This window comes from Benincasa hispida, chromosome 12, assembly GCF_027475165.1.
Source record: "Benincasa hispida cultivar pf3 chromosome 12, pf3_genome.v1.1, whole genome shotgun sequence".
In the NCBI taxonomy this organism is placed as follows: Eukaryota; Viridiplantae; Streptophyta; class Magnoliopsida; order Cucurbitales; family Cucurbitaceae; genus Benincasa; species Benincasa hispida.
Window position 1 is genome coordinate 59742062 of NC_143489.1, and position 72089 is coordinate 59814150.

General features: G+C 33.9%; 4 protein-coding genes across 7 annotated transcripts; 1 reads left to right on the forward strand and 3 right to left on the reverse strand.

Annotated features, from left to right (window-relative positions):
- The first annotated feature begins 13799 nt into the window (after window positions 1-13799).
- On the forward strand, window positions 13800-16942 carry LOC120092497 (small ribosomal subunit protein eS1-like). Its single transcript, XM_039050594.2, has 7 exons — window positions 13800-13974; window positions 14063-14110; window positions 14263-14368; window positions 15058-15195; window positions 15349-15534; window positions 16207-16407; window positions 16630-16942. The coding sequence occupies exons 1-7, from the start codon at window positions 13964-13966 to the stop codon at window positions 16720-16722; spliced, it is 783 nt and encodes a 260-aa protein (XP_038906522.2). The 5' UTR covers window positions 13800-13963; the 3' UTR covers window positions 16723-16942.
- A 7416-nt stretch (window positions 16943-24358) lies between these two features.
- On the reverse strand, window positions 24359-30919 carry LOC150032105 (uncharacterized). The gene is made up of 8 exons (XM_090308393.1): window positions 30659-30919; window positions 28905-29078; window positions 28523-28610; window positions 28103-28377; window positions 27509-27708; window positions 27293-27392; window positions 24901-25029; window positions 24359-24547 (listed from the first exon to the last, which is right to left on the reverse strand). The coding sequence occupies exons 1-8, from the start codon at window positions 30917-30919 to the stop codon at window positions 24359-24361; spliced, it is 1416 nt and encodes a 471-aa protein (XP_090164519.1).
- Window positions 30920-47836: 16917 nt separating this feature from the next.
- On the reverse strand, window positions 47837-52824 carry LOC120067695 (type IV inositol polyphosphate 5-phosphatase 7-like). 4 transcript variants are annotated; one of them, XM_039019230.2, is made up of 15 exons: window positions 52131-52824; window positions 51955-52048; window positions 51598-51648; window positions 51407-51491; window positions 51201-51305; window positions 50300-51005; window positions 49998-50191; window positions 49562-49670; window positions 49302-49450; window positions 48965-49214; window positions 48787-48858; window positions 48495-48556; window positions 48324-48419; window positions 48077-48161; window positions 47837-47977 (listed from the first exon to the last, which is right to left on the reverse strand). In XM_039019230.2, the coding sequence occupies exons 1-10, from the start codon at window positions 52158-52160 to the stop codon at window positions 48995-48997; spliced, it is 1743 nt and encodes a 580-aa protein (XP_038875158.1). In that variant the 5' UTR covers window positions 52161-52824; the 3' UTR covers window positions 47837-47977; window positions 48077-48161; window positions 48324-48419; window positions 48495-48556; window positions 48787-48858; window positions 48965-48994. The 4 variants fall into 4 exon arrangements, with proteins under 4 accessions (XP_038875158.1, XP_090163850.1, XP_090163849.1 ...); XM_090307724.1 differs by having other exon boundaries at window positions 51967-52048; window positions 52131-52741; XM_090307723.1 differs by lacking the exons at window positions 47837-47977; window positions 48077-48161 and having other exon boundaries at window positions 48321-48419.
- A 2598-nt stretch (window positions 52825-55422) lies between these two features.
- LOC120092549 (homocysteine S-methyltransferase 3-like) lies at window positions 55423-60284 on the reverse strand. The gene is made up of 8 exons (XM_039050669.2): window positions 60011-60284; window positions 58323-58379; window positions 57864-58090; window positions 57539-57668; window positions 57243-57446; window positions 56447-56518; window positions 56113-56287; window positions 55423-55804 (listed from the first exon to the last, which is right to left on the reverse strand). The coding sequence occupies exons 1-7, from the start codon at window positions 60188-60190 to the stop codon at window positions 56141-56143; spliced, it is 1017 nt and encodes a 338-aa protein (XP_038906597.1). The 5' UTR covers window positions 60191-60284; the 3' UTR covers window positions 55423-55804; window positions 56113-56140.
- Window positions 60285-72089: the final 11805 nt, after the last annotated feature.

Below are 72089 nucleotides of genomic sequence, written 5' to 3' on the forward strand. Positions count from 1 at the left end.
TTTTTCTTCTCCTTATTTTGATGAAATTTTGATAAATTTTGAAATTTCAATAAAATTTTGATTTTTTCTTTTTTATTAGATGTGTTACTATGGAATTTTTTCATGTGCTACTTTTTATCATTTCTAATTTGTCTCAATTTTTTAGCTTTAGTTTCAATCCGAAATGTTTATGGCTAAAGAGATTGACTTTAAAAAACAATAATAATAATAATTTTTTTTAAAAAAAAAAACATACATTTAATTTTAACCTCATTAAAACTTTTGCTTTAAATTTTTACATCATAATGATTTTTTTTTCTTTTAATATATAAAACTTTCCTTTTCACATTTCACTTCAAAATATTTCTAAACTTTATCTTATTATGTAATAATTTTTTGTTTTTATTTTTAAAATTTCTGCTATTGCTTCTATATTTACACAAGTATTTACAATTTACATCTAAATGTTGTATTAGAATGTGTTTGGAATACATTTTTAAGTATTTAGTTTTAAAAATGTCATTTGGAAAGAAATTGAAGTTTTTGACAACTGCTCAAAATAACTTTTCAATTGTATTTTAATCAGCTTTTATCAAAAGTGTTTAAATAAATATGATTTTTTAAAAACATCTTTCTTCAAATCAATCCAAACATATCCTAATTTTTTAGTATGATAATTAAAAATTATTAATTATAGTTTAATTAAGTCATTATGAAAGTTTTTTTTATAAAATTTTATGAAATTTCCATCAATATCATTGTCGATATTTCTATAAAATTGAGGATTCAATATTTCTATCAGCATTGATGTTTTAACCGAAAATTCATTATCACATGAAAGAAAAGGGAGAGAGAGAGAAAAAAAACCTAATCGAGGCCTTGCGTATTCACACTTTTTTTTAATTAAGAAAAAAGAAAAAGGAAAACCTATGGCCTATTAAAAGATAGATTATTAGGGTTTTTGGGGACAGCCGTTTCTTTCTAGCTGGTTTTTCATCCTCTGGAGCTACTCCAAGCTTCTCAACTAGTCCAACCATGGTTGTCGGGTACCCTTCGTCTCTGTCAATTGCATAACAATTGACATTGTTGACATTCAGATAACAATCCAACAATAATCAAATAGCAAATCAATGTCATTAGTATTCATTATAAATAACAATCACATAACAATCAGTATCAAATATCAATTAGATAGCAACCATTATCGAGTTACATTCAATATCATTAAGAATCGGTATAAGATATTAGTGAAACAAAATCAAATAATAATTGGTATAATCATTAAATAACAATCAGATAGCAATTTGTATCATTAACAAAGTATAATAATCAATATTAAATAAAAATCAGATAGCAATCACATAGTAATCAAATTTCATACATAAGTCAGCGAACGAGGGAGAATATGCACCCAATTTTTGTAACTATTTTTGACATGCTTATAACTGCCCCAAACATACATTATCTATATCTATATATAGATATACGAGAAACTTTTTATTTTGTTTTTCCCTCATTTTGATGAAATTTGATAAATCTCGGAATTTTGATAAAATTTTGATTTTTTTTTTTTTAATTAGATGTGTTAGAATGAAAATTCTTCAAAGTGCTACTTTTTATCATTTCTAACTTGCCTCAATTTTTTAGCTTTATTTTCATTCCGAAAAGTTTATTGCTAAAGAGATTGAAAAAAAAAAAAAAAAAAAAAAAAAAAAAAAAAAAAAAAGAAGCCATACATTTAATTTTAACCTCATATTTTCCTTAAAATTTCACATCATAATGAGTTTTTTTCTTTTAATATATAAAACTTTCATTTTCACACAAATATTTCTAAACTTTATCTTATTATGTAATAATTTTTTGTTTTTATTTTTAAAATTTCTGCTATTACTTCTATATTTACACAATATTTAGATATATTTATATCTAAATGTTGTATTAGAGTGTGTTTGGAATACATTTTTACGTATTTAATTTTAAAAATGTCATTTTGGAAGAAATTGAAGTTTTTGACAACTGCTCAAAATAACTTTTCAATTATATTTTAATCAGCTTTTATCAAAAGTGTTTAAATAAAAATGATTTTTAAAAACATCTTTCTTCAAATTAATCCAAACATGCCCTTATTTTATAGTATGATAATTAAAAATTATTAATTATAGTTTAATTAAGTCATTGAAAGTTTTTTTTAACTAATTAGAACAATTTTTTTAATAAAATTTTATGAAATTTCCATCAATATCATTGTCGATATTTCTGAAAAATTGAGGATTCAATATTTCTACATTGATATTTTAACCGAAAATTCATTATCGCATAAAAGAAAACGGAGGAGAGAAAGAAAAAAACCTAATTAAGGCCTTGCATATTCACAATTTTTTTTTAATTAAGAAAAAAGAAAAAGAAAAAACCGATGACCTATTAATAGAGAGCTTATCAGGGTTTTTGGGGACAAACGTTTCTCTCTAGCTGGTTTTTCATCCTCTGGAGCTACTTCAAGCTTTTCAACTAGTCCAACCATGGTTGTCGGGTACCCTTCGTCTCTGTCAATCACATAACAATTGACATTGTTGACATTCAGATAATAATCTAACAATAATCAAATAGCAAATAAGTATCATTAGCAATCATTATAGATAACAATCACATAACAACCAGTATCAAATATAAATTAGATAGCAACCATTATCAAGTTGTATTCAATATCATTAAGAATCGGTACAAGATATTAGTGAAACAAAATCAAATAATAATTGGTATAATCATAATTAATATTAGATAATCAAATAACAATCAGATAACAATTTTTATCATTAACAATTGTATAATAATCAATATTAAATAAAAATTAGATAACAATCACATAGTAATCAAATTTCATATATAAGTCAATGAACCAGGGAGGACGTTATTGACTTTTTAGTTTCAATGTCTCATTAAAAACAGGTTGGGCTGATCGATTTTTCTATTTTTGCAAAATTTATATTGTGAGGATATGGATCCAATTTTTATAACTATTTTTGACATGCTTACAACTGTCCCAAACATACATTTTCTATATCTATCTATCTCTCTATATATAGGAGAAACTTTTTTATTTTATTTTCCCCTCGTTCTAAATAAATTTTGATAAATCTCGGAATTTCGATAAAGTTTTGATTTTTTTTTAATTAGATGTGTTAGTATGAAATTTTTTCAATGTGTTACTTTTGATCATTTCTAACATGTCTCAATTTTTTAGCTTTATTTTCAATCCGACATGTTTCTTGCTAAAGAGATTGAATTAAAAAAAAAAAAAACATTTAATTTTAACCTCATTAAAACTTTTGCTTTAAATTTTCACATCATAATGAGTTTTTTTTTTTTTTTTTAATATATAATACTTTCATTTCACATTTCACCTCAAAATATTTTAAACTTTATCTTATTATGTAATAATTTTTTGTTTTTATTTTTAAAATTTTGGCTCTGGCTTCTATATTTACGCAAGTATTTACAATTTACATCTAAATGTTGTATTAACGTGTGTTTGGAATACATTTTTAAGTGTTTAATTTTAAAAAGTAAGTCATTTGGGAAGAAATTGAAGTATTTGGAAACTGCTCAAAATAACTTTTCAATTGTATTTTGATCAGCTTTTATAAAAAATGTTTAAATAAAAATGATTTTTAAAAAAATATTTTTTCTTCAAATCAATCCAAACATGTCCTTATTTTATAGTATGATAATTAATAATGATTAATTATAGTCTAATCAAGTCATTGTCAAAGTTTTTTTTTAAAAAAAAAGAAAAATAATTAGAACAATTTTTTATAAAATTTTATGGAATTTCCATCAATATCTGTGAACTCTGAATCCTAATTTCTCTACTTGAGTATGTTCCCTACTAAGACTAGTGTGGTGAGTAGGTTGATGTGAAAACTAGTGTGTGATGGTAGAGAAAATGGTGGAAAATTAGAAGAAAAGTGTGTATTTAGAAGCTTGACTTTTGGGAAAAAACTTGAAAAATTGGCTAAGTATAAACCTATATGATGGATGCGTTGGATGATGGATGCGTTGAATATGTTGGATGATGGATGCGTTGGATGCGATAGATGCGTTGGAAGGATGGTGTGCGTCCATGCGACTGAAGGAAGTGAAATGATGTGTTGGAAGGGACCAATGCGACTGAAGGAAGTGAAGTGATACGTTGGAAGGCTGCCCATGCGTCAAGCGGCCAAGCCAAGCGCCCCTGCCCATGCGTCGAGCGACCATGCCTATGCCTTGAGCGCCTTACCGAGCGGCCATGTATCAAGCACCCAACCATGCATCAAGCGCCCTGCCGAGCATCAATGCGTCGAACGACTTGCCAAGCACCCATGCAATCGAGCGAGCCCTGCGAGTGATGGCCAGCACCTATGCAGCACGCCCATGCATCGAGTGACCAACGCTTATGCCAAGTGCCATGCGTCCATGCTGAGCAAGTCGTGCAGTGATACCTAGTGAGCCATGCGTCGAGGATGAGCGGCCATCCTATGCGTTGGTGATGACTGGCTCTTGCGATGGTTAAGTTGGGTTGCTATGCGTTGAGTAGTGGAATATGCGTTGATGGTGCTATGCGTTGAACATCCAAAGGTTGTGGACACATACTAAGGATGTACTCATATGGAGGACGTCATCAAATATGTGTCTTCTTGGGAGGAAATCTTAAGCTTTAAGAATTTGAGGTGGTTGCATAAGAGGACATAAAAATTGAAGCCCATGCGTTGGCTACATAGGAGAAGGACACTTAGATTGCGTTGATAAAAAAAGTTGTGTTGTTAGTGTGAAGAGGAAACACTTGGACATGCAGCCAAGTAGGAGGTGTCAAATTTGGAGAATGTTTGGATGCCTATAAATAGGACCAAAGATTTCTTTTTCCATACCACAATTCAAAAAGACATTAAAAAGAATGGGAAAGCTGATTAAACTTTGCATTGAGAGCAAAATCCATGTGTTGATCATAGAGCTTCAAAGAGGACGCATTGGACAATGAAGTCTGGAAAACCGCATCAATTTGGGACGAAGAGTTCTCCCAAAATACTCGTGCGTTTGGAGTGATTCCAAAGCCACCTGAAAGCTTTAGAAGTCTAGATTTTAGGTTAGGGCTGCCGAAGAAAAAGCTATACAGGATTGGGCTGGAAACTGAGATTAGGCTGGAAACTAAGAAGAAGACAGAAGGGTCAGGCTAAGCTTGAGCCAGTCTTGAAGATTTTGAGATTCCAGCCAAACCATGAGGATTTCTGAGCTCATATTTTAGGGTAAGTTTTCTGAGACATTTTAAAACATGTTTGTAGAAGAAAGTATCTCGAAATAAGACTTAGAACTATGAGTAATCTAAGTTGTAAATTGAATCTAGATTCTAGAGGTGTAAAAGGGAGCCCGAGGTAAACAAGGAACTTCTAGAGTGAAAAGTTCCTAAGCGACCAAGGTGAGTGACTAAAATATTTGACTAAATATTTACAATGTTTTAAAGAAAGCATGTTTTAAAGAAGATTATTCTCATGCCAGCTAGTTTTACAAAGTGATTTCCAAGCAAACCATGAGTTATGTTTTAAACGCATGCATGTGTGGGAAGTTTGTTGAAAAGTTATTTATATGTGTTAAATATACCCAACATGCGTTAGTATCTTTAAAGTCATGTTTTATATGTGTTATACTTTACATGCTTTAAAGAGAAAGTCATTTATGACTAGTTTTATTTAAAACACGATACCGAAGGACATTTGAGAAGATATCCGCCCAACTAGATATCGAAGGACATTTGGGAAGGTATCTAACCAACTTGGTACTGAAGGACGTTTGAGAAGGTACCAAACCAACTTGATACCGAAGGACATTTGAGAAGGTATCCTAGAAGCTCGATACTGAAGGACATTTGAGAAGGTATCTGAGCAGAAGTACCTAAGGTATGACGGTACTTAGTATGGCCACATGCAGTAGGTAGTTAGAGTAAGAGATCGAGCAAAATGGTTCTCTCTTGATTAGCAATTAGTGTTGGGATTATTTTTAACCATAGCAGGGTTATTCTCAACTGAGAAACAGTTTTAATGTTTTATGATTAAAACAGTTTTATATGCTTTATGCCTGGAAATGTTTATACTGTAGTACAAGATACTGTAGAAGCTTATATTTCAGTTTAAACTCTTTATAGAGATTTTGCATGAGAACCAGTTATCTTTCTTAAGTCACTCACTGGGCTAGCAAGCTCACCCTGTTTTCAAATGTTTTCCTTTCACCTAGGTAACGGTCAAATCTTCAGAAGATAGCTCTGCATCTGCTCTGCCACTAAAGGATAAAGATATTGTAACCCATCGGTTTAGGTGGTTACTGTAAATATTGTACACATGTTACTGTTGTTCATATAGGGACTAGGGTTTTGGGCTTTGGGACTTATGAATCTAGTGTTGTAATTACTCTAAACATGTTATGTTTCCGAATTAATAAATTTGTGGCCTATAAGGCATTCCACTATATATGAGTTATATATTGGTATCAGAGTTATTCCGCAAGAGTTATTAAGCAGTAAGTGTCAACAAAAGGGTTGATAACTGCTGCAGTCACGCCCTTTCTCAGGCTGAGAAGGTGGTCTGGGGTGGGGGTGTGACAATATCATTGTCAATATTTCTATAAATTTGAGAATTCATATTTCTATCGGCATTGATATTTTAATAAAAGATAAATCGATATTTTAACGTTCATTATCACATAAAAGAAAAAGGAAGAGAGAAAGAAAAAACCTAATTAACGCCTTCCGTATTCGCATTTTTTTTAATTAAGAAAAAAGAAAAAGAAAAACTGAGGACCTATTTAAAGAGAGCTTATTAAGGTTTGTTCTCTCTCGCTGGTTTTTCATCCTCTGGAGCTGCTCTAAGCTTCTCAACTAGTCTAGCCATGGCTGTCAGTTCCCTTCGTTTCTGTCAATCACATAACAATTGACATTGATGACATTCAGATAACAATCCGACAATAATCAAATAGCAAATCAGTATCATTAGCAATCATTATAGATAAAAATCACATAACAATTAATATCAAATATCAATTAGATAGCAACCATTATCGAGTTGCATTCAATATCATTAAGATATTAGTCAAACAAAATCATATAATAATTAGTGTAATCAACAATTAATATTAAATAATCAAATAACAACTAGATAGCCACTTTTATCATTAGTTATTGTATAATAATCAATATTAAATAAAAATCAGATAGCAACCACATAGTAATCAAATTTCATACATAAGCTAGTGAACTAGGGAGGGCGTTATTGACTTTTTAGTTTCAATGTCTTATTAAAAATAGAGGGTATGGACCCAATTTTTGTAAATGTTTTTGACATGTATATATATATATATACAAGAAACTTGTTATTTTGTTTTCTCATCTTATTTTGATGAAATTTTGATAAATCTCAGAATTTCAATAAAATTTTGATTTTTTTTTTAATTAGATGTGTTAGTATGAAAATTTTTCAATATGCTACTTTTTATCATTTCTAACTTGTCTCAAATTTTTAACTTTATTTTCAATCCAAAATGTTCATTGCTAAAGAGATTGAATAAAATATATATAAAAAAAACTATATTTAATTTTAACCTCATTCAAACTTTTGTTTTAAATTTTCACATCATAATGAGTTTTTTTTTTTAATATATAAAACTTTCATTTTCACATTTCACCTCAAAATATTTCTAAATTTTATCTTATTTTGTAATAATTTTTTATTTTTAATTTTAAAATTTATGCTCTTGCTTCTATATTTACACAAGTATTTACAATTAACATCTAAATGTTGTATTAGAATGTGTTTGAAATACATTTTTAAGTGTTTAATTTTAAAAATAAGTCATTTTAGAAGAAATCGAAATGTTTGGCAACGACTCAAAATAACTTTTCAATTGTATTTTAATAAGCTTTTATCAAAAGTATTTAAATAAAAATGATTTTTTTAAAAACATTTTTTTCTTCAAATCAATCCCAACATGCCCTTATTTTATAGTATAATAATTAAAAATGGATTTTTTTAAATAATGTTATTTTAATATATATTGACAAAAATAGGGTAGGATTGAAAGTATTTTTTTAAAATAGTGTTTGCTGAAACTATTGACAAAACTAAGGTAGTGAAATCGTGTACGGGGTGCACGATTGCCATGTGGCAAAATCGTGTACGAGGTACATGATTACCGTTTAATCCAATCAGCACCACGTTGGTTGACCGTTGAATGGAAACTCGTGGACCGGGTCCACGATTGCCATAATCGTGGACCCAGTCCACGATTAGTTTTTTTTATTATTAATTTTAAATAGATTGACTAATTATTTTTTTTAATCGGAGATGTACAACAATATTAAGACTTTAGGAACGGGTCTAGAAATTCCTTCATTATTAAACTTAATTATATATTTAATCTACAATGAAAACATAATTATCTTGCACTCATATTAAAAAAAATGTCATGATATTAAATAAGATTTACAATTAGTTCTTTAATTTATAATTTGAAAATGAAAGTTTACCTGAAATTTAAAAACGACCCCTCTGGTCCTTACCCCTTATAGGGGTTGTCTTCGTGTCCCTCTAAATTACGTTCACCCTGCTGTCGTTGTCGTCTACGACGAATATGTTTTCGATCAGTGTCAGCAACATTGAGTCGTCTTGTTTGTTGAATAATACCTTCTACGTTGACAATGTTTGCTGATACATTGAACCCAAGTTTGGTAAGTTGTGTTGCACTGAATATTGTTGTACATCTCCAATAAATTTATTTTGTACAATGAAAAAAATAAATATTAAACAATATTCATATCATATATATGGAAAGTGTCTGATTTTAAATCTCTTATCATGCAGTAATAGTAAGCGCCGTCAAATGTGTTAAATCGCCTCGTGATTGAATTGTACCAGGAAAAGTAGTCATCTGATACAACTGGCCCATTTGTTAATTCTCCCTATGCATAATGATCATGTTGTCCATGCCATTAGGATATATATTCCGCATGGATTTGACGCCAATCTTAGTCGTGCTTACCTCTCAAATCGATCGAACTATCTCAACACACGATATGGTAAAGTGGCATCATCCAATCTTGGTCGTGCTTGCCTCTCAAATCAATCTTGGTGTAGTGCTGGGAGTGTATACGACAACGAGGGTATCGTTTATCGCTGACCGAACTGTCTCAACACACGATATGGATGATGCCGCTTTACTATATGGAAGCATATAAGAGGGCTAACGGTCAACCAGATGTCTTCACTATTACGACAGTAATCAGGTAAGGATGACCAAATCTGTTGTGTGTATGGCATCCAAATAATCTGACAATAAAAAAAAAAAAAAGATAAGTATACATCTGAATGTTTTAAATATTCATTTATTATCTGATTGTACATCAGTCTATCAAATATTTTTCGGTATACGAGCAACATATTTGCTGACTGTTCAGAGGCAGCTAATACACCACTTCATCTAAAATTATAAAAAAAAACAATTAATTTATATTCTTACATAAAATGGTAATAAATATATAAATGAAATAATACCTGACACTAAGTGGACGATGATCTGAGGCCAGTAACTGGACTTGTGGTACTATAATTGGAAATCTATCATAAGCCCACACCTGTAGTAGTATGAGTGGCCCCCCCTATTTCCAATGCTTGTGCATTGATAGCCCGATAAAGTTCTCTATACAACCATGCAAGACATGCACCACCCCACGAGTATGTACCAACATGCTCGAAATCAGACAGTAGCGGGAGGAACATGAGATGCACTAAAGTATTTGACTTGTCAGCGAACAAAAAACCTCCAATAAGTTGCATGATGTATGGTCGTGCATACCTACTACGCTGATGTCGTTGACATCGGAAGGTATTTATGGAAACTGAGACACCAACCAGGGGATACTCAATATTGATCCTTTCAGATCATCTGGTAGAGCGCCTAAGAGCTCTTCACAAACGTTCTTCCAGTAATACTGAACCTGTCAATGGTTGCCAGTCCACTCGTAATCCAAACTGTATGGCAACATCCTGTAGCATGATCGTACATTCCTCACAAGGTAGGTGAAATGTGTGGGTTTCTGGTCTCCAATGCTCAACTAGAGCAGTAATAAAGTGCCAATCAAGTTGGATAAAACCGATTTGTGCAACCCCAAGAAAACTTGCTTGCTCAACGTAGGGAATAATGCGATGATCAAATGGGATAGTATATTGTGCAGACGCCTCCCTTCTCCGACAATTCAACACTCCTGTGGAAGAACTATCCCATACCGATTGTGAACAATGCACATTTTGTTGATATAATTGTACATGATTAGAAGGACCAGACTTCATTACCTAAGAAGTTCAAATTACATTACATAATAAAATCCATCACATAAAAGATACATAAAAAGTACATAAAAAGATACAATGACATGAAAAATAAATTCATTACATAAAAAGTACAATTACATAATATGAAACAATTACATAAAATATATAAATACATAAAAGATATAATTACATGAAAAATATAAGTACATAAAATATATAATTACATAAAAAATACAAGTACATAAAAAATACAAGTACATAAAATATACAATTACATAAAAAATACAAGTAAAAAAAATACCTAATGACCCGAAGACGAAGCACCTAATGTACATTGTGGACAAGTACGTCTGTTATGTCATTCTCTCTTGCAAATTGTACATCGAACTTTTTGGCTTGCCTCTCTCAAGTCCATTTCATTATGAATGCGCATACTTTTTGGCTGACCCTGTTTTCTTAGTAAGTCTGTATTTGAACGAATTTCTGTAAATGATAATTCTGTTCAATAATCTAGGCATTCTATTGGATGGAAGCGACCTTCATAATATTGCTTGAAATTGGACAATTTGTAGCATTCATCAATAAGTGGTATGTATGTCATACGCATGTAATTACAAATTGCAATTACATGAGAGCATGAAATCTTTAATGACTGCCACTTATTACAAGAACATGTTCCTTCTTTCAAGCTTAAAACTTGGGTGTGTTGTTCTTTATAGGGAGAAATCATACTTATGCCAGTTTGTACTTCAAAAGTTTGACTTTCCTTGTCAATAGATGTCACCGTATGTGCAGATGCTCGTTTTTCCCACCTCTTAAGTTTTTTTAGGGCATATTCTATATATATGTCTCCACGATCGAGTGCTTCACTGATTTCTTGTCTTCAACGTTCAAAATACAGTATTGTGCGATCAAATATTAGCCTAACCAAAAAAGTAATTGGTAACATTCTAGCACCTTTGAAAACACCATTCATGCATTCAACTGTATTGCTTGTCATCCACCCATAGCGGTACCCACCGTTGTGCGATTGAGTCCATTTTTCCAAGTCAATATCTGAAAAATATTCAAGACATTCAGGGTGCGATTGTTTTAATTCTTTCATGCACCGAATGAACTTGTGCCTTTGATGTTGATTTCCTGCCTTAGACACCAAATTTTTTAGTTACTTTGATTTATATTTCGTATTGAAATTACTGGCAACATGGAGAAGACAATATCGAGGTACGCTCTAGATTCACTCCAACTAATTTCCTCATTATTAATTGCAGCAAGAATGCCCTTATGTCTATTTGAAATCAAGCAAATATCATCTCTTTGGGTAACAAATTCACGCAATGCCCACAAAAACCATGACCAACTGGACAAATTTTTACCTTCAACAATAGCAAAAGCAAGGAAAAATATATGTCCGTTTGCATCAATAGATAAGGCGGGCAATAATTTTCCCTTATACTTTCCGTAGAGATGAGTTCCATCGATCTGGATTAAAGGCCTACAATGTTTGAACCCTTCTCTTACAGAACCAAATGATTAAAAAACTCGACAAAAAATAGTGGTACCTGGCACATCAGAGGGAAGGAAAAACCAATCTGTTCGTGTTCCTAGATTATAATGAACAAGAACACTCAACCAATACGGAAGCTCTGAATATGCTTGTCACACCCATTTATAATTAATATTATATCCATATTGTTTTTTAATTGCTTCTTAGAGTAGGGCCACAGGCTCCCCAGGATCAACTCTAACCAAATTTTGGATTTCGATACTCATAGAATTTGAATCAAGTGTCAATTTTGAAAACAAACATGAGTGTTCCCCTTGAAGTTTGGTGATTTCGAACATCCCATGAGTTTTAAGCCGACATGCCCGTAACCTCCAAGCACAACCATCACTTCATGATTTACATCTGACATACCAAAGATTTTGATTTGATTCCACTACAACAATTTTGTAGTGTATTGTCACACAATATATATATTTTTTTAAATCTTCTTTACTATTAAGCAACATTCCTTTTTGTATTAAACTACAATTATCTACACCTATATTCCTTTCCTCCAAAGTGGACCCTAGTTCACATGTTGAATTTGTAATTTTTCAATCTATTTGAGTGAACATATCTGATGGTACCAACTTAAGATCATGTTTCCCACTACTGTTTCCAAATAATTCATCAACTTCAACATAAATGTCACTATCTCCATCATTTCCAGGTTCAAGAATAATTGTTATAGTTGACAAAAAAAATGTTAATATTGACACACAACAAAATCCAATTTCTAAGTTCAACATATAAGATCTAAATATTATACACTTAGCCCAAATCTAAGATTCTTAAATTGTACATTTAAATCAGCCCAAATCTAAGATTCATAAACTATACATTTACCCAAATCTAAGATCCATAAACTATACATTTAAATCAGCCCAAATAAAAACAAAATAAAATATTTGTGAATTGTATAGCCTAAATGCAAACAAAATAATATATATATGAACCGATTTTCATTTTTTAGTTCATAAACATAATCTAATTTCTAAGTTCATAAACTACATTAGAACTTAGACAAAATCAGAAAAATAGCCCAACAAAATCTAATTTCTAAGTTCATAAACCACATTAGACAAAATCAGCCCAATAAATAGACAAATATATACATATATTTCTAGATTTAACTCAACAAATAAATCATGATCCATAAACTACACATTAAGTTCAGCCCAAATGCAAACAAAATGATATATATATGGAGATTATAAATTCGAAAACAATGTGGGGAAAATTTTTAACCACAACCAAAGAGAGGAGAAGCTTTTGGACAAACGGTTGGACAAATGGTTAAATGGAGGCACATGACTTAAGGTAGGAGGTTTTCGGACAATTTGTTCGGATGAACGAACGAAGGACGAAGGGGAAGACGGAAGAAAAGAGGAGGTAGAAGACTTTTGGATGGAGGAAGAAAAAGGGTTGCAGTAGTTTAATGGAGAAGGGAGGTAATCGTGTACGGGTATACGATTACCTCAGTCAACGCTGCATGACTGCCACGGCAGACTGCGCGTGCCAGATCAACAAACACATCAACAGGCACTCATGTATCGGGTACATAATTTAGGACTACTCGTGTACCGGGTACACGATTAAGGTGTAATCGTGTATCGGGTACACGATTTAAAATCATATTTTTGACAATACTTTCAATTCTACCATATTTTTGTCAATATATATTAAAATAACATCATTTATAAAAAATTCTTAAAAATGATTAATTATAGTCTAACTAAGCCATTATCAAAGTTTTATTAACTAATCAGAACAATTTTTTATAAAATTTTATAAAATTTCCATCAATATCAATGTCAATATTCCTATAAAATTAATAATTCAATATTTCTATCGAATTTTAACCGAAAATAAATCGATATTTTAACTTTCATTGTCACATAAAAGAAAAAGAGAGGGAGAAAAAACCTAATTAACGCCTTGGGTATTCACAATTTGTTTTAAATTAAGAAAAAAGAAAAAGAAAAGGAAAAAGAAAAGAAAAAAGAAAAAGAAAAAGAAGGACCTATTTAAAGAAAGTTATTAGGGTTTTTGGGGGCGTTTCTCTCTCGCAATCCTCTGGAGCTGTTCCAACATGGCTGTCGGGTACCTTCGATTCTGTTTCATCTCTCGCATACCTCCCCTTCACACTCTACATTCTTCACTGATGCAACTCTTTTTCTTCTACCTGCAGAAAAAACAAGAGGATTTCGAAAGGAAAGAAGGGTGGCAAGAAGAAGACGTAAGTCTTTTGTTTCATTCCATCGAATCTTCCTATATCAGATCTGGGTGTCTAATATCCAGTTCTAGTTTTTTTCAATTCTTCTACTTTAGTTAATAATGCTCAATCGATGGTTTTATTAATTTGGTTTCGTTCCTGTATGGGTTCTTTAGTGTCGACCCATTTGCAAAGAAGGACTGGTATGATATCAAGGCACCCTCTGTGTTCAATGTCAAGAACGTCGGGAAGACTCTCGTTACCCGTACTCAGGGTACCAAGGTAAATTATACTCTGTTATCGCTTCCTTTCATTTGTAGTTTGTTTGGTTTTGTTCGCGTATGCCCTTGCTTTTCTATTTACTTTTGCCATAGTTTGCCATCTTCGCGTGGAAGACTCTAGTTTTAGAGGGCTCACTGTATTTTCATTTATACGAAGATGTCTTAATGTTATTTTGTGTGTAAGCGATTGACACTGTCATATGGGCACATGAAAGAAACATTGATCCAGTAACGTAGAATTTACTGACGAAAAAGTTAATTAGCACTAGATGAGGTGTTTGCCTAATATTTTCACCACGCAGCATGTTCTTGATTGACTGATTTGATTGCGGAAACGGAATTGTTTTATTTAGCTGCTATTTGATATCAAATCTTCACTGATATTGAATTGACATTGATTTGATTGTGTTCATCCTACCAGCTCGTTACATGTGCACTGTTGTGTGCTGTATTAGAAATTTCTGGTGATGTGTTGGATTGTAGATTAGAAGATGAATTTATTTTTCTATACACCACCTTTAAATCCTTTGTAGAATTATATTTAAAGGAAAGTTAGTTACATTTTGTACCCTGGGCAATTGAAGTTTGATTCTAGATTGATATGATAGTTATTTATCTTTATGGGTTGGTACTGTTTCTTCTTGTTTTTGTTTTTTAAAATGCAACTAATAATAATTGTTATTTCAACAGATTGCTTCTGAAGGGCTTAAACATAGAGTGTTTGAGGTATCACTGGCTGACCTTCAGGAAGATGAGGAGCACGCCTACAGAAAGATTAGATTGAGAGCTGAAGATGTTCAAGGCAGGAATGTTCTGACTAATTTCTGGGTATGAATGAGTGGTCTTTCATATATTTGGAAACAGATATCAAAGGTTTCAAATGGAAAAGTTTATGAGAATGCCCGTCTTTATCCATTTTGAGCATGGTCCATATAATGAATTCTTATAACTCATAAGCTTCTGCCGTTCATTGTTTAACAGGGAATGAATTTCACCACTGACAAGTTAAGGTCATTGGTGAGGAAGTGGCACACACTGATTGAAGCTCACGTGGATGTTAAGACCACAGATAATTACACTCTGAGGATGTTCTGCATTGGGTTTACAAAGAGACGCCCAAACCAGGTCAAAAGGACCTGCTATGCACAATCCAGTCAGATTAGACAGGTGACTGCATGTTCCTTTTTTGCTTCCAAATAGAAGTTACTGGTAATCATTTAATATGTTGAATTTACTATGAAGGATATTATTGAATATAGAAGTGATGGATGAAATAAAAGCCATGTGGTTAACTATTTGTCTGAAACAGTAGATTTTCAAATAAAAATTAAAGTAGCTTTAATATAAAAAACTGTCTTAAACAATGGCATGTATGGGAGCATTTTTTGTACAATGTTGTGAGCGAATCAATGCTTTTGTTAGTGTAAGGACAATAGCCGCCTTGCAAATACCCTCTTGATTCAAAATTTATATGTCTGCTTGTAGCATTTTGCCCTTTGTTGGAACTTTTTGATTAAATAAACTAGACTTAACCAAATTCAGCTTATCTATGGTTTGTCTTTTTCTTTACTATGATGTCTAACGAAATATTGTTTCCTCACATACGGTTGGTACTTTAGGTTCAGTTGTTTTCTTAATTCAATTACATTCAGTGCATCATTTTTTGAATGTTATTTTACACTACCATCTTATATTTGAACAATTGGCTATGCGAATCCAATACCATGCCCTTTATTTGTGTTTATGTGCATTGTACCTAATTTTGAAGGATATGGGAGTCCGATTGAGATTAGTGACTTGTATATTCCTGGCAATCTAAAATTTTGTTTGTTATTACAGATTCGTCGCAAGATGAGGGAGATAATGGTCAACCAAGCAACATCATGTGATCTTAAAGAGTTGGTCCGTAAGTTCATTCCTGAATCAATTGGAAAGGAAATTGAGAAGGCTACATCTAGCATATACCCTCTACAGAATGTTTTCATTCGGAAAGTCAAGATCTTGAAAGCTCCCAAGTTTGATCTTGGAAAGTTGATGGAGGTATACAACTTCTTGCCTGCTTATCAAACTTGGTGGCTAACTTGTCTCCCTGAATTTTACCATCCATTTCAACTTTGATAATTCGGAGATTCATGATCAAATCTGCTCGTCACCATTTTTCCTATTGAAATTATAGTTCTTGGGTATCAGTTGAGATTATGAAATTGGTTCCAATAATTTTGATCATTGTGTCCAACCAATGAATTCTTTAACTATCTGTAGGTGCATGGTGATTATTCGGAAGATGTTGGCGTGAAGGTAGATAGGCCTGCTGAAGAAGCTGTCGAGGGGGCTACCGAAATCGTTGGGGCTTGAAAAAATGGATTCTTGAATCAACTTTCTTATATTTACGAATGAACTGTCGCATTTTAATTTTAATTTTTTAGTTTTCCCTTTAGTTGTAGTCTTGTTTTTCCGCCAAGTTGAGAAATCAGAGATAATCAGCGATTTTGACTATGAAAAGTACTTGCTGCCTTCAAATTAAGCTTCATTCCTTGGAACCATTTGAATATACATGTGAATCGTTCTCATGGTATTTTATTCAGCAGGAAACTTTTGTTATTGAGTCATTCCAAAATATTTTAAAATAATCTTAGTTTTGATTATACGAAAATTGTGCTTAAAGTGTTAAATTGAATTAATTTTGAATAATTTTACTAAAATTGATATCATTTATATTTTAATGTGGCTTTGTTATCTCAATTCTATTCCAATTGACTATGCATCTTGTGGCATCCTAATCTAACGAATATCTCTATTATTGTTCCAGAAAATCCATTTTCAATCGACTGTTGTGATGTCCTTTTCCGTTTTCCACATTCATCTTTATTGCTTCTCGCAAGTCTTGAGATGGTTTGAAGAAAATGAGTGATGGGCGGTACGTGGCAACACTTGGAAACTGTCTTAAACAATATATATGAAAGTCTTCCTGCTTTCTTGTTCTTTATTTTTTAAGGACTAGAAATAGGAATGTATTGGTTATTTATTTTTTAAGGACTTGAAATAGGAATGTGTTGGTTAGTTATTCTCGTTTCTTGAAAAATAAAAAAACAAAAATAAGAACTTACTTTTTTTATATTGCTAGCCACCAAGACCATTGCCATCATCCAACTCTGGCCATCCCTAATTATAATCATTGGTTGTGACTGCTGTCGGCTATTTCCAATTATAATCTTCGATCACTCATGATCAACTCTAACCACTACTATAAATTCCTATGACGATTATTTTTCGTTTCTTGTTTTTTATATTTTTTTTAACATTTTTCTTTCTATTTTATAGTTTAAATATAATTTAAAAAATTGTATAGTATGTATTAAATTATAAAAATTAGTATAAAAATCTTTAGAGAAATTGTACAAAATGGCCAAAAGAAGATCCTTATTTGGATAAGTGGCCAAAGTTGAAAATTTCAGATTTATGGCCACTACATTGTCTAGAGGGCTCCATTCAAATAAGAAGGGTGAATATTTCCCAACAAATTTAGTTAAATTTTTTAAAGTAGTTTTTAAGTTTGTTAATGTAGATTAATTTGTGAAAGTAGATTTTGTCGGGATTTGGTTACTTAGGTCCCGTTTATTAACTGTCGGATCGATATGGCAATGAATTAAACTTTTTTTAATTAACCCAATTAAACTAATTAATACACTTTTTATAAATAATAAAAAAATTCAATTTATGCAACAAATAAGATGACAAAAATGTGATAATTTAATTCTATCAAAATTTAGTAAATAAATAAGAATAAACTAAAACATACAATAAATTGCTTAAATTAATTGCAAAAATAAAAAGGAAAGAGTTAGAGAAGAAGACATCGTAATTTTTATAGTGGTTTGGTCAAACTCGACCTACTCCACTTCCCAAGCGCCTCTTAATCAAACCGTTACACCACCACTCCTTTTACGGGTTCAAGACCAAACCCGATCCTTTCCATAGTTTAGGATTAAACTGTTACAAATGTTGGAATTTTTGAAGAACACAATACAACTCTCACTAGAGTGGTTTTACAAGTTTAAGCATTCAACAAGTTTATCCTCACAATACAATAACACGCTCTCAAGAATAAGATGAAAAGAAAAAAAAATTGGGAACTTAGAGAGAGCAACAATAGAACTTTTGAGTTTTGGAGGATTATGAAATGTAAAATTTGTTGGTTTAAAATTTGGAGAGGAAGATGGTTTATATAGAGATGAAATTTTTTTTAGAAACCACAATTAATTTGGACCATTGGATTTGGAAAAGAAAAATCAATGGTGGAGATTTAAAACTAAACTAGTCGTTAGATACAAACAAAATATAATATTAAATTCCTTTTCTTTTGAAATTCCTTTTCTTTTTAAAATTAATCCAAAAAAATTTAAAAACATACCAAGTGTAAAAAACTAGCCGTTATACACAAACATAAAATAATATTAAATTCATTTTCCTTTTAATTCATTTTCTTTTCAAATCCATTCTCTTTAAAGTCAATCCAAAAATAAAAAACATATAATGTGTAAAAAACTAGCCGTTAGACACAAACATAAAATAATATTAAATTTATTTTCCTTTTAAATTTCTTTTAAATTTCATTTTTTTTTATTTTAAATCAATTCAAAAATCAAAAGTCTTATCATATGTTAATCTCTTGATGATCCACCATTCAACCGATATGCTTCCACATGTCTACATGCAAATGGTCTGGTTTTGCCACGTCATCCACCACGGTATTTTCTTTATAGACTTGTTTCGGTCATATCATTTTCGTTTTAGCTCCGATTTGAGTGATTCAAGAGGTTCTGGAATCGTTGTTCTGAGCTCTACGCTATGGACATATTAAAACCCTAAGATTTTCAGTAATTAAAAATTGAGTTTGTTATCATCAAAATATTGATGAATTAATTAATTAAAATTAATTAATCTGAGATTAAAGGCCAAAAAGCCAACATTAACCATTTCACCAATGGTTTAAAAAAAAATCAAGAAAGTAGTTTTCAAAAAGTTATTTTTGTTTTTGGAATTTGGTTAAAAATTCAACAATTGTATTAACAAAGATGTAAATTAATGTAAGAAATGTGGATGAAATAGACTTAATTTTCAAAAATAAAAACTAAAAGCTAAATCGTTACCAAATAGGGTCTTAATTTTTTGTTTTTAAATATTAGGAGTGGTTTAAACACAAAAAATTCTGTGTTATTTTTATTTACAAAAACTTATACTTTATCTAATGATATGATATTCATGTATTCTATTATCCAAATTATGTGTATAGTTTTTTTTTCTTTTTTCTTAAAAAAATTATGGTCGATTCTATCCTTGTTCATGATAGATTATATGAAAAAAAAAAAAAAAAGAGTATCTTTTATCTCCATATGTGTAACTTTCCAATATTGGTTCTATGCTATATTCAAACTTAAGGTATGTATTGCATTTTTTTAATTAGGGTTTAAAGATTGGTCCGAGGTGTTTTTTCATACTAATTTGAGAGATTTCTAAATCTTTGACTGTCACACCCCTTCCCAAATTAACCTCTTAATCCAAGAAGAGATGCGAAGACAACAATGGTCAATCCTTTTATGACAATTACTGCCCATTATACTCTTAAAAACTTGTATTCTTAGCACCTGTTAAACCTTATTAATAATTTATAATTGTCTAGAACTTAACACATAGTTTCTGCAACAGCCTAAAGCATATAATTTATTGCTAATCAGAAGTATCAACATCAACATACATTACAGTTTATGAAACCAAACATATATATAACATCTACACACAGACTTTACCATTTCCCCCCTGACATGGACATAAAAACTAAGTAATAGAACATGATGAACGACCTAAACTTCTAGTCTCTATGGGTCTGAGAAGTGACTGATTGATAGAACTACTAGGCCTTAAGACGTCGACTGCTACCTGGGGAGGAAAACACTTTAAAAGAGTGAGTTGGGAAGTCCAGGAATGACTATCTTAGATAAAACATACTTTAAATCATAAATACCGTGAACTTGCTTATCAAGGAAACGATTATAAAATCATAATCAGGGTTTTAAGAGTGGAACTGAAATAATAAATCATAGAAATATATCATACAAAAAAACCTGAAATAAACTCATCAGCATCTTTTTGAAATACTCCACTACTCCACTGCTTGAACATGTGGGAGAGCCCTCGCTTAATCCTTAATAACCTTAGTTGACAGAGAGTCATTTTTCTGGATCTCATCATCGTCGGTAACATAGTCATACGTGCACACAAAGCTGAATAGAGTCCTGACCACCTTACCATACCTTCGATGCCAAGGAACCCTAATAATACTGAAATCTAGGTACCTTACCATACCTTTGGTACCAACATTGGAGTAGGGTTTGTACAAGGCACAGACATTTAAACTCTTAAGAATATATACAGAATATGCATTTGAAATGATCAAACTTCATGATTTCATATCATCGCATAGTGCCTTGCAAAACATGGAGTATGTTTATAAAATCTCCTCGATAAATTTTCATCATGCGGTACCACATAGCATAGGCTTACTGTAAAACGCACGCTGAACTCATAGATAACTTCATTATTTAAAAACATGGATCATATGATCAATATTCATTTTTAAGGCATGTGTTGAAGATAATCATGATATAAAACTTCATATGAACTACCTAAGCATTAGAATTCATTTATAAAACTCGTATTATAAAATATTTATTAAAACTTGTCACTTACTGTCTTAAGCTACTTATCCAAGGGGTTTGTATGCCTCTCCTATTTGCGTTTTCCTTGAAAAGAAAAGGTCCCTAGGTCAGCATAGTTTTTGAGCTTAACGCATAACTTAACTTCATCTCATACTAATAGTTCTTTGCATCCTAACTAAGTTTGATGCATCAAAACCATCTTCACCGCATCGGCTATCCTTAGCCATCTTACCTTATAACATGGATGATAATTGGGAATCCTTCCTCAAGGTTTTTCAAATAAGTGCTAAAACACCTTTTTGGCCTATGCGATGAATGCATACTATGCAGCGAACTCCAAGCGCCTTTGTTGTGAACTGACTATGTTGTATGTGTCAATGCATAACATCACTGGGTTAGCTGCTTGCTTGTTCTTTGTATGTAGCTGCCTGCTTATTCATTCGTAACATCATTCCAAATTTAATCTTCCAGATTTCTTAACTTTAATTCCAACATTCATGAAAGCTAAACTTCTTTTTAGGAAATTACTAAAAGAAATCTTAACTATTACTTACCTTAGAATTTAAACATTATTTCTTCCACAATCGATTAGAAATTCCTCAAAATTTTCCTTTAACTGGTCGAAAATTCTTTAACTTTAAAAATCTTCAGATGGTAGCAACACTCCTTCACTTAGGCGTTAGAAAACATTTGGCAAAGTAGTCTATTTTTTTGCTAAGCCTATTTATACTTGGGCTTGCATAAAAATTTTGCTTAATTATATGCAATTTGACATGCTTATCCTTCCATTGATGTCTACAAGACTGCCACCTAGCTTACTTACTCGTTAATTAAGCTGAATTCCTTTGCTTAACTTCATCGCATGACCTTGCAGCTACTTAAGTCTTCTCTCTTCAACGCCTAATCTTCTGCCACATAGTTCAACATTATTGGCTGCATGACACCTCATACCTCTAATGCATCGAGTCCTTTACTTCCTCTGAGCGTTAACTTTCTCCTAGTTCACCCGAGATCCACATTCCACATTTAACATATTTTTCTCGGCTTGCTATTGTTATTCTTAACTCTCTATGCGTCGACTATGTTCACAACCTGGACACATATACTTGTTGAAGGAAGTGTGAGGTCCACTACGGAACTGGGATCATTTCCAATTCTCAATTTTCACAGAATAAAATTTACAGAACAATGAAATTATGCATATACAGATAATTTACTGCATGCTAAGGAGGGAAAGGATTAAGGTTAGAAATTACATACCCTTGAAGAACAATTTCTTCACAAAACTCCTCCTCGATCGGTCACGAACAATTCAAAAAACTCCCAAGAAAGTAACAATCCAAGATGACCACCACTGCAAATTTGTCCTTTGTATTCTCCTTAGGGTAGGGTGAAAATATCAGAAGTTGTGGGCTTTGAATCTTTTTAGGAGAGGGAGAGAATTAATTTGAGAAGGGAATTTTCTTTTCTACGAGTTCTAGAGAGAAAAACAGAGAGATTGAGTTGCCTTCTGTAAATCTTCTGTGAAGAAGATGAAGACCACATATTAAAAAACCACCCACAAGTACGATCAAATTGAGAGAAAAGAGGGGGAGGAAATTACAACTCCCTTCTCAATTAATTTTAAAACAAAAAATTAAAATAATTTAATAAATTATTATTATATATATATATATATATATGATAACTACCTTATCATATAGTATATATTAAACTATATGTTATATCAAATACAATACATAACCTATAGTTTTTATATTGTATCAAATACAATATAACTTATATGTTTAATTTCTCTCAATGATACATGATATTTGATATAAATCCAATTCATATTAAATTTTATTATACGAATCTCATCCATATAATTATTATTTGAATCATATTCAAATATTTAATTCCTCTCAAAATAAACTTTATATTATAATATCAAATACATTATATTCATTATACCACATATAATTAATTCCCTTAATTACTTTTAACAATCAAAATTAATCCAAAATTAATTCTCAATAATTCTTGTTGAGCTACAGAGGAGACCTTATGGACTTGTAGATTGAAGCTCCAATGGTACTTGAATAATTAATTAAACTCTTTTAGTTAAATTATTCAACATCCATTAATTGTCGGTTACTACCGACAGCTGCACTCTTCGCACGATAGATATATTTTTATGTCCATTGAATATAACCAGTCAACAGTGCGATGACCCTTCACAAATTGTTCGTATGTACAATTGGGTCAAAATTGCCGTTTTGCCCCTGTAGTTACATCTAACTTCTTAAGTACTACTGATTCCTCTAATGAACAATAAGTTATAGTTCAACTATGACCAAACTCCTCTTGGGCCAAGAGAGGGTGTGGTGACACATTGTTCAAGCCCCGGAATCAAACTTTAAGGGAGCAATTTATCTACTTACTTCGACATTAGGGAATGAGTGAATTTTGTCTTGTGTAGCTGTATTCCCAACTCCTCAATAAGATGAATCCTAAAATGGTAGACTTATTGAGTCGGCGATCTAACCACTCTCACCAATACAAATCAAAGGACCACTTTCATAGGTAGGAGTTCACAACTCACTCAGGATTCAAATTATGTTACCTATGGTCATCCTAGTGAAATGTGAGTCTCTACTATTAACAACGTTATATAATGAGACTATTCATTTCATGGTCCGGTCTTATACAAGCCCCTTTGTATAGAACACCCCCACTCACATGTCTCTACATGAATAATTAAGATCAGATCATTTGTAGCGCTTTACAACAATTGTAACTTCTATAAAGCTGGCCATATTCATAGTGTCACTAGGATAAGGTATTCAACCTTATCCATCTATTACAAAACATTTAGATTATCACTTAAACATGATCCACCTGTATGTCTCTACATACATGTTTAAGCTATAAAAGATAACCTTGGATGTTAGTTTATTGGTTTTGTGGGTTAATGCTACTAAATGTCGAATAAAATGCCTAAGATTTTATTAAATAAATAAAACATTTGTACATTACAATTACAAACTACAGGACTCATAAGATTTAGAGCATCAACCCCAACACTCATAACAGTTAGAAAATTTTCCTTCTCTCACATTTCAGACACATCATTTAATTAAACATACTTAGTTTAATTTTTTTTCCAAATTATACACACTTTAATCACTTAATTAAGAGAACTTGAACTTAATTAACTAGTAAAACAAATTCAAGGGTTTATAATTTACCTTCCTCTTAAAGAAATTTCGTCATCGAAATTTTCCTGGAACTCTTCATGTGAACAAGCGTGGATATTTGTTTTTCATCTGCTCTTCAGCTTCCCATGTAACCTCCTCAACCTCATGATTTCTCCACAATACTTTTACCAATAGAATAGTCTCGTTTCTTAACACCTGCTCTTTTCTGTCTAAGATCTTAACTGGTTCCTCTTCATAAGAAAAAATTTCCTTCAATTGCACTAGCTGTTCTTGGAGAATATGAGTAGGATTAGGTACATACTTCCTTAATATAGATACATGGAAAACATCATGTATCTTGGACAATTCAGTAGGTAAAGCTACTGGCCCTACACATTCAATGTAGGGTCCTATATATCTGGGGCTTAACTTACATTTCCTACCAAATCAGAGTATTCCTTTCCACGGTGATAGCTTTAGGAATACTTGATCTTCTATCTCAAATTTTAATTATCTTCTTCTTTTATCTACATAGCTCTTCTGTTTATCACGAGCTATCTCTAGATTTTTTTGATCAACTTAACATTTTCTGATGTTGCCTAAACTAGCTCATGTCCTATTAACTATCTTTCACTGACCTGATTCCAACAAACCGGAGTTGTACAAGGGCTTCCATACAAATCCTCATACGGTGCTATACTGATACTGGAATGATAACTGTTATTATAAGCAAATTCTGCCAATGACAATTGTGTATCCCAACTACCCTTAAATTGCAGTACACAAGCTCTCAGCATATCTTCCAGAGTCTGAATTGTTCGCTTTGACTATCTACCCGTCCGTGGATGAAAGGCTATATTAAAATGAAACTTAGTACCAAGTACCTTTTGCAAACTGGGTCAAAACTTTGAAGTAAACCTTAAAGCTCTACTGATATAATGGATACTAAAGCCTCAAACTGGCTTACAACTTGTTCAACATATAACTTAGCTAGCTGGTCAAGATTAAACGTAGCTTTAATGGGCAAAAACTTTGCCGTTTTCGTCATCCCGTCTACTATTACCCAAATACCGTCATAATCGTTGGGTTTCTTGGGTAACTGATGATGGCAGAAATGTGCGTTATTATAAGCCTTTTATTTAGAATTATGAGGGCTGTTAAGTAGATTATGCGGTGATTATACTAAGGATTCATGAGAAAATGAGTTTGCGTCGATAGGCATTAAGAATCCCCCTAACCCACTTTTATGTGTTATTATGCATTCAACTGTTTATTTTTGTAGCAAATGCAGAAATCGATCGCATACGCGGAAGCGAGGCTATTGCAAAGATGATCGCATACGGTGACCGCATGCGTCTGTCGCATGGGTGTTGCGGCGACCAAGCGAATGCGGTCATCGCAGGGAGATTACGGCTACAGATTAATAACCATAATAAAGGGATGAACACAAGGGTGGTGGAATGCGTTGACACTTCAAAAACTAAGCATGAACGCATACCTCAGGAGTGTCAAAAGGTGATGTTGACATTTCACCTATCACGTTGTTAGTAGCAGAGATTCAGAAAAGGACCATCGCGCCGTGAGTGTCAGATTCAGAGTAGGTCTATAAATGATGTCGACGATCAAGCTCTATAAATAGAAGCCTTATAGCACAATTTCAAAGGATCCAAGGTTTTCTACCTTCGGGTGGATCCTTGTGATCCATACCAAAGCGTGAGAAGATAGTCTTGAGAGTTCTTCATCCCCTCAACCATTCCGAGTGATGACCAGAGCCTTCGCCAGAGTTCGAGCTTGAGAAAGTCTATTCCACCGCCCATCCATGGCACCACCGGCAGCCTTGACATACATCTGCTGGAAGCAAGACATTGCTTCCAGCTGGCTCTCCATTTCTTTTCTTTCCATGTATTGTATTACATTGTGGCTTAAGAGATTAATACATTCTGTGATCAATGCATTTCTATATTTTCCTTTGATTCCATCTCCATTTTCATTTACTTAGCATCCTTTACTTTTATTGTATTACTAAGTAAGACTGTTAGAGTATCGCATACTTAATCATGCGGCATAGACATATGAAGCATGTAGCAAACCACCGGGAGGTGTGCATTGCACGAATGTTGCGAGAAAATCCTATTTGCTTAGTGTGAAGCTGTAGCAACGCTTGTCTATAAGCGGATGCAATGCTTGTCTATGAGTAGAGTCAGCAGCAACCAACTGTCTGAAAGGGTAAGTAGTTGATCGCATTAAGCAATGTAAGCAAGTGTTCACTAGAGATAGGAATAATCTTACGTAAACCATGTTTTATGTGATTACCTTGTCTTATGAGCGCATCATTCATCATTTAGGCATACTCTGGAGAGTAGCCTAAATCTAAATCGAGACTCGAGAGAGCAAATTGGATCGCATAAGCAAGAATGGGGACTTAGGAATAAGCTCCGTTTGCTACTACACAACGTATCCCTTTAAGTAGGATATGGTGGTATACGGTCATCTTGCCTATGTGTGAGAGCACATGAGCGGGAACAGAGACTTAGAAATAAGCCCTCTCGACACTATCGCATATACATCGCATGCGTCTCTGTCAAGTGTGTATAGCATGATCGCATAACATGCATTGACTGGGGTTACCCTTGCGGTCAAGCTTAGTATTGCGGTGAAGACATTCTCGACATTTTATCTATTTTCCCATGCATTTTACTACGCATTAACAATTTCCGTGTCTCTACCTCTCATCGTCATACTTCCACTACTTAATCTGTTAGATAGGAGTAGGAGTAGTGCATAGCCATAACCTTCAATATTCTTTTATTCTTCGCCGCAAACACATTACTTCATGACATTTAGCTAAAAGTCCCTGAGTTCGACCTTGGATCACTCGAGAAACTTGCGATCTCGTTATACTTGACGAGAGTGCAAGAAAACTTGTGATAGGAATGCATGGTCATTGCATACGAGATTAACGCATACTTTCATTCCAACGCATGACCACCGAAGCATGAGTATAAACGCATAGCTTAAGACATGCATCACATAATTGCACTCCGAATTTTCATCATCAGTAACCCAAACAGAAAATCTATGGGCACATGCTCCCATTTCCATTATGGTACTGGAAGTGGGTTTAACAAACCTACAGATCATCGACGTATTTGCTTAACATGCTGACAGATTAAACATCTGTCTACATAACTGGCTATGTCTTTCTTCATCCCCGACCACTGATAAGACTTCTTCAATGTCCTGTACATTTTGGTGCTACCTGGGTGCATAGCATAGATGGAATCATGTGCCTCTTCTAATACTAAATTTTTCAACAGCTCATTGTTAGGAATACATAACCTGTCGTCCTTCATCAAAGCTCTATCTTGTCTCAAATCAAAATCTGATATCTTCTGTTGTTTAATTTCTTCAATTAACTTATTGAGATTATCGTTGTCATTTGAGCCCTAATGACATCATTTACTAATATAGGTCTTATCTGGAAATGAGCTATCATCTCTCCCAAATGACCTATTGTTATAGCTGCATTAGCTCATTTGAACTCCTGTAATAACCTTCCCTTTAACGAACTTAACATATCCCTGGAACAACTTGACTTCCTGCTCAAAGCATCTTCTACCACATCAGCCTTACCTAGGTGGTAGTCAATAGTGCAATCGTAATCTTTTATCAACTCCATCCATCGTCTCTGTTTCAAATTTAATTTCTTCTGATCAAAGATATATTTCAAACTCTTATGGTCTGTGAAGATATGGCATTTCTCACCATACAAGTAATGCCTCCATCTCTTTAGTGCTAGCACAACAACTGCTAATTCCAGATCATGCATAGGATAATTACTTTATGTTTCTTCAGTTGCCTAGATGCAGAAGCTACAACTTTACCATCTTGCATCAACACACATCTTAATCCCTGTCTGAATGTGTTACAGTAAATTTTAAATTCCTTTCCTGGCACTAGAAGGGTTAAGATCGGCACAATTATCGATCTTTGCTTCAAATCCTGAAAACTCCGCTCATAGTTATTTGCCCATGCAATTTTGGCATCCTTTCTAGTCAAATTGGTCAATGGAAGGGCTATCTTCGAGAAACCCTCTACAAACCTCCTGTAGTAACCTGCCAGGCCAAGGAAACTACATACCTCTGTTACTGAGGTAGGTCGTTCTCATCGAACTACAACCTCAATCTTCTGAATCAACACTGACACCTACTATAGACACCACGTGTCTTATAGATACCACCTACTCGAGCCAGAATTCACATTTGTTGAACTTAGCATATAACTGTTTCTCACGTAGTGTTTGCAACACTATCCTCAGATGCTCTACATGTTCTTCTTTGTTACCTGACTACACAAGGATATCATTTATAAAAACAATCACAAACTAATCTAAGTATGGATAAAATATCCTGTTCATTAAATCCATAAATGCTGTTGGGACATTAGTTAGACTAAATGACATAACCAAAAACTCATAATGCCCATACTTGGTTCAAAAAGTTGTCTTAGGGATATCTAACTCCCTAACCTTCAACTGATGGTAACCTAATCTCAAATCAATCTTTAAAAATAGTATTGCTCTTTTCAACTAATCAAACAGGTCATCATTACAAGGTAACAAATACTTATTTCGTATAGTTACCTTATTCAACTGTCTATAATCGATACAAAATCTAAATGTGCCATATTTCTTCTTTACAAATAAAATTGGCACTCCACAAGGTGACACACTGGACCTGATATAACCTTTATCAACTAATTTCGATAGTTGAGCTTTCAATTCCTTCAGCTCAGTTGTAGCCATCTTGTACGGTACCTGTTAGATGAGTGTCGTTCATGGTATCAAGTCTATAATAAACTCTACTTCTCTATCAGGTGGTAATAACTTTTCAGGAAATACGTCAATAAACTTCTGCACCATAGGAACATCCTTTGGTCTTATCTTTCTCAGTTGGGAAATTGTTACATGGGCCAAGTATGCTGTACAACCTTTACTCAACAACTTCCTGGCCTTTACTGCTGAAATAAAACAAGTATAAAGTATTTTCCTTTCCCCTATAAACACTATCTCTGCCTGACCTAGCAATCTGAATATCACTTATTTCTTATGAAAATCAATAGATGCGTGATATTTAAACAAGAAATCCATCCCTAGAATAGCATCAAACTCTAGCAGTTCTAAGGGAATCAAATCAATCACCATATGCTATCCTTCTATAAGAATTAAACAGTTTCTATAATAATTACTAACTATCAGCACAATCACCAATAAGGATAAAAATAATCAACTCCGCAGGCATAGTTTCTAGCACCCTATTAATATTCAATGCAAACATGCTAGAAATAAATGAATGAGTCGCTCTTGGATCAAATAAACATGTGCAGGTCTATCATGAATAAAGACCGTACCAGTAACAACATCTGGTGCGTCCTCAACCTCCCGCTAGGTCATAGCGTAGACCTTGCCCTACTGATGTGGCTGTCCCGCTACACCTTCTATTTGGCACTACTAGTGCCCTTATCACCTGCTATGTCTACCTTAGGCTATATCAAAATCTGAGATGCTACCTTCTGCTCAGTCTGAACACCTGAAACAATTGGGGACATTCCCTCCTAAAATGTCAGGCTGTCCATACTGATAGCAGACATTTTGTCCCTCATAACATTGTTTTGTATGAAATTTGCCACATTTGGTACACTGGGATCTTCTACCTATATTAGACATTGACTCCCAGAATGTCCTGATTTAGATCCCCCAGCTGTCTGGTTGGACCTCTGTCTACCTCTCCTCTGTTGACTGCCTACTTTACTACCTTGAGAGGTTACTAACCCACTAAAACAGGGTTTAAAATCTCTCCTGCCAGGCTCTCTTGGAGTAAATTTTCTTTTCTCCGCTCTGAAGACTTCACTGTCTTCATGTCCTCTATCAGGCTCTCTTCCACTCACATAGTAGTCTTAACTATTTGGGAAAAATCAGTCCAATTAGTTGTAGCAGTAATGAGAGTCCGTATCTCTCTCCTCAAACCACTCTCAAAACATCTACATCTGTCTTTCTCTTCAGCTATGATCGTAGAAGCATACCTGGATAACTCATTGTACTTTTGCTCGTACTCAAGAACTATCATATTACCTTGAACAAGTCTTAGGAACTCGTTCCTTTTCGCCTCACGATATGAAGCAGGATAATATTATCTTAAAAAATTCTTTTAAGCTCATCCCATGCCATTTCTTTTGATCTATTTCTCTTAGAATCAATCACTTTCCACCATTACTCTGCATGTTTTTTGTAGCAAAAATACTACCAACTTGACCTTACAGTCCTCAGGGTATCCAGTTACTTGAAAACATTTCTCTAACTGAATTATCCACGCTTAGCATCTGCAAAGTCAGTAGTACCTTAAAAGTAGTGGCATCTAGTGCCTTCATTCTTTTAATGCAATACTTCTTCTCAGGATCCGTAGGTACTGATCCTACACTAGTTGCCAATCTATAAGCAACCCTGTCAAAGATTCTATCCTCCATCTGAGGATCTGTTCTGACCTGAGAAGTACTAGACTCTCCCTCTGATGTAGCTTCTTGTATTATCGGTCCTCTAATTAACTCTGGATCTATTTGAGCCATGGGATCTCCGGTAGGGTCACGATCCTTTTTAGCCATCTGCCAAGTCAGTCCGTTACGTATACATTATTAGGCTCATAACATTATTCACATGCTACTAATCTAACGCATGATTCTATTCCTAAAGTCAGCAATGGCCAACCCTTTTATGACAATTACTACCCAACATACTCCTGAAAACCTATGTCCTTAGCACTTGTTAAACCTTACTAGCGGTTTATAATTGTCTAGAATTTAATACATAGTTTCAGCAACAGTATAAAGCATTGATAATAAGAAATATCATCATCAACATACATAACAGTTTCTGAAACCAAACTTATATACAACATCCATTCAACACAAACTCTACCCTTTTCCCCCTGATATGGACATAAAAACTAAGTAATAGAACATGATGAGTCACCTAAACTTTCAGTCTCTGTGGGTCTAAGAAGTGACTGACTGGCAGAACTACTAGGCCTCGAGACGTCCACCGTTACCTGGGGAGGAAAATATTTTAAAAGTATGAGCTGAGAAGCCCAGGGAGTGACTATCTTAAATAAAACATACCTTAAATTCATAAATAAAGTGAACTTGCTTATCAAGGAAACAATTATAAAATCACAATCAGGTTTTAGAAATGGAACTGAAATCATATAATATATCATATAAAAAAACCCTGAAATAAACACATTAGAATCTTTCTAAAGTACTCCACTACTCCACTGCCTGAACATGTGAGAGAGTCCTTTTTGCTCAATCCTTAATAACCTTAGTTGAGAGAGAACTCTTTTGCTCGATCTCATTTACATCGATAACATAGTCATATGTGCACGCAAAGCTGAATACGGTCTTGACCACCTTACCTTACCTTCGATGCCAAGGAACCCTAACATCACTGAAATTTGGGTACCTTATCATACCTTCGGTACCAACATTGGAGTAGGGTTTGTACAAGGTACAAACATTTAAACTTTTAAGAACATATACATAATATGCATTTGAAATGATCTAACTTCATGATTTCATTGCCTTACAAAACATGGAGTATGTTTATAAAATTTCCTCGATAAATTTTCATCATGTGGTACAACATAGCATAAGCTTACTGTAAAACACGTGTTAAACTCATAAATAACTTCATTATTTAAAAACATGGATCATGCGATCAACATTCATTTTTAAGGCATGCGTTGAAGATAATCATGATATAAGACTTCATATGAACTACCTATGTGTTGGAATTCATTTATAAAACTTACATTAGAAAACATTAATTAAAACTTATCACTCACTGTCTTAAACTATTTATCTAAGGAGTTTGTACACCTCTCCTATTTGCGCTTTCCCTGAAAAGAAAAGGTGTCTTGGTCAGTATAATTAGCTCCCTTTTGAGCTTAGCGCATAACTTAACTTCACCGCATACTAATAGTTCTTTGCATCATAACTAAGTTCGACGCATCGAAACCATCTTCACCGCATTGGCTATCCTTAGCCATATTACCTTATAACATGGCTGATAATTGGGAATCCTTCCTCAAGTTTTTTCGAATAAGCGCTTAAACACCTTCTTGGCCTATGCGATGAATGCCTACTATGCGACATACTCTAAGCGCCTTTGTTGTGAATTGACTATGTTGAATACGTTAATGCATAACATCACTTGGTCAGCTGCTTACTTGTTCTTTGTATACAGCTACCTACTTATTTATCCATATCATCATTCCAAATTTAATCTTCCAGATTTCTTAACTTTAATTACAACATTCATAAAAGCAAAACTCATTTTTAGGAAATTGCCAAAAAAACATCTTACCTTTTACTTACCTTAGAATTTGAGCATTATTTCTTCTGGAATCGATTAAAAATTCCTCAATTTTTCCTTTAGCTGGTCGAAAATTCTTCAACTTTCAAAATCTTTAGATGGCAGCAACACTCCCTCACTTAGGCGTTAGAAAACATTTGGTAAAATAGTCTCCTTCTTTGCTAAGCCTATTTATACCTGGGATTGTATGGAGAGTTTGCTTAATTAATTGCCACCTGACATGTTTATCCTTCCTTTGACGTCTACAAGATTGCCACCTGGCTTACTTATTAGTTAATTAAGCTAAATTTCTTAGCTTAACTTTATCGCATGGCCTTACGATCACTTAAGCCTTCTCTCTTCAACGTATAATCTTCTGTCGCATAATTCAACATTACTGGCCGTATGGTGCCTCATAGCTTCAATGCATGGAGTCCTCTACTTCCTCGAGCGTTAACTTTCTACTACTTCACCCAAGACTAAACATTCCACACTTAACATATTTTCTTGCCCTTTTCGGCTTGCCATTATTATTCTCAACTCTCTATGCGTCGACAATGTTCATAACCTGGACGCATATACTCGTAACACTTAAAAAATTTTATTTTCTCATATTTTAGACACGTCATTTAATTAAACATACTTAGCTTACCTTTTTCATTAATTTTAAAACACATCCTAAACAATTAATTACGAGAACTAAAACTTAATTAACTAGTAACAAATTTAGGGGTTCACAATGATAATTGGAATGAAAGACGAAATTGAGATTTAAAAAGAACTGGCATGTCTTAGGAAGAGTTGTAGTAGGGTAGGCGAGATGAGAGGTTGTAAAAGAGAAGGAGTGGATTTAGTGAAGGTGAATCTAGTGTACAGAGTAGGCACTATAGTCACCATGGAAAGTTAAGAAGGAGAATAAGTTGTTTAGATTTTTGTTAAGAATTTAGATTTTATGTTTTTAGTATAGAGTATTCGTGAGATTCAGTAAATGGTCTTTTAGTACATAGATATGATGAATAATTTAGCTATTACAAGGTATGTGTATGGAGTTTAAGTTATTTTTAGTATAAGGTGTTGGGGTTGATGACCTAAATCTCATAGGATCCTATAGTTTGTAATTGTATTGTACAAATATTTTATTTATTTAATAAAATATGAGATGTTTTATTTGACATTTAGTAGCATTAAATATACAAACAAATAAACTAACATCCAAGGTTATCTTCTGTAGCTTAAACATGTATGTGGAGACATATGGGTGTATCATGTTTAAATGATAACCTAAATGGTCTGTAGTAGATGAATAAAGCTGAGTACCTTATCCTGGTGATACTATGAGTACGACCCACTTTGTAGATGTTACAATTGTTGTAAAGTGCTATAAATGATCTGATCCTGATCATTTATATAGAGACATGTGAGTGGGATATTCTACATAAAGGAGTTAGTATAAGACCGGACCACGAAATGACTAGTCTCATTATTTAACACTATTCATAATAGAGACTTATATTTCACCAGGATGACCATAGATGATATGATCTGAATCCCGAGTTACTCGTGAACTCTTGCCTATGAAGGCGATCCTTTGATTTGTATGAGTGAGAGTGACTAATCTCGACTCAAAAAGCCTACCATTTTGGGGATTCGTCTGATTGGGGAGTTGGGAACACAACTACATAAGATGGAATTCACTCCTTCCCCGAGGTCGGGGAAAGTAGATAAATTACTCCCTTAAAGGATAATTTCGGGGCTTGAACAATGTGGCGCCACACCCTCTCTTGGCCTGAAAGAAGTTTAGTCATAGTTGGACTATGATTCATTGTTCATTAGAGGGACCAGTAGTACTTAAGAAGTTAGATGTAAATATTGGGGCAAAATGATAATTTTGGCCCAACTGTAATTAGAGCAATTTATGAAGGGTCATTGTACTGTTGATTGGTTATATCCAATGGACACATAAATATATATGTAGTGCGAAGAGTGTAGTTGTTAGTCTTTAATGGAGTGTCCAACAGTTAATGAATGTTGAATAATATAATTAAAGAAGTTTAATTAATTATTCAAGTACTATTGGAGATTCAAGCTATAGGTTAATGAGATTCCTCTGTAGACAAGGATTAAATGAGAATCAATTTTGGATTAATTTGAATTATTCAAATTAATTCAAGGATTTGATTATATGTGATATAATTAATTTAAGTTAATTTTATATGATATAATTACTACAATGTATTTGATACATTATAATATAAAGTTTATTTGAGTGAAAATAAATATTTGCATGTGATTAAAATATTAACTATATGAATTGGATTCATATAATAATTTAATATAAATGAAATTTATATTAAATGCCATTGGTGAGAGAATTGAAACTATAGGTTATATTGTATCTATAGGTTATATTGTAAGTGATACAATATTAAACCATAGGTTATATGTTATATATGATATAATATATAGTTATATATATTAATTAGTTAAAATTAAATTCATTTTTTATTTTAATTTTAAAATTAAGGGAGAGAAATAACTTCCCTCATCTATTCTCTCTCAACCCACATATTGTGTGGGTGGTTGGGAGTGACCATCATCTTCTTCTTCGTTTTGATAGAGTGTGGATGACAGAAGATTCTGTGTGGTGAAAAATAGAAAAGCCTCCCAATCTCTCTTCTCATATCTCAACTCTCATTCCCTCTCCAAAAATCACAGAGCCCACAACTCCTATGATTCTCACCCTAAAGAATACAAAGGACTTATTCGTGGTGATGACCATTTGGAGATCGATTTGTTCGTGAATTTTGTAGAAAAGGAAAAACGTGAAGATTATATCTTCAAGGGTAAGTCTCTATTCTCCCTATTCTTTTTTTCCTTTTTCCTTTTTTACTTATAAGCATGCTGTATTTTATTTTAAATGCATAATGATCTATTCTTTTTGTAAAATTGTAAGTTTTGTAAAAATTGGGATTTGATCATAGTATCAAACTGAATATTCCAAGATCGAGATGCCTGTTTCAGCCCATAAATGGACTGATTCAGTTTGCAAACTTTTTGCACTTGACCTTGGGCAATGAATCCCTCGGACTGCACCATATAAATGGTCTCTTCAAGATTGCCATTCAGAAAGGCCGTCTTGACGTCCATTTTTCAAATCTCATAATCATAATAAGCGACAATGGACAGGAGGATGCAAATCGACTTCAACATGACAACAGGTGAGAAAGTCTCCTCATAGTCGACCCCCTCTACCTGGGTATAACCTTTGCAACAAGTCGAGCCGTGAAGGTTTGCACATTTCCATCGACACCCCATTTCCTCTTGTAGATCTATTTGTAACCTATAGGTCTTACCCCATCAGGCTGATCTACAAGATCCCACACTGAGTCGAAGTACATAGAATCCATCTCGAGATCCATAGATTTGACCCATTCATCCCGGCCAACATCCTCCATTGTCTTATAATAAAACAACAGATCCTCAGCGTCGCCATCGGCTACTATAGTCGGGATTTTCTTGAAACCCAGATAGAAAACAGGTGGGTTCGCAACCCTCACACTACGTCGAGGTTCCCTCAACTCTTGAGGTGGAACCGACCTACCAGATGAACTATCATCAACAACTCTTGTTGATGAAGTAGACCCTTCAACAACTCTTGTTGAAGTTTCAGTGGTTTTGTTGGAAAGCTCACGTAACACGACCTTACTATGTGGACTGTGCTCCCTAATATGATCCTCCTCCAGGAAGGTAGCATTCGTTGAAACAAACACTTTGTTTTCCAATGGATCATAAAAGTAACCCCCTCGTGTACCTTTGGGGTAGCCTACAAAGAGGCACAACCTCGACCGTGGTTCCAATTTCTTTGGATTAGCCTCAAGCACATGTACTGGGCAACCCCATATGTGGAAGTGACGTAAACTGGCTTTACGCTCATTCCACAACTCCAGAGGTGTTCTCGCAACACTCTTGGAAGGATCATAGTTGAGTATATACACTGCAGTCTCCACTATAAAACCCCAAAACGAGTCTGGTAAGGAAGTGTAACTCATCATCGATCAAACCATGTCCATCAAGGTTCTGTTTCTCCTCTCCGCTACACCATTCTACTGAGGTGTACCTGGTGCTGAGAGTTAGGAAATGATTCCATGTTCTACCAAATAGTCCTAGAACCTCGAATCTAAAAACTCTCCACCTCGATCCGATGAAGTGTCTTAATCCGTCTATCCAATGCATTTTCAACTTCAGCCTTGAGCTCTCTGAACTTTTCAAAGGATTTAGACTTCCGTTGCATCAAATAAACATACCCATACTTAGAGTAATTATCAGTAAAACTGATAAAATACTCATAGCCTCCCCTGTCTCACACATTCATAGGACCGTACAGGTCAGAATGCACTAACTCTGAGGCTCTTTGGCTCAATAACTTTTTCCAATAAAAGGTCTTTTAATCATCTTACTCTCAAGGCAAGATTCGCATACCGATAAAAAAATTTCCTCTAACTCACTTAGAAGGCCATTCTTCACCAACCTCTCAATCCTATGAGATTGATGTGCCCTAATAGAAAATGCAAAGTTGGCCATTTTCTTTTGGAGAAAATCGTTGACGTTTATTTTGAGTTACGACAGTTTTAAACATCTCTATATTATGGAGGGAACTTAATGCTAATGGTCTTAGCACATACAAGTTATTTTCCAGTTTTGCTATACAGATCTCAACTCCATCCTTATGAATAAACACTTTATTCACATTAAATTCAAGAGTATATTTATACTGCAACAAGCACTTTACAAAAATTAAGTTCTTTTTCAACTCAGGAACTACAAATACATCTTGTAAAAAAAGAAATTTCTTCTGTAAAGTCAACTGGATCCATCCCACTGCCACAGCTGAGATGACGTGCCTGGTGCCTACTCGCATCGTCATCTCATCAGCCTCCAGCTGTTGCCAGGATCTAATCCCCTGAAAAGAAGAACAAACATGATTAGTGGCACCCGAATCTATAATCCAGGCAGAATCATCATTATCTACTAAGCAAGTTTCCAAAACTAGTAAATCACATTTACCTTGTTTTGACTTAACCTTGGCCGCCTTCTCTTCCTTAAGCCAGCAAGGACAATTCCTCTTCCGGTATCTGTCTTGGTTGCAATGGAAACACTTTTCCTTGTTAACCGGCGCCGGACGCCTATTTCGTTGGGCGACAGGTGGTGGGTTAGCAGGTGCCTTCCCCTTCCCCTTACTACCATTCTTCTTCTTCCACTTTCCAATGTTAGAAGTAGAAGGTGTAGACTTCGTCCCTGAGGTAACCTCGATGGAACGTCTTTGAAGATGAGGCAACATTTTCCTCACCTCCCTTCTTCTTCTTACTTTTCAGTAAGGATTGATATGTTTGTAACTCGTTGAGGAGAGTTGTAAGAGTATAGTCCACTTTGTTTAGAATCACATTGCTGACAAAGTGTAGAAAACTTTTCAGCAACGAATGCAGGATAATGCTAACCTGACTCTCCTCACCTATCCTAGACCTATTCATCTCTACCACATTGAAATGGACCATCATATTAAGTACATGTTATCAAATAGAGGTGCTTTCCTCCATTTTGGAGTTGAAGATGTGTGTAAGAGCCTCATGCTTGAGCTGTCCAGACGGTTGTCCGAACATCCCCCCACAGGGACTCCATGATCTCACGCGCCCATGAGCTTATGTTTCTTAGCCAACACGTCGTTAAGACTGGACAAGATATAGGCTCGGGCCTTCTCGTTCGCCCGTGTCCAACGCTCATAAGCCTCTCAAACATTTTGAGCGGCGTTAGGAGGTGGAATAGGAGGACGCTCCTTCGTAAGAACGAACATGAGATCCTTGATGATTAGTATTGTCATGATCATATGTTTCCAACTAGCGTAATTTTCGCCAGTTAGTTTGTCGGTGCTTAATAGAGCAATTGTGATTGTAGCCATTTTAAAACCGTTGCTGAAAATTGAACAAACTTTTATAAGTCTATGCTTTAAACCACATTTTAACACCAATTTTAGTTTTAGCAAAATAGTTACCAAGTACCCTAAGTGATAAGACTTCTATTTCGCAATGATGTCCCAGCGAGGCAGGACAAACGTCACCGATGGGGTGATCAGATGCCCCTTCACTGGGATGAGACACTCTTAACCATTAGGCAGAACCAACTCTTAGAACTGCACCTAACAGTCACCATTCGTTCGGTCCAAAACTGTTAATCCTTAACAATTCTGCGTGAGTGTAGCCTCTCGTTTTTGGCCCCAAAGTCCCGCCCTAATGTGCCCACCATAGGAAAAAAGCAGATTAGGACGTGCAAAACTGCCATCCTATAGGGGGACACTCTCAGGAAGCCTCGAGGCGATGCATATAAACTTTATCCAACCTAACGAGAGAGACCGTGGGACATGCTATAGCACATCCCGCTCCCACTTACTATGAACATTCTCTCCATCCACCTTGATATTGACCTACCCAAACCCCATTCTTTAGGGGGACACTCCCAGGGTGCCACCAGGCCGATGATAGATCTCACAGTGTGGACAATAAAGGACATGGGAGGTTAAATGAAGCATTAGATGCCTCAAGTACCTCCCACTAAATGTTCTACCTAGGGGTTCATTAACTTAGACCATCTGGCTACCGGTTTTAATCTAAGTCCGTTTAATCCACTCAAAAACAACTCTTGTCTTTGAAATTAAACAAGTTCAAGTAGTCACATTTTTACTCTTTAATGGACTATCCTCAAATTTGCATACATGCATCAAATCTATCTAATTCACCTTTCCAGATAGGTTCCCAGGTAGGGGTGTTCCGTTTCCATCACCTTAAATACCCCAACCTAGATAGAACCCGCCTTAGACAAAAGATCTCTTATAGATAGATTTGCTATACTTTAATCTTTTATTAGTCAATTTAATCCTATTAAACTGATTACAAGATTAAAGCCTAAGATTGCTAATCATATTAGAACCGTGATCTTAGGTCTATCTCCACCAAGTTTTAAAACCATGATTCAAACCTAAGTTAGCATGCATGTCTTCCTTATAGATTTTAGTTCTAATTTTCTTATAACCTTTATAAAAGAAACAACTAAAACCACATTGCCACACAACTAGGTATTTATAACACTTATAAATTTAACCTATGTGTCATGCTTCATGCAATGTTCGCTCATTACTATACATAATTTTTATATACTAGTAACGAACCAAGCAAACATGCTCCATATACCCTTATACTATAACACTTATAATATAAAGATGATGTATGTCTATGCTTTATGCATGCATAAATGTAACTCTTATATTATATGATACATGAGCATGCTCTTATGTAATTTAAATCATGCTTCGCTAAATCATAACACTTATAATAAAGAGATGATGCATGACCAATGCATAACCTAAGGTGGGATTTCTTCTATATGGCATACCATATGACATATAAATAAACATACATCCTATGTACATTCACAAAGATTAATGAACCAGGATGAACCGCCTATAAACTGGAAAAAAAAACTCTATCTATTACATTTTTCATCGAGCAAACCGGTTCACCTTGAACCGCCCTGGCGAAGCTCCCATCATTTAGTAAACGCGGCCAAGTATATGATTGTTTAGCTACGATCGAGTACCAATAACTATGCGATGAAGCATGAGGTACCCGATCGTTTAGCGTACAAGACAAAAACATGTGAGTTTTAAACGATCGTTTAGACGACAACGTAGCTACGAAGCCCGATCGTCTAGAAGATCACTTAACAAGAAATTAAGTAAATGATTTACCCCGCGATCGTGTAGTCAGGAACTAAGCGATGAAGCTTGTTGAGTTACACAATCGTCTAGTGCGCGCACGTCAACCTGCTCCTGCGTATCCGATACTCAACGATCGTCTACCCCATTGTTTACATAACCCGACCAACGCTTGGTTGTCTTCATCCTCGAAGAACAACAACCCTTGCCTTGAAGCTTCTTTACGAACGACTCACAGATTCAAACAACTTTCAAATTACAGACTCGATAGCAGTTAATACACCCAAAACGCAGAGGCCCTTACAATTAACTTCAAATGTAAAAGAATTTAAATTACCAGAGGCTTCATCCCAGAAACTCCATTAATCCAACATCCATAAACTATTTAACGATTAAACAGAGAGCAGACATGTTTTTACCCACTGAGAAAGTAAATGCTATTCTTTGCATGAATGAATTTGGAATATCAGAACTTGGCTCTGATACCAATTGAAGAAACTCTTATCAAAGAGTACCTCTGATACCAATTAACGCATTCACAATCAAATAGAATAGATATGCAATATTCAAAAAATTACCGGCATGCTTTGAAACTTAAACGACAAAGAGAACAAGAAATGTACTAGTTGAAGAACCATTCTTCATAGAAAACTCGTTCTCTCCAAACAAATTTCTCTTCTCACTCTCGCTGAGAACGTCCACTTCAGTCATTCACCAAATCACAGTCATCTACCCATGAATGGCCTCCACACGAACACAGCAACAGGGAGGACACCACCACTTAGAATCCTCGATATTTTCGGTGTAAGAATCCAGGAGGTGTGGGCTCTGTTGGATTTTATAGAGGGACGGAGGAAGAGAAGATCATATACCACGACCAAGCAAGCGGGGGAAGGCTGATGCCTATCGTATAGACAATGTTTGATCGTTTAGGAAGCAGTACATGATTGTTTAGTAAATAGACCGTGATCGTATAGACAATCATTTAGTAAACGCTCGAACGCACGATCGTTTAGGAAAAAACTAGACGATCATTTAGTAAATCCTATGCGATCGTTTAATAAGCTGCACGCATGTATACAATCTTGTAGAAATGTTGAGCTATCGTGTAGTCTTGCGGTTTGCTATGCGATAGGCAGTATATACTACAATGTGAGTGAATGACCGATCCCTTGCAAAATGAAAATGATTTCATTTTATTCTTCAGTTACGAAAACTGAATGAAACCTCCTACTATCACGCAGTTACGGAGAAAATGTTAGCACAACTATCCTATAATTGTCCAAAAATAAAAATTAAATATAATCATATTATACTCATTAATCTATGATTTAATATCACATCAAATACAACATATGAACCATAGTATTTTCTTCTCCACTAGATATAAATCATATTTGTATCATTTTTCCTCCAAATAATGTATCTCATACATGATGTCAATCACATCATATATAATTAACTAGTTCAATCATATCATATATAATCAAACTCCCTCTTTTCATTTTAAACACTTCAAACTGACCCAAAAACCGATTCTCAACTTGAATCCATTGAGCTACCTAGGGGACCTTATGGACCTATGGCTCGAAGCTCCAAAAGTACATGAATAGCTGACTAGAGTCACGAGATCCACCATTTTTTAACTGCTAGACATTCCACTAAAGACCGACAACTGCACTATTCTCACCACAAATATATTTCTGTGTCTATCGGATATAACCAATCAACAGTATGATAACCTTTCACAGATGCTTGTAAGTACAACTGGACCAATTTATTGTTTTTCCCCTGTAGTTACATCTAACTCCTTAAGTACCACCGATCCCTCTAATGAACAATACAACATAGTCCTACTATGTGTGGACACCTCTCGGGCCATAAGAAGGTGTGTGGCATCACATCGTCCAAGCCCTAGAATCAGCCCTTAAGGGAGCAATCTATCTACTTACCCCTGTTTCGAGGAAAGAGTGAATTCCATCTTGTGTAGCGGAGTTCCCAACTCCCAAATTAGACAAATCCCCAAAGTAGTAGGTTTGAGTCAGAGATCTGGCCACTCGCACCCATGCAAATCAAAAGACTGCCTTCAAAGGCAGGAGTTCCCAACTCACTAAGGATTGAGGTCATGTTACCTATGGTCATCTTAGTGAAGTGAAGTCTATGTCATAAACGACGTTATATAACGAGATTATAACACTTCATGGTCCGGTCTTATACAAACTCTTTGTATAGGATGCCCCCACTCGCATGTTCCCATATGAATGATTAGGATCAAACCATCTGTAGCAAGTCACAACACTTGTAACTATTCTACAAAGCGGGTCTCATCCATAGCGTTACCAGGATAAGGTTTCCCTCCTATATCCATATACTACAGACCATTTTGGTTATCACGTAAAGCATGATCCACTTGTATGTCTCCACATACATGCTTAAGTTACAAACGACAACCAGGGATTTTAGTTTATTGGTTTGTGGTAAAGCAAATAAAACATCCAATGTTCATAGACAAAAGTGAAGAAAATATCATATGTTATAAATCACAAGCATTTGTTCAAAAACTGTATTTACCAACTACAGGACACGAGAGTTTAGGGCATCATCCCCAACAGGAGGAGCAATAATCTGGAGGAGCACCATGCAGGGGTACATTGCTGACTCCACCATGGAGGCTAAGTACATAACGGCTTGTGAAGCTGCTAAGGAAGCTGTGTGGCTCAGGAAATTCCTAACTGATCTGGAAGAGGTTCTAGACATGTCAAAGTCCATCATACTTTATTGTGATAATAGTGGTGTTGTGACTAATTTTCGAGAGCCTCGGAGTCACAAATGTGAGAAGCACATAGAGAGAAAGTATCATCTCATCCGAGAGATTATGCATCAAGGAGATGTGATCGTCACGCAGATTTCATTGAAGCACAACGTTGCTGATTCATTTACAAAGATCCTCATGGCTAAGGTGTATGAAGGTCACCTGAAGAGTATGAGTCTACGGGACATGCCACATATAGTCTAGGACAAGTGGGAGATTTTGTACTAGGTGTGTTTTATGCCCTAGTTTATTGTTTTGTATACTTGTATATTCGTGTGACTTGTATATTGTACACCCCACTAGCTTTAAGACGAGTGAGAGATTGTTGAGGTTGATGCCCTAAATCTCGTAGGGTCTTGTAGTTTGTAATTGTATTGTACAAACATTTTATTTATTTAATAAAATATGAGATGTTTTATTTGACATTTAGTAGCATTAAACCCACAAACCAATAAACTAAAGTCCAAGATTATCTTCTATAGCTTAAACATGTATGTGGAGACATATAAGTGGATCATGTTTAAGTGATAATCTAAATGGTCTGTAGTAGATGGATAAGGCTGGGTACCTTATCCTGGTGACACTACGAGTACGACCCACTTTGTAGATGTTACAATTGTTGTAAAGTGCTACAAATGATTTGTTCTTGATCATTCATATAGAGACATTTTTATAATTTTCTAATACCTAACGATTTTCCACAAAGGATAATGAAAAAAAAATTGTAAAAATGGAATTACGACCATTTCCTATAAACATCTTATCTGTAAGTAGAGCTATTATATACAAAGAAGTTTGTATAAGACCGGACCACGAAATGACTAGTTTCATTATTTAACACCGTTTATAATAGAAATTTACATTTCACTAGGATGACCATAGGTGACATGACATAAATCTTGGGTGAGTTGTAAACTTCTACCTATGAAGGTGATCCTTTGATTTGTATGGGTGAGAGTGGTCAAATCGCCGACTTAACAAGCCTATCATTTTGGGGGATTCGTCTGATTAAGGAGTTGGGAATACAACTACATAAGATAGAATTCACTCATTCCCTGAGGTCAAGGAAAGTAGATAAATTACTCCCTTAAGGGCTGATTTCTAGGACTTGAACAATGTGGCGTCACACCCTCTCTTGGCTTGAGAAGGGTCTAGTCATAGTTGGACTTGATTTATTGTTCATTAGAGGGATCGGTGGTACTTAAGGAGTTAAATGTAACTATAGGGGCAAAACGATAATCTTGATCCAACTGTACTCACGAGCAATTTGTGAAGGGTCATTGCACTGTTGATTGGTTATATCTAATAGACACATAAATTGTTGAATAATATAATTAAAGAAGTTTAAATAATTATTCAAGTATCATTGGAGCTTCAAACTATAGGTCCATGAGGTCCCCTCTATAGCTCAACCGGGATTAAATAAGAATCAATTTGGATTAATTTGAATTGCGCAAATTAATTGAGAGAATTACTTATATGTGATATAATTAATTGAATTTAATTACATATGATATAATTACTATAATGTATTAATACATTATAATATAAAGTTTATTTGAGAGGAAATAAATATGAATATGATTCAAATATTAATTATGAATTGAGAACTGAAACTATAAGTTATATTATATGTGATACAATATTAAACCATTGGTTATATGTTATATATGATATAATATATAGCTATATACCTATATATATACATATAATAAGTTGGTATATATATATATATATATATATATATATATATATATATATATATATATTAAAATTATATTCATTTTCAGTCTTAATTTTGAAATTAAGGGAGGGAAATAACTTCCTTCCCCTATTCTCTCTCAACCCACGTATTTTGTGAGTGGTTGGGAGTGACTATCATCTTCTTCTTCGTTTTGACAGAGTGTAGATGACAGAAGATTCTCTCTAAGAAGAATAAAAAAGCCTCCCAATCTCTCTTCTCCTCTCTCAACTCTTATTCCCTCCCAAAAATCACAGAGCCCACAACTTTTGTGATTCTCATCCTGGAGAATACAGAGGACTCATTCATGGTGGCCATTTGGAGATCAATTTGTTCGTGAATTTTGTAGAAAAGGAAAAACGTGAAGATTAGATCTTCAAGGGTAAGTCTCTATTCTCCATATTCTCTTACTCCTTTTTTTTTTATTTTTTTTTTTACTTATAAGCATGTTATTTTATTTTAAATGCATAATGATTTGTTTTTCAAAATTGTAAGTTCTGTAAAAATTGGGATTTGGAACCCATCCTGTTTCCTTCATAAGAGGTATGACAAAATATGAAAAGATTCTAGATATTAGAATGTATTATGGTATAGACCAACATAGATTTCAGTTAAATTTAGTATGTGTGGCAATATACGACAAAATTTTAATTATTTATGAGTAAGGTATTTGTTAGGGGTGTTCATGGGTTGGGTTAGGTTAGGTTGATAGACTTTTTGGACCCAATCCAATTGTTAGAGTTTAAATTTCTTCAACCCAAATAACCTCTATCAACCCAAATAACCTTATTAAAAAATGAACCCAACCCAACCCAACCGTGAAATATTTGGGTTAGTTTGGTTCGGGTTAATTGAGTCATTTATTTAAAATTTTGTTCTAAAAAGAAACAAAAGGTAAATATGTAAAAAATTAATTTAATTATTTTCATATATTGAATTAAGAATAACTACCCAATTTCAATTTATATAGTGAAAATTTTCTTTTTAAATTGCAAAGAAACTACCTTTAAGAGTTGTTGAAGAATAATTATCCAAAAATATTGGAATTAAATAAAATTAAAATCAATATATGTATAAATAATTGTGTTATAAGTAACAAAAAGAAAATATATTTTAAAGTTAATAATAAATTCGGATTGGTTCAGGTTAGCTTGGGTTATATTAGGTGAACCTATGAACCAACCCAACCCATCAAATTTTTATTTATTTGAACTCAACCAATCCAAACGAGTTGATAACACAACCCAAACCGCACGAGTTGGATTGGGTTGATCGATTTTTTCAGGTCTATCGAGTTTTTTTTAACACCCCTAGTATTTGTGAGTCTAATTAGACTTCATTTGATAGCTATTTTGAATGTCACGCATTTACTTATTTCATGTCTAAATTTTGAGTTACTCGATGAAAATCAGGTCAAGATTATGTTTTCAGATTCTAACTAATTTTCATTCATATGCTATTATTTTTTATAACTAAAGTTAGTTTTGATGTGCTATTTGATTGAAATAGTTTTTTATTGTTTATTTCACAATAAATGTATATTCAAATTTCAAATTTATGATATTTTGGGTAGCTGAGTTTATTAAATCTTGTTTTAGGTTGTTAGATATTTCTTTGAAATATACCATAATTTTAAGAATTTGTTAGCAGGGGTATTATTGTCCATTATTAAATTTTAAATAGTATTATAATTAGTCATTTGACCATTTTCACCAAATTTTTTCAAAACGTCATTTAATTTTAGTCATTTATTCAATCGCTCCAAATATTTATATTAATACATAAAGTCTCGATGCAAAGTTAATAACTATCATATAATTGTTTCTATCGTTCATTGTTAAAATTTAATCTAAAATATTATTTTTCACTCAATTCATTTGTCTTGAAAAAATATAAAAGGAAGAAAGAAATGTAAAAGACAAATATAATAAAGAAATATGGCCAAATTAATAAAGAAAATAATAGAAAATAGATAAAAATAAAAAAAATAAAACAAAACTGTATTCCCTTGGAATCGAACCTAAAATATAATGTCCCACAACCAACCAAGCCAACATTTAAAGTCATAATAATGGAACAGAGAGAAACTATTTTTGATAATTCCCAAATTCTGACTCCAATTTAGAAATGTTTCTCAAATTTTTAAAACAAGAAACAAAAACCGTTATCAAACGTTAGTTTCTTAAAAAATAGAAATAGAAACATGATAGAAGAAACAAGAATTTTATTAAATGGGCTCTTAGTGTCTATAGTTTGAAAGCTAATTCACAAATTAACTTAATCACCAAAAGCAAAGAACTTCACCAAAGGCTATTGCCCACAACTCTCCTTCCTCCGTTTTCTGCTCTCCTTTTTTTTTCTTTTCCCTAAAATCCCTTGAAAAGGTTGAGTCAAAAGCATATCATAAATGGACTCCGAATCGAACTTGTAGTTGAGAGCACAATGATCCGCCATCGAAATGGTTGAAAAAGAGGAAGGAGGAAGCATGGTTTTAATGGAGGAAAAACGAAAATTCTAATTAGAATCTAGAAGTAGGGAATGTAAGAATCAAGATTATGATGAAGATTAAGATGAAATGTTAAACCAAACGTGAGCTTGGAATTACAATCTATTGCAAACCCATTACTTTCTAGCCTCTCAAAACATGTCCTAAATGATAAAAACATTGAGGGAGCCCACTATTGTACTATAGAGGGATTGAAAACTTATGCTTAAAATCAAGCTCTCAATCTTCTTTCCCAATAATTGACATATATTCTTCTTCTTAAGGTCGGAGGTTCACTTAACAAAAAAAGTCTTCCAAATTTCTAGCTACCTCTTCTCAGGTGGGATCAGACTGACCAGCAGTCCATCCTACTGCTTCAAACGGAAGTAGAATACAAGATTTTCCGGTTGATTCGTTGGGTTCATCCTCGGTTAGTTCTGTACCAAACATTCCAAATTTTCAAGACCATTCCTCAATCCTTGTTCTTGTATTCTCTTCAGAATAACTCTTGCTGCAAAAGCAAAGGTCTAACATTAATACAATATGCCCATTTTGGAATGACTTTCTTTGTGTTCTTAACCATTTAGAAAATATTCTAAACTAGCTTTACCTTTTGTTCCACTTTTTGAGAATGCCGGTACAACCCCGAGCGTCAAAAGTTTCAATGAGGGGCGACATAGACAGTATTTATTTACCTGTTATTCGGCTGGAGTTTTAAGTGATTGTTTATTCCAGGCCAAAATAAAATCATCACCATCATAATCTACCAATCAATTACCTATACATAAGTATACCATTAAAATTCCATTTTGAAAAACTAACTAATAAAAGTGATCAATGTACAAACCATACTATACCTGAGAAATATATGGAGTTCTGATTATTTGAGATCATGATATGTTGGAAACCACTGTGGGTCTGTGTAATTCAACCCAATTCCAACATTTTAATATCTGACAAGAAGAATAAGGATAAGTAACGAAGAGAAGTAAACCAAAAGAAAACCATCATTTGAAGGAAACACTGACCCTCCTGCTTTATGGACATGAAAGATTTCTGAGAACTGTTTGATGTTTGTTCACCATCATGGCTGCAATATGGTAAACAAGTGCAAAGCATAAGGATCGGATTGACCGATGATTCAAAATTTCCTGTTAACGAAAAGAATCATGCTTCCAAATTCAAATTGAGATGCAAATTTACCATCCCAAACATAATAATGCTGTTTAATGATTATGCTTTTATACATTATGTCCATTGCCTATATCAGCCTAGATGAAGGTTGAACTTGAAAATCTACTATGATGTTAAGTAGTTCACCTGGAATTCTTCAAATATCATTTCTCCTGGAGCTGGTTTAAGGCGAAGATGAAGTACTTTCATAGTTGGTTTCTTCATGTGTGAAAAAAAAAGAAAGAACTGAGATAAACTGGAACCTCTCACAATAATAGATTTTGTAAAAGTGAAAGATCAGATGAGACAGAGAGAGAGAGCTTACATAAACACCAGTCCCAGCCATTACACTCTTTCAGTAAAAGTTCAGTTCAGTATATCCATGAGAGTATGGTAAAAGCTCCTCCACATCAATCTTGGAACTAGAACTCATGTTTTTCTTTAATTGGCCATGGTTTGACTCTACCTCAGCACAAAACATGCCATAAACAGGTCTATGATCTGAAAACCGGGATTCACCCCGGACATACGATAATTGACGGAGACCTTGTCCATACCACAGAATCCGATCACACCTTCGACCAAAAAATTAACAGACAGATATAAGAACTCAGGGAGGGGTTGTTCTTGGTGCAGTAAACTTACTTGAGAGCCATTCTTACCAAGCAGGAGTCCGACGTTTCTCCTTCCAGTACATACCATCCCCAGAGTATTGATCTGAATTATTTGAGTATTTGTAAGTGGGTGGAAAATATATATTGCCTTCGTTCCATCCAACAAAGACTCGGCCGTAATTCTGCTCATTACGTAACTGCTAAGAAGGAAATGATTTAAATAAAAAAGTTGCATTACTAATGATATCAGGTAAAACAAAGCATTTAGAACACAAAACTACTCATCACAGGAATAATTATAAACGTGCCTGATCATTCTCAAGCAACACTCTCCAATTTTGCATCTCAACAAGTGCCTTGGCAGAGCGGTGAGATAAAGCGATTCGGTAATTTAAATCTCCAAACCAGATAATTCGACTGGAAGATCAACTCATAGTTAAAATATTTTTAGGCAGTGTCGGTAGACAGATAAAGAACATCAAATTGAATGAATGCATCAAACATAGGCATGCATGGTTCATGACTTTGATTTATACTTTCTAAAGCAAAATTACTAGATACTAACCCATGAATAAATCAGTTGAAAATGAACTGGCCTAACATGTGTTATGCAATTGTCTCAAATTATTAACATATATATATATATATATATATAGGTTTTTATCTATTCCATTTTCAATTCTCAGCTTCATCTAACTGCAAGCAATAATGGAATAACTGAACGCTGGAGAGTAAGGATCTAACTCGTGCTCAAGGATTGTTTGGGGTGACTTCTGATGAGGCAAACCTCGATCACACCGAAACCGGGTCTTCTTCAGGATCTCCATCACATCAGAGTTCCTTCTTAGCTCATCACCCTGTTTCTGTCCTGAGGTTAAGTGACTACAGATGAAGCAAAAGCTTGTTTGATGCAAAGACAAACTGACTGAAATTGATCCCTGCAATAAAACATGCAGAATATACTAAGTTACTTAATAACAAGCTTATTTTATACTTCTGGGGAGCCACAAGAAGATACAAAACACAGTAACTACTAAAATATGTACCTTATTTCCTAGATAACCCATCAATCCTCTACCAACACAGGATACTTTCACGTCCCGTATTCTATCCTTCAATTCACTCCTGACCCATATTGTGAGAAAAATGCCAACCATTTGTTTATTAGAAACCAAGCAATACCGTGAATGTCCCAAACTTCTGAGTTCATCTTCCTTGGATGTGGATCCGTTATATAACGGTGGTGAGAATAAAGTTTCACTTGTCAAATCCCCATGGCATCCATCATCTTCGGATGATCCCCATTTGGAATAGTCACTCAGCCTTGAGTCATTGCTTTGCCTACAATAATCACTTTGCCTGTTATAGTTGCTTAGCCTGTGTCCCCATCTGAAACTGGATTCGTAGTCACTGGGCCGGTGGTCAAAGATCACATGATTAGAGATGCTAAATCTTCTATCAAGTTGAGGCAGAGCAGTTGACTGGTCGTTAGATGGTCTACCGCTATTAGTTGTATGAAAAGATCGACGACGACAGTAAGATGAGTCCTTGAGCCTCATTGATTCCTCAAAATCATCATTCAATTCTATGGCTGGCTTAGGGGTGGGAAATGGCATGTAGCACATTTTATCTCCACTTGAGACGGGAAGATTGTTTAGTGTTTTCCGAATGAGGGTTAGCCATTTCCTGGCAGGACCGCTGTCCTCTGCGCCCAACACATTACCAGCATTAAGTGGAACTATCTCTTGAAATCTGAAAGACATGGTAGAAGTAGATAAAATTTTAAGTTTTGTTTCTTTAAAACAGTAGGGGTATCTCAGGCTAGTATACTGCATCATAAATCACAACCTCGCATAATTTGAGTATGATTTTATAAAATAATTCAAGAGCTAAAATTAAGAAACTTGGCAGAAAACGCACACTCAGATGTATCGAATCTACTCATACCCAAGTACGTAAATGTCTGCAGGGGCTGAGGTATGAAGCCAGTCTTCTAAACTTAGATTACTAGGAGGGGATCTGCCACCGACGTTCCATGTAGCAACAAAAATGCTGCTCCCAAAACAAACATAGAAGTACTGGTAGTTAAATTACAGATCAACAAAACGTGCAATATGAAACTTGATCTTTAAAAGGAAAAAAATCATATACACCTATAGTCCTGAACATCTATGATACGAGGATTGTCGATATTCATATGTCCATGGTGGCTATGCTCTATGCTCTTACTAGATTCATCTGTGGAGAGAGAGATACAGAGAAAAAGATTCAAGGATTTAGAAAGTGGATTGGTTTAGAAATAAAGTGACAGATTTATATACTTGAACTGTTTTGCTTTTCTTACCAGTGTAATTCTCTCTCATTGAAATACTATTCCTATACTCAACATCACCTCCTGGACAAGCGAGACACTATTAGTTAGCACATGAACCTTGTACTGAAATCAGCTTCTAACAGACTAGCACCAATAATCCATTACTACAACTAGCAAATATCCCAATTCTTTATTTGGTTGCAGAAAGATTCGTATAAAATGGGAATCAAGAGAATCAGGAAACCATCAAGGTACGGAGCAGTGTAATTGAATGTTTGGATTTGAGATTCAATAAAGCTACCAAGACAAGATATGAGATTATAGTGCAACTTTAATATAGAGGAGAAAAATCTCTACTAAAAAAGAAGGAAGGTGTTTGAGATTCACTTTCATAAATACCGTGATCTGCCTGATAATCTCCACTTCCACTTTTACTCTTGATATTGAACCATTTTGTAACCATCTTCTTGGACCATGAGAGCTGCAACAAACAGTTAAGAAGAAACAAAAATCAATTTCCCATAAGGAAAAAGACTTGTTTCAAGTAGAAGAAAGAGAAACACCTTGCTTTTCTTCGAATTCCCATCGCTCATTGTTTCTGTGATTCTTCATGCAGCTTCCTCTGTTATCTTTTAGGAATCTCTCTAGGTTAATGAGTTGTGGTCAGAAGAAAAAGAAAGAGAAAGAGAGAGAACCCCAAGTGGGATTTCCCTTCCCCAAATGGCAGGTGAACTTTGAAGTTCAATACAATGACATGCAATCCAACCAAGTTTCCCTGTTTACTACTCATTTGTTCCCCAAATCACCAAAACAAACTCAGTAAAAAAACCCAATAGAAGAACAAAATGACACATGCATTTTCTCAAACAGAAGACGGAGAAGAAAGTGAAAACAAACTTGAAAAGCATAAGAAGCGATGACCCAGATTCTGAATCAGGAGAAAACAATGTTGTGAAAAAAGAGAGAAGGAAAAGAAAGAGAAAGAAGCTGATTTATCAAACTTCTTTTCACTTAATCCCAAGAGGGCCTCTCCCGAATAACCCACCAAGTACAAAGTCTGAACAGTACAGAGTGCAGAAATAGAGAGAGAAAATGGCTCAAGACTTAAAGAGAAGGGAATAGTAGGGATCTCTTTGTTCATGGCCATGGAAAGGAAAAGAAAAAAGAAAAAAAATTCAACCTCAGTGGTCCATTGAAGGCGAGTTTGCATCAATCTCCTTCTTCTTCTCATTATGGTCCACCAAAACCAGTTGCAAAAGGCACAAACCCGAAGCTTTTGCTTGAATATGGGGTACCCACTTAACAATTCCAAACTACATTGACAAATCATGCTTTTATCTCTCCGTTCTTTTTTACCTTCCCCAATTGGGGTTCTCTCAAATTTTACTTCTCTCTGCATACAGATTCAGCCCCTTAAGCTCAATAGTGCTATCTAATCAACAAGAAGCACTTTTGAAATGCTTCACGACTAATACTCAAAAGACCCCAAATTTTTCTTGAAAAGTGTAATTTTTGTGGAGATCAAAATGGAAGAAAGAGCGATGAAATAATAAAAAGCTGCCTTTACACATCAGAACCCATCAATGATTTTTGAGGATTTAGTAACCTTGAACCTTGGATTTACGTCACTAATATTCAATTAAACATGATTATGGTAATTAAAAAGGAAAAAAATAGAGGGGTTTGAAGAAAGTTTCAATTTTTTAATGAGAGAGAGAAAGAGGAAAGAGGCGGGTTTGATTCACTGTTGTTGGTATGCATATCATCAAAAAAGGCTGTCCCTTTCCTTGTGGGTTTATTCCTGAAGCTCATAATTATTGAGCCTTATCGATGGTCAATTCAGTTAGAGCAAACTTGAAAATCTGACGACAAAATTTAGTGAGCTGATGGTGGAACATTCCAATGCTGGGTCACCATATTAAATATACACTCATCAACTCAGCAACCAATATTCATATGGACATCCTTTCTCTTCATGCTCATCTGCCTTTACGCATTTGCATTTATTTCAACTAGTGCTAATCAATCAACCAAGAAATATTCAAACCTATATTCTATCTAAAACAACCTATTAAATGTGGAGTTTGATTTTCATTCAAGAAATTCATGAACTCGAACTGCAGTTGTGGCTGTTCAAGTCTCTAAACATAATCTTTATAGACTTAGTCTTCTTAGAACATTCACTTGAGCTCTCTAATTCCCTGAACTTAGGCTTAAAGTGTTAAAACCACGGCTCAAACTCTCTAGTAAAAGTTAATCCGACAAATATACAACTATATAAAATATCAAGTGTCATTACGTGGAGTCTTAGTTAACAAATTTCACTAAAATAAATGGAAAATATAAAGCATAAGAGAAATAAATTTGGCATATTTAGGATTAGTGGTTTATTTTGACTCTGATTAAAGAAATTCATGAACTTGAATAATAGCACTCAATGTTCAAGTCTCCAAACATAATCTTTCTAAATGTAGATTTCTTAAAACTTCCATTTAAACTTCCTGATTCATTGATTTAGGCGTAAAATGTCAAACCCACACCCCAAACTCTCTCGTAAAAAAGTTAACGTGACAAATGTACAATCATATATAATATCAAATTTAATGTAATGGTTATCAAAATGTACAAAGAAACTAAAAATCAAATGGAAATTACAAGGAAAAAGAGGATTTTACAAGTAACCAAATACATAGATAGAAAATATGAATTCAAAATTTTTAAAAGTGGTTCTAACTTGAAAATTGGACACTCATGTTCGATTGTGTAATGAGTGGATCTCCATTGTTTTCATATCAAGGAGGTTGTCTAATCAACAAAAAATGATTGATTTTTCTTTTTTAAAAAATGGAATGAAATCAGCCCCTTCTTTTTCTTTCATAACTTGTTTGAAAGTATTGAGAGAGTTATTTGAATGAGAACAAAGGAAAAAGAAAAGTGAAGGTTGAACAGCAGTTAAAAGAAACATGTTAAGTGAATAATCCCATCAAGTAAAAAGGAGTTGGGCCATGTTTGGACAATTAAAGAAGAATTGACCTCACTATTCCTTCCTTTTGCCTTCAAAATGAAATACTCCATTGTGGTGTATATGATGTCATTTCCATGAAATATCATTTGAAATGTAATCATCCTTTTGTCCTAGCCATTCAATGTATAAAGAAGTGTTTGATATATCTGTTTGAATCTTCAAATTACAATTTTTTGTTCAAATAATCATATTCTTAAACTTCTTATTTACATGCAAATTATGTCTCTTGAAGTCTTTGCAACACTATTAAGTTCTATTTTTAGACGTATGAGGTATGTAGACTTTCCATTCTTATAATTTTCATTCCAAATATGATCACTCATAAATGACTATTGAATATACCTATTATGAAATCGACAATCAAAGAAAACAAAAAAACATGAACAGTAAATATATACAGAGATTTATGTGATTTACTAACAATATATTAGTTACGTCCATGGACAATGGTAGAAATTAAATGTTATTAGAGAGAAAATATTAGAGTACAAATTTAGAGACATTAGACAAATCAAAGAGCTTATATATAGCGCATCCCTCTAAACCTAGGGCCAAAATTATGAATAACGTAAATAATATAAATACAAATTTAGATGAAAGTCTTCTTAACTCTACCAATAAGATTCAAGGCATTCAAAATTTATTTACCTCTCTTGCTCGTGTTTGATCATTCGTAACGTCAGATAACATATTCAAGGCATGTAGGAACAATTTTACATTGTTCGGAAACATGTATTCATTACCTCTCTCACCTCACTCGACTTCCAACTTTTGTTCATAGAGAAACTCCAGAATCCTCAAAATTTAATATATTTCATAGAGAAATCTGGTTACTTCTTGCAATCAAAATTTATTCGTTGTTACTTATTTGATGCAGTACATGGTAAAACAGAAGATTCAAACTTAGATGGAAGCCTCTTGGCTGTACCAATAAGACAAACAGCAATAACATTAGCTCTAATTTCCCCTCTTAGAGAATCTAAAGCCAAATCCTAAGGATATAATTAGGCACTCAAAAGTGGGAGCTGCAAAAGATTGGTATATCTTCATCCCCATTGCTTTTGTCTTCAAGCATATGGGCTTCTCTTTTCCTTTCTGGTTTTAGGACTTCTATTTGGTAGTTTGCAATGGAACCATCAATCACTATCAGTTTCAAATTATTGCATCTTGAAAACGCTTGTGAGAATCAGCATTTATCATAGACATGGGCATCTGTGAAAGAAATGAAAAAAAGAAAATAAAGAAAATAAAGGAGATCCTTAGGACTTGAAAATCTCGATTTTTGAGGATAAAATATCACACCTACAAAATAAAATGATCCCAAGACAAATCAAGTATTTTGACCATTTTAGGAGAATTTATGATATAAACAGCTCTCTGTCTTTAATATTTACAAAAACACGATCATTTAGAAGGATATCAACTCATAATTATGTAACACGACGTTTTTCTGTCTCTAGCACAGCTAAGAAAAAGGAGGGCAACAACTGATATATTGGATATAGACATATAGTACATACCAAAGCTTGTAAATAGAGGGGAAACAGCTCAAATGGTTTTAGAAGAAAGTGCTTTGGCTATGCCTCGGATTGTGTTTGGAGTGGTCCTGCAACACCCACCAAACAGAGAGGCTCCAGCTTCCTTCCACTTTCTTACATATGAAACAAAGTCTTCCCCTATCATTCCATCAGATTTCTGCAAACATAAACAGAAGTGACCAAATTTTTCAAAGGATAAACGGAACTAAAAGAGAGAGTTTCTCTGTCTGTTCTGTAGTGTACATCCCGATATGAAGGAATGAAATCGTGAAGTTCCTTCAAATAGCTCACTTAAGTAAAACAGTAGAAAACTTACCAACCACTGTTTGGTCGCACCATCATAAGTCTCCCCACTGTTGGGATAAACCACAATTGGTTTGTTAGTGACCTGCCAATCAGATAACCAGATTCACTTAGATTATGAACAGATCTGAGAGCTGCTCTCTATGTTCTTTTTCCATTATTAGGCTGCTTTCCATGTAATTCCTGTTTATATCCACTAATCATATCATATCACTGAACATTAGCAGAAGCCTTTGGCAGTGAAGAAGGATGGCTATGGTTTAGTATTTTCCTCTTTAAGGAGCATGATTACATCTCTAAAGTGAATAGTTTAGAGGCAAATTTTAAGTGACAAATCTTGGTGTAAGAGGTTGAATTGACTTCATTTGTGCACACTGATTCCTAAATCCTCAAATTTATGATGGGTCTTCATCTCAATATATTTATCAACAAGCAGAGAGAGAATTCGAGAGCTCCCTTTCCTCTCCATGATCTCATAAAGAGAACCAACTACAAAGAAATTCAGCAAAAAGATAATTCCCCTCCTACTGCCTCAACGGCTTACATACCTCAATCCCAGCCCCTCTGACTAACAATATTCCATAGGGCCTACACAATCTACACATTTTCCTAACATGTATTACCACTCCCTCTCTTTGCACACTTACTACATACACTCTAGTAATTTGGGGCCTATCAATTTATTTAGATGAAATTTGTAAGCAAATTTTATTTGAACTTCTTTGGATCTGCTTAGTGCTTTGAACTTCATTGAGACAGATAAGATGATGAGAATGTTAAAGTCATAAAAGGGTATTAGCGAAATTTACCTCCCTAATCGACGAGATTAGTCCATGAATATATCTGGGAGGAGTACAGTTGATTCCTACAGCAACAACTTGCTTTGAAGCATCTGCGATGGAGGCACAGTCAGATATAGAATCCCCACTAACCACATTGATTCCATCCTTGGAGTTGAAAGAAAACCAAGCTGGAATTTCAATGCCCTCTTCATCAAGAAGCTCAGCATATGCCTGAAAATTCCACATAAGCAGCATAAAGAAGTTAAACTTGGAACCCTGCTAACACCAACAATGACAACTAGTTTCCAACAAGATTTTCATACTTGAGCTTCCAACTTGTTTGGAATTGTCTCAAACGCGATTAAGTCAGCACCTGCATTGGCCAGAATTTGCACTCTTCTCCTGTGAAAATCCTTAAGTGTTTCAAGAGTAACTGAATCACCATACTCCCCACTGTAAAATGGCACGACACAACCGTACAACAACAGTTAGATATATATACTTGTACAAAACAGAAAAAAGGACCAAGGGGTTTAGCCTAAAACCATTTTCTCCTAGGAAAATAGCTGGCATGACAATTCCTCCAACTATTGAAATCCGTACTTGCAAATGGTAAAACTCAAACTTAAGGGTAAAGATTTTGCTCACCTGTACTCAGACCCATCAGCCAAATAAGCCCCATAGCTGCCAACTGAGGCAGCTACCAGAATCGGCCTCCTCGATCCCTCTCCACTTGTAGTGAAATCCCAAGAATCCTTTGTACATCGTTCAAGACAGATGTCACGTGCTTCAAGTGCAATTTCAACACTTTTTCTTAGCAAATCTTCACTCTCATCTCTAGAAAACCCTTTAGCCTCAAAACCCTGAAGTGTTGCCTGCATATAATATATATGCAATGAAATCTTGTATTTCTTACAACTGCTAGAATATATGATATTAAATGATTAAATTTCACAATTTAACAGTTTGGATCTAGAGTAATAGTGATAATGGTTGAATCTTATGAACCAAACTAATACTCAAGTTCAGTTGTAGCAACAATTTGAACAATACAATCAGCTACAAAATAGTTTTATTAGAACAGTGAAATGGGGTGGAGAAAAGAACCTGATAAGATGCTGTGGAAATGATATTAGCCCCAGCATCAAGGTAGTCTAAATGTACCTGTCATAAATTAATCATATTAGCTGTTCAAAAAAGTAAGTCTGATTTGTAAGTTTGTACACGAAAGTAAGTTTCAACAATGTAAATATCGAAACATTTTATGTTGTTTAATTTTAGATATTAATTATGCAGTTTAGAAAGAAAAAAAATATAAAACAATACTTTTATTTAGATTTTGGACATACGGATACGAAAACATAAAAACAAGAAACATGATTTTGTTGTTTTCTGAAATTTCCACACAATATTAGAAACATTTATGAGAAATGAGAAATGAGAAATACGAGACAAATTCTATTAAAAACAAGAAAAACCCAAATAAAACACTTCTATAGGTCCAACAATTGTAAAAGTACAGACATTTGAAACTCCAATCGATAGGAAAGGAGTATATCTCCTTTTGACATAAATTAACATGAGATCGTAAAAACTAAAAAGCATGCATAACATAATTTACGATCGATTCAATTATATAGAAGATTAAGATCGTTGTTAATATCCATTTCAAATCAAAATATATCGTTGCCATTATTTACATCATTCACAACTAATTTTTACATGTCACCTATCATGTTAATTTTAATTCATCGTTTTAATAAAAGAGTCTCCTCCAATAATTTTTGGAACAATTTCAGAGTTCTATTAAGATAAAACTTCCCGAAGCCTACATGATTGATACATACCCTAGTCCCTAATGTTCCAGAGCATTTAGCATAATTTAAAAAACAAATTAATTTATCATAGCTCAACCGTAATTCTTATGCAACATTTCGAAACTAAAAAAAAAAAAAAAAAAAAAAAAAATCATATACTGAAATTGAAAATAATAAATAAATAATTTCAAGAGGTGGCGGCGCAGACGACTCGAACAAGAGACACTGCTAGCTAACCTGAGCCCAATTTTAATACTGGGCCTGCTACCAATCCATAGTATGGCCCATAATAATCCATGTTATTCAAATATTTAAATCGTGATTTAACTTTTTTTTTCCCAAAGAATAAATAAATAAATAAATAAGAAAAGAAAAAGACATGCGTGATAACAGTTTTGTTTTTATTGGAACCAAAAAAAAAAAAAAGAAAAGAAAATTCTGGTCATATGCTCCATTTTTCAGAAAAATAAAGAGAGCTCTTACTAAAAAAAATTAAAATGAATAATAGCTGCTAAGCTATAAAAATGGTTTAATATGTTTTTTAATTTTAAACTTACATCGAATGGTCCTTATAAATTTATATCACGTTTGAAATTTAAAAATAAGCCTTGAAAACTATATATATATTTTGAAATTGGACTAAAAATTCAACTAAGACATCCACAATTTTTAAAATAAAAAATAAAAAACCAATTAGTGACCGTTTTAAATTTATGAACTAAATAAATACGAATTTAAGAATATAATATTGAATATTACATTTCTCTCAAAAAAAAAAAAAAAAAACTGAATATTACATCTAATAGATCCCCGACATATTTTAGCTTTTAAAAAGCTAGCAGATTTAGGCAACAATAGAGATGAGGTTGGATAAGAATAAAATTGAGAATTTTAAATTAAACCCTAAATAATAAAAATATTAAAAGAAAGATAAGTTTTGATCTAGACCAAAGTTTTCATGGAGAGAAAAGAAAGTACCCGTCGGACAAGGTGAGGGGATGTGATGAGGCATTTAGCGCTCCAGAGAGGATCGTTAAGATCGGCACCGAGGCGCTCCAGTTCTGTCGCAAAGCCGCCGTCAACAACGCCGTAGCCACCGCACTGTCGCAGAAAATCGGTAAGGAAGGTGGTGGTCATTTCGGCGATTTCTTTACCCATGTTTTCGGCCGAAACAGGTGCCTTGTTAAATGCTCTGACTCAGACTGTTCGTACGCCAAAGGCAAGTGAAAACACACACATGGCATTGAAATGCACCTTCTCGAAATCCTTTTATAGGCAAGGCATAGAGACGAAATTACCAAAATGCCCTTAATATGCTTAATTATTTCCCTCGGGTACCTCTACTCCTCCTCTTCCCGTTTGTGCTTTGTGTCGGTTTGGATTGAGTCGACAAAAAACTGTTTTTCAAAGCATTTATTTTTATTTAAACAATCATTTCTTTAAAAATACTCTTTAAAAGCTATTTAAATTATTATTAAATATTCTATTTTTTTTAAATTACTTATTTTTAAAATTAAATATTTGAAAATACATTTCAAACATATATTAAATTTGATAAATATCAATTTATCTTTAAACTTTGATATCGTATCAATTCAAATCTTAAATTTCTATAATTGGATGAATTTATATTTTTCTTCAAATTTTATTTGATCAATATTGTGTGAAATTTATAATTTTTTGTTCATTGAACTTTGACGTTTCACTAACCAATCAATATATACTCTTTATTACGATTATCTTTGAAAATTATTCTGACATTAATTCTCAAAAGTATGGAGACTTCTTTAAATATTGGTTTTATAAAATGTACAATTTGAATAAATGCATGGATTATTCTCAAAAGAAATTGTGAATATAAATCTAAATTGATTCATTCATGAAAGTCTAAGATTTTAATTGATACAATTATAAGTTTTACATGAGGTTTTTTAAACAAAATGTAAAAGAGAGTTCAAATTGGTATACTTATCGAAGTTTTTTATTCAATTAATAGTTGAGAGTTTAAATTGAAATATAAAGTTTAGAGGTATAAATTGATATTTTTTTAATAAATAAATAAATGTTTTATAGTGTTTTAAAAATAAGTTAAACACTCATTTATTATTTATTTTATATCTACATTTCACATTTTGTTGCATTAGTGGTAATTTCAACGTGTCGATGAAACTTAATACCATACTTCAAACACAATATTCATAGAGGAAATATGAATATGTGACCTTGTGGTTGAAAGTATGGTGATATTGACCATTTTCACTCTTCATATTTAAGTATAAAAAGAAATATCAATTTCTATATATGTTTAAAAATCATGAAATATTTATTTCCTATTTTAGATTATTTTTTGATTTTTTTGATTTTTTATAATTTTTATATTGACATTTTATCAATATTTTCATCGAATTTTCTATAAAATTAAGACCACAAACTCCATTAATTTAGAGATTATATTTTATAGATCTCAACAAATTTTAATGCCCGTACTTGTTTTTTAGTACAACGTGTAGGGTTTAGAAATTTGAACCTTCAATATATAATCATAAAATACATGATAATTGCTGTTGAATTATATTTCCTTTCATGTCCAATCAATTTATAACCTTTTAATTTCAATAATTTTTTTACAGAACAATAATTTGTTAAATAAAAAATAAATGTTTAAAGATCCGTTGAAAAATTGAAGTGAATGACTAAAATAAAAATCCACTTTTAAAATGGTCGAACATATTTTTGAATTTTGAGTTTAGGAAATTAGTTTTCAAAACTTATATGAATTTTGAAAGCATTGTTAATAGAGTATAGATTAAAAAGAAAAAAAGAAAAAAAGAAAAAAAGAAACTTATAAAGTAGTGTTGGTAAAAGGTCCTAATTTACAATATATATAGTTTGTTCGTATATATATAACCCGACTCGAATAGAAATGGATCGGGTCAGGTTTATCCGTACAAACTTATAAACTTACTGCTTTTGGTTTTTTACTATTTAAAATCTAAAAACTAAAAACATGTTTGATAATTGTTTTTAGTTTCTTATTTTAAAAGAATCACAATAAGTTTGAATGACTTTTCTTGTTTTCTATTTTTATAAAATATAAAATCAAACTGTTCTTCCTCTACTATTAATATTTATTTTAAATATTTTTAAAATTTCATATTGATGAAACAATATTAATATTTTAAATGTTTTAATTAATCAAAAATACGAAAGAAAGAAATAAATAATTAATATCAACAAAATAAAAGGTTTCATTTTTGTATAAGCTAATTATAAGTTAATAAATTAGAACCATTAATCCGAATTCAATGAATTCATGTCGTTTCCATAACTTTGAATTTTAATATTGTGTAAAAAAACTTTAAAAGGCCTTTAGATGCGTAAAGTTGAGTTGAATTGGTAATTATTATTTAGAAAGTTAGATTATTTAGAGAGTTAAATTGTATGTGTTTGGGGTGCATAATTGAGTTGAGTTAACTTGAAATGTCTATATTTGGGGTGTTGAGTTGAGTTAAGTTGGGATATCTCGTACAAATTTTTCTAAACAAAATTGATTTTGCATAGATTTTTTTTTCCAATGTTTTTAATTTCCAACTACACATATTTTCCTAAAATTGTTAGCACTAAAAATTGTTTAATTTTTTTCCTATTCTTAAAACATAAAAAAATTCCTAGAAAGTAAACATACACTAAATACAAATTTAGAATGCAATTTTTGAACACTTAATTATATAACATATTTTTTATAGGCACGATCGCTGAAGAAGCATAAAAATTGAACAACTTTTTCTTTTTCCTTTTTAAAAAATGTAACATATTTTCACCACACAATTTGAACACTCAATTGCATAATAATTTTATTATACTAAAATGAACATTTTATCTACTCTCCAATCATCAATTTTTAACTCGTAATTACTTAGAAATTGAACATTTTTTCCACATTTAAAAACTAAACATGATTATAACAAAAGTAACATGTTCTGCACATAAGTGTTGAAGCACTCAATTATCTAATAGTTTATATTTCCATACTATGCACGTTGACTTCAAACTTTGATGAACATATAATATCTACGTTCAATAATATAAACACACATTTCCAATGTGTCGTGATATATATAAAAGCTATATTGGTTTCACGTGACAAAATAATGTTAAATGTCCATCAATGTGCCGATCTCCAAAATGAATTCGCAAAATCGAGTTGGGGTTCAAACAACAGTTGGTCAATCTACACAATCAGAGCTAGTAGATGGAGGCAATACCTCTTCTACGCTTGTTTTAGTATTGTGAGGAAACAATTCATCTTTTGGATGTTTGTGACAAGAATGTTAATAAGGGGGACTTGGTCATCCTCAGACAATCCCTCAATACTATATATGGCATTAACTACCTCTTTTCGACGTGCAAACTTCAACTCATACTTCTTCTTTTGGCACAATACAAGTCTACCCACATGCAAGACTACATATCAATGGTCAATCTCATAATGTCGGTCATTTCAGTATGGAATGATGGCCTCTTCCTCTTGTTTCCTCTACATGCCTTGGCCGATACACTCGCTCTATCGAATCTTCATCTATTCCATCTTGATTCAATGAGGCTTCTGTCTGTCAATTCTCAAGTGTGTTGAAGTCTTGTGACCGAAGTCGAATATCGTCCTTAAATTCCTGGAACACATTTGACGCCATTACGATTGAAGACTCGATGGATTATCCTGCTGCTCTATACTTCCCAAATATAAGGTAGAAAGGACATTGTAATGGTGGAATGACTTGTTCCACAGTCCTTTTGCATTGGGATGATTCTACATTAATACATATAGGAAAGGTTAGTATTTATATGACAACAAGTACTAGTACATTATTATTATTATTTTTTTTTTGGATCTTACCTGAACTAGGGTTGACAAAATTCCCTGTGGGGTCGAGAAATCCCTGGTTTGATCGAGGATGGGGTCAAATCGAGGACCTCTTTAGGATCCTCGAATAGGGGACGGGACAAGGATGGGGAGGGTATCCCACCCCATTCCCGACCCCGATCCCGCCCTGATTAGATTTTTAATATATTTTTTTCATATATACGCACACGCACACGCACACTCACACTCACATACATACAATATATATATATATGTATGTATTAGGTATTTTAACTTTCTACATTTAGCCTAGTTCTTCATTTAGCCCAATCTAAGCCCAACTAAAGTGTCCAAGCCCAAATCAAATAGAATTTTAGGAATTTTTTTTTTAAAAAAGGTCCCCATGGAGAAATAAAAGGAGAAACGGGGAATGGGTCCTCGTGGGGACTCGTTTCCCCAATGAGGAATCCTCGCCTCCGTCCTCGCCTTCAAATGGCAAGGACGAGGGTCGGGATGGGGACATGGTACCCTTCCCCACCAGGCTCGATCCCGTTGCCAACCCTAACTCAAACCTAGACATCGAATATCTCTCTGTCCACCTGCACACACTTAAACTTTTTGTTCCATCAAAACCATGATTGATTTAACTTCTTTGTTATTGCGTTGTATTACTTCTTTAGACTCTTGACCTTGCATTCAATGGTATTCTGTTTCAGTCCACATCCGGGAACTTTCTCTCTCATGATATGTTCCAAGTGTTATAGATATCCTAGGAAAAACGTTCTGTTGTTGGACCTCTAACTGAACTCCACCAAATATAATAGGGCTTCTACCAACCTAGCATCCTCGACTTTCAATCAGATGTGTTTTGATATCTTACCATCACCTGTCATTATGTTGCTTGCATATGTATGTTGAAATATATTATGCAAAAATAAAACATGATCACAAATTAACGAATCGTGAAATTATATATTTGAATAAAACATGTTCATTGAAGGGTTGAAATCCCCAACGCTGTGGAAGAATAACACAGAACCATACTCAAAATTAATTTGAAAAACAGAAATACCAGTACACTAACAAAATTATACAGAATAAACCTACTGATAAATCCTAGGTTAACATGTTTAAAACTACAAGTAGAAGAATTTTCTTTACTCACTTTCGTTGAAGACTCAAGATAGAATCAATTCTCTAATTGATCACGAACACCATCAAAATGGCTACTCTCCTATTCTCTGAGAACTTGAGGTCAAAGATTCGTGGGAACCAATCTTGAAAAAGGAAAAAACAATCACATGAATTTTGCGATGTTACAGAAAGAATTAGAGAAAAGGTTTTTTTTTTTTCCTTTTTGTAGGTCTAATAGGCGTGAGAGAAGAACGTGAATAGAGATCCACATTTAGATAACTCCTTTCCCATGTAAAGGAGTGATTAGTTTTTATTTAATTTAATAAAATTAAATTAATAATTATTAATAAAATTAAATTAATAATTATTAATTAAATCCAATTTAATTAAAAATTCATTTAAATCATATTTAAATGAACATCTCTCACATAACCTATGATTTTAATTTAATTATTTTAATTTAATCAAATCAAATTAAATAATTAATTAATTCTTCAATTAATTAATTACCTAACTGAATATCATATATTTAATTTAACCTACATTTGAATCATATTCAATCGTATTTTTCTCATAATCTATAGATTTAATATGTATCCAATACATAATAATTTTTGACATATAGTTTTAATATAAATCCAATTCATATTATATTAATATTTGAACTCCTTCAAATATTTAATTGTCTCATAAGTTAAATTTGAATCATATCAAAATTTATATAAGAAAGTTTAAATGAAAAGTAAACTTTAATTATAATGTATCACATACATTATACTATTTCCCTAAGTGAATTTGAACATTTCAAATTCTATTCAAGACATAATAACCTTAATCCCCTTTATGAGCTAGGAAGGGGACCTAATGGATATACAAATCAAAAGCTCCAATATTATGAGATTAACTAGCTAAAATCATTAACCCGATCAATCAATGCTCGTTAACTATGGGTACACTCCATTAAATACCCATAGTTGCACTCTTCTCACTGCAAATATATTTATGTGTTTGTGAATATAGATCAATAACATCAAGTTAGTCATTCACGAGTATTCATAACACCACATGAGTCAAATTATTGTTTTACTCCTAGGTTACTTCTATATCATTAAGTACCAATGTTCCTCTAATGAACAACTTGTTTATGGTCCAACCATTAAACAGAAACCCCTCTCGGGAAAGTAAGAGGGTAGAACCCTTTGTTCAAGTCTTAGAGACACCATTTAAGGGAACACTCATCTACTTACCCTGAAATCGAAAAAGAGAAAAATCCATCTTATATAATTATGTTCCTAGCTCTCCACTTGGTCTTGTCCCCAAATTGATAGGCATATTGAGTCGAAAAATTGGCCACTTTCACCCATACAAATCAAAGGACAATCCCTTGTGAACAGGAGTTCATAATATACTCAAGATTAAGACTAAGTTGCCTAGGTCATCCTATTGAAATAGAAACCTAACTAGTCAACTGTGTTACATCTAGTGGTTACTATTTCGTGGTTCAGTCTTATGCAAACTCATTGTAGAGGATACCCCCACTCGCATGTCTCCTACATGAATGCGATTGATCATTGTGTTTGTATCAAATACAAAGTAGGTCGCATCCATAGTGTCACCAGGATAAGATACCCAACCTTATCCCTAAATTATAGATCCTTTAGGTTGTATCTTGAACATTGATCCCTGTATGTCTCTACATACTGTTCAAGACTCATAATGAAAGAACCATTGAAGGTCCTTGAGCAGAAGCATAGGATTAGACCAAATACCCAAAATTTACAGAACATAAATTTTACAGCAAAAATATATAGACTATACATTTAAAAGATACTTGTAGCATGCTTTAAAAAACAGAGAACAAAAAAGAACTAGAGTTTAAGAAACCTTACCCTTGAAGAACTCATGAAATTCCTTCTCCGAAACTTGTCATGAGCAATCCAAAACCCTTTGTCAGTAAGGACACTACCACAAAAGTTTCCTCTATATTCTTTGGATGAGAATCCAAAAGTTTTGTGGGCTCTGGCTATTTTGGAAGAAAAGGTTTTGAAAGTATTGAGAGGAAGAGATATGTTCCCAATTTTCTCACCGAACTCTTCAGTATCTCTATCTCATGTGAAAAACATACCCTAGGAAGAAGAACAACAACCTCCCTTCTTACTTTCCCCCTACTACGTTTTTTTAGAGAAAAGAGGGGAAGGGAGTTACAACTCCCCCCTAAAATGATTTTAAAATAAAATAAAATAAATTAATGTATTTTCATAAATCAGTTCAATATAAATTTATATGGTAACTACCTTATCATATAATATATATGAAGGGAAAACCATTGAAGTTTACGCAGCAGAATACGGGGATCGTCCCAATTTTTGTTTTTCACAGAAAATCAGAATTACAGAATTAAAAGAAAGAAAGATTATGCATTCTAAATAAAACTTACAGCATGCATTTTTATAAGAAAGGGAGAAAGAAAAAACTCACCTTTGAAGAACTCTTTCTTCAAGAACTCCCTCGAACAGAGTCACGAACGGATCTTCTTCTCCAAAAGGGACACCAACCAAACACAACCTCCCGTATTCTCCTTAAGGATTGAGAATGACAGGAGGCGTGGACCCTGCCTTAGGGTTTTGGAAGAGGGAAGAAGATGGAGAGGAGGAGAGGGAGGAGAAATTTTTTTTCTTCTCTGTGCTTTTTTGTGTAGAGTGAATCCAAAGAGTCTGCAGAGTTAGATCCACCAAATGTGGAAGAAGAAGATCACCCTTTTACTGCATGATCGTTATGAGAGAAAAGATAGGGGGAGGGAGATGTAACTCCCTCCTTTTAGTTAATTAATATTAATATTAATTTAATAAAATTAAATTCATAATAATAATAATTATATATATGATAACAACCTTATTATATATATAAACTATATGTTATATCCCATATAACACATAACCTATAGTTTTATATTGTATCAAATACAATATAACCTATAGTTTTAATTTCTCTCAATAATACATGACATTTAATATAAATCACATTTATATTAAATTCAACTATATGAATCTAAATCATATAATTAATATTTGAATCATATTCAGATATATAATTCTTCTCAACTTATTCATGGTATTTAATATAAATCATATTTATATTAAATTTAATTACATGAATCATTCATATAATTAGTATTTAAATCATATTCAAATTCCTCTCATATTACCTTATATTATAATGTATCAAATACATTATATTAATTATATCACATGTATAATTAATTTAATTAATTATAACATATATAATTAATTCCCTCAATTAATAGGAACACTTCAAATTAATCCAAAAATAATTCTCAATTAAATCCCTGTTGAGCTATAGAGGGGACTTTATGGACCTATAGATTGAAGCTCCAATGGTACTTGGATAATTAATTAAACTCTTTAATTAAATTACCCAACATCCGTTAACTGTCGATCATTCCACTAAATATCGACTGCTGCATTCTTCGCACTATAGATAAATTTCTATGTCCATTGGATATAACCAATCAACAGTGCGAAGACCCTTCACAAATTGCTCGTAAGTACAACTGGGTCAAAATTATCGTTTTGCTCCTGTAGTTACATCTAACTTCTTAATTACCACTGATTTCTCTAATGAACAATAAGTCATAGTCCAACTATGACCTAGTCCCTCCCGGGCCAGAAGAGGGTATGACCACTATGTTCAAGCCCCGAAATCAGCCCTTAAGGGAACAATTTATCTATTTGCCCCTGCATCGGGGAAGAAGTGAATTATGTCTTGTGTGTTGTGTATCCAACTCCCCTAGTCAGATCAATCCCCAAAATGGTAGGCTTATTGAGTTGGCAATCTGACCACTCCCACACATACAAATCAAAGGATCGTCTTCATGAGCAGGAGTTTACAACTCACTCAGGATTCAGGTCATGTCGCCTATGGTCATCCTGGTGAAATGTAAGTCTCAATTATTAACGGTGTTATATAATGAGACTAATCAGTTCATGGTTCGTCTTATACAAACTCTTTGTATAGGATGCCCCCGCTCACATGTCTCCACATAAATAATCAGGATCAAATCATTTGTAGCACTTTACTGAAGGAACTCTTATCAAAGAGGACCTCTGAGAGGAAGCAAGATTGTTCCAAATTCATTGTGATAAAAATATCACATTCACAAACAAATAGACAAGTTATGCATTTAACAACAAATTATGGCATGCTTTTCAAACTTAAACAACAAAGGGACGAGAGACATACCTCTTGAAGAAATTTTCTTCCCTTGAACTCTCGCTCTCGTCAATCCAGCAACTCTTGTTGTCACTGTGCAAGCCAAGTCTATTGCTACCAAATCTTGTTGTCGTCTACCAATGAACGACCTTCAACACGAACAGGCAGTAAGGAGGACACAACCACTTAGTGACCTCGATATTCTCGGAGTGAGAATCTAGGAGGCGTGGGCTCTGTTGGATTTGGTAGAGGAGAGGAGGTAACAACGATCATTTACTACGACCAAGCAAGTGGGAGAGAAGATGTGTCTATTGCATAGATGAGTGCTTGATCGTTTACCAAAAGATGCATGATCGTATAGTAAAATATGGTGATTGTTTAGACGATCGTTTAGGTAAATCGCTTGGGTGCACGATCGCTTAGAAAAGACTATACGATCGTTTAGGAAATATGCGCATGTACACGATCGTTTAGGACAACCTGAGCTATCGTGTATGCTCTCGTTTACTAGACAATTCGTAGTGTACTAATTTATGTAGCGATTGTCCAATCTTTTTGCAAAATGAAAACTATTTTCATTTTATCCTTCAGTTATGAAAACTGAATGTAACCTCCCACTATCTCGTTCGGTTATGGAGAAAAACCACAAAAAATTATCTCATGATTGTTTAATTAAAAATAAATATAATCATATTATATTTATAACCTATAGTTTTAATATCACATCATATGCAACATATAAACTATAGTTCTTTTCTCCTCCACTAGATATAAATCATATATATATAATTTTCCTCCAATTAATATATCTCATACATCATGTCAACTATATCATATATAATTGACCAGTTTAATCATATCATATATAATCAAATTGAATCCATTGAGCTATCAAGGGGATCTTATGGATCTGTGGCTTGATGCTCCAACGATACATGAATAGCTGACTAAACTCTTTAGCCACGAGATCCACCATCTGTTAACTGTCAAGCATTCCACTGAAGATCGACAGCTACACTCTTCTTATCATAGATATATTTTTGTATCCATCAGATATAACCAATCAATAGTATGATAACCATTCACAAATGCTCATAAGTATAGCTGAGCCAATTAATCGTTTTGCCCCTGTAGTTACATCTAACTTCTTAAGTACCATTGATCCCTCTAATGAACAATACAACATAGTCCTACTATGTGTGGACACCTCTCTGGCTATGAGAAGGTGTGTGGTGCCACATCGTTCAAGCCCTGGAATCAGTCCTTAAGGGAGCAATCTATCTACTTACCCCTACTTTGGGGAAGAAGTGAATTCCATCTTGTGTAGCTAAGTTCCCAGCTCTCAAATCAGATGAATCCCCAAAGTGGTAGGTTTGAGTTGGCAATCTGGCGACTCGCACCCATGAAAATCAAAGAATCGCCCTTAAAGGCAGGAGTTCCCAACTCACTCAGGATTGAGGCCATATTACTTATGGTCACCCTAGTGAAGTGAAGTCTCTATCGTGAACGACGTTATATAATGAGACTACAACACTTCGTGGTCTGGTCTTATAAAAACTCTTTTATATAGGATGCCCCCGCTCGCATGTCTCCACATGAATGATCAGGATCAAACCATCTATAACAAGTCACAACACTTGTAACTATTCTACAAAGCGAGCTGCATCCGTAGCGTCACCAGGATAAGGTTTCCCTTCTATATCCATATACTACAGACCATTTTGGTTATCACTTAAGGCATGATCCACCTGTATGTCTCCACATACATGCTTAAGTTACAATAAGAACCAGGGATCTTAGTTTATTGGTTTTTGGTAAAGCAATTAAAACATCCCATGTCTCATAGACAATAGTGAAGAAAATATCATATATTATTACATCACAAGCGTTTGTTCAATACATTGTTTACAAACTACAAGACCCAACAAGAGTTTAGGACATCCACCCCAACAATCTCCCACTTGTCCTAAAGCGAGTGGGGTGTACAATATAACAAGTACAAAACAATAAACTAGGGCACTAAGGCCTAGTATAAAAATCTCCCACTTGCCCTAGTCCAGCTGCAGGCTGTCCTTGGACTCATGCTCTAAAGGTGACCCTAAAAAATTGTAGCCGTGAGAGCCTTCGTAAACGGGTTAGCAACATTGTGCTTCAAATCGATATTCGTGACTATCACGTCCTCTAGCAGATGAGATGATACTTCCGCTCTATATGTTTGCCGCGCTTTTGACTCATGGGCTCCCTGGAGTTCGCCACAACACCACTATTGTCACAATTGAGAGTGATGGGCCTAGACATGTTTGGAACAACTTTTAGATCTGCCAGGAACTTCCTGAGCCAAATGTCCTCCTTAGCAGCTTCACAAGCCACTACGTACTCGGCCTCCATCGTAGAGTCGGCGATGCACCCTTGCTTAGTGCTTTGTCACACTACTGTTCCTCCGTTAAGAGTGAAAATTGACCCTGAAGTGGATTTTCGAGAATCTTTATCAGTCTGAAAGTCAGAATCCATGTATCCAGTAAGGACCAAATCCTTAGTATACGCGAGCATGTAGTCCCTCGTTCTCTGAAGATACTTGAGGACGTTCTTGATTGCGGTCTAGTGACCCTGTCCTAGGTTAGACTGATATCTACTGACTAATCACACAACATAGTAGATGTCTGGTCTACACATCAAACTGCCAATGACAGATGCATATGGGACCCGTTTCATCTCCTCAACCTCTTGATGCGTCTTAGGAAACATTTCTTTAGACAATGTAACTCCATGCCTGAAGGCACTAAGCTCCTTTTGGAGTTTTGCATCAAGTACTTGAGCAACATCTTGTCAATG

Coding starts and splice junctions, on each gene's coding strand:
- LOC120092497 (XM_039050594.2), top strand. Junction 14,111..14,262: donor AAGGGTGGCAAGAAGAAGAC/GTAAGTCTTTTG, acceptor TGGGTTCTTTAG/TGTCGACCCATTTGCAAAGA. Junction 15,196..15,348: donor ATGTTCTGACTAATTTCTGG/GTATGAATGAGT, acceptor ATTGTTTAACAG/GGAATGAATTTCACCACTGA.
- LOC150032105 (XM_090308393.1), bottom strand. CDS start 30,919: ATGGCTAAAAAGGATCGTGACCCTACCGGAGATCCCATGGCTCAAATA. Junction 29,079..30,658: donor TAGATGCCACTACTTTTAAG/GTACTACTGACT, acceptor CTCATCTAACAG/GTACCGTACAAGATGGCTAC. Junction 28,378..28,522: donor ATATGCTAAGTTCAACAAAT/GTGAATTCTGGC, acceptor TTGGCCTGGCAG/GTTACTACAGGAGGTTTGTA.
- LOC120067695 (XM_039019230.2), bottom strand. CDS start 52,160: ATGAGCGATGGGAATTCGAAGAAAAGCAAG. Junction 52,049..52,130: donor GGAATTCGAAGAAAAGCAAG/GTGTTTCTCTTT, acceptor TGTTTGTTGCAG/CTCTCATGGTCCAAGAAGAT. Junction 51,306..51,406: donor ATAGATGTTCAGGACTATAG/GTGTATATGATT, acceptor TTTTGGGAGCAG/CATTTTTGTTGCTACATGGA.
- LOC120092549 (XM_039050669.2), bottom strand. CDS start 60,190: ATGGGTAAAGAAATCGCCGAAATGACCACCACCTTCCTTACCGATTTT. Junction 58,091..58,322: donor TTTCCACAGCATCTTATCAG/GTTCTTTTCTCC, acceptor TATTATATGCAG/GCAACACTTCAGGGTTTTGA. Junction 56,519..57,242: donor TAATCTCGTCGATTAGGGAG/GTAAATTTCGCT, acceptor TCTGATTGGCAG/GTCACTAACAAACCAATTGT.